General features: G+C 40.4%; 1 pseudogene; it reads left to right on the top strand.

The window, feature by feature from the left end:
• Nucleotides 1-7,871: 7,871 nt before the first annotated feature.
• LOC107880806 (uncharacterized) lies at nt 7,872-32,238 on the top strand (annotated as a pseudogene).
• Nucleotides 32,239-60,948: the final 28,710 nt, after the last annotated feature.

Raw genomic sequence — 60,948 nt, 5'->3', positions numbered from 1 at the left:
CCAGGAGTCTGTTTGTACAGCCTGCGAATCCCACATGGTTGGATAAAACTTTTTTAACCATTTGCCATTGATTGGGGCCGTATGAATTTCTCCATCCCTATCCTGCAACCTGTATGCCCCCATTCCGAGGATCTGATTGATTATGAAAGGGCCTTCCCATGTAGGCGACCATTTTCCATAACCACCACATGGGTTCCGAGGCGAATCGCTTCTGCGGACTATCTCCCTTCTTCAAAACTCTTGTTCTGACTCTCTTGTTATAGGCCCTTGATACCTGTTTTCCTGCCGGGAGTTTGTTGAGAGTGTCAGTGCGCTTGCATCCAATCCCTCAGTTCAGTGAGCATGGCACGGGAGTAGTTTTCTCCTACTAAGTCATGTTGGTGAGCAATTCGAGGGATGAACAGCCTATCTCCATAGGCAGAATTGCATCATGGCCGTAGGTTAACATAGGAGTCATGCGATCCTTCTCTTTTGAAGTTCTATATGCCCACAGAGTTTCTGACACTTCTCATGCCATTGTTTCGGATTCTTCTCAAGCATTTTCCTGATAATGTTGATGATCACTTTGTTGCTTGATTCCGCCTGTCCATTGGCTTGGGCATAATAAGGAGTGGATTGGAGCAGTCTGATTTTGAATGCCTCTGCCATGTCCAAAGCATTTCTCTGGATATGAAGGAGGATCCTCTATCGCCAGTTGTGATTGATTCTGGGATGCCAAATCTTTGTATAATCTGCTCTTCTATGAAAATGATGATCTCTTGAGATGTAGTAGATTTAACAGCCTTGGCTTCCACCCACTTAGTGAAATAGTCTGTGGCAACAATGATAAAGCAGTGCTGCTGGCTGCTGGCTGGATAGATCTTACCAATGAGATCCATTGCCCATCCTCTAAAGGGCCATGGTTTTACCACTGGATTCATGGGAACTGATGGAGCCTCTGGAGTGGGCCGTGTCTTTGACAAGATTCACACCCCTTGGAATAGTTAATGCAATCTTTCATCATGGTTGGCCAGAAGTAGCCATATCTCCTAATTAACCAGCACATTTTTCTCCCACCTTGATGCGCTCCACAGATTCCTTCATGGGTTTCCCCCATAACTTTCATGTATTCTTTCTTTCCGAGGCACCTTAAAAGCACCTCATCCTTGCTCTTTCGGACCAAATCTTCATTCCACATAAGGTAGTTTAAAGCCATGATTCTGACTCTCTTCTCGGAGGGCAAAGTTGGATATCGTAGATAGGTCATGATAGGATTTCTCCAATCATCTTCAAGGATGGTGTGGCAGAGTTGACATCTATCTCCATCCCCCGAGCAGAACAGATGGTAGGCTTTTCTTTCCTATCCTGATGATTCTTTGTACACAGTCTTCGGGCATTTGTACGCTGTTGCCACCGGGCCAATTCATTGGCTGCAAAATTTTCTTCCCTTGGGATATGTTCCCAAGTGGCTTCTCTGAATTCTCAGAAGATTCCTAGCTGCCACCAAGTAGACAGCCAAAGAAGGGCTTAGGCACTTGTATTCCCCAGCAATTTGTTTTAAAACCAGATGGAATCTCCGAATTTCCACAGATTGGATTCCTAGTTCTACCAGTATTTCTAAGCCAATGATTAAGGCCTCATATTCTGCCCTGTTGTTGGTGCATTGGAAATCCAATTGGAAAGAGTAGCAGTGTCTGATTCCAAGTGGTTCTTCTAAGACAATTCCGCCTGAAGTTATATCAGCTTTTGATCCATCAAAGTATAACTTCCAAGGTGCAAGATGAACTGAGTAGATAGGATTGTTGAGGCAGGTGTGAGCTCTGGTTAATAGATCTGCATTTGCTATGTCTAAAGAGTCCATATTTTCAATCTCCTCTCCGGGATGATCTGCTAGGAAGTCTGCCACAGCTTGTCCTTTGACGGCTTTCTGAGGAACATATCTGAAGGCAAATTCTGTCAAGGCCAAGGTCCATTTTCCAATTCTGCCTCTTAGCATTGGTCTTGTTAGCATGTATTTGATCAGATCTGTTTTGGCAAGGATATAGATGGTGTATGGCAGCATGTAATGTCGAGCTTTACAGCAGTGAAGTACAAGGCTAGGCAAAGTCTTTCAATTGCAGAATATTTTCTTTCCACTTCTGTTAGAGTTCTGCTTAGGTAATAAACCGCCTGTTCCTTTCCTTCCTTGTTATCCTGAACCAATAAACTTCCAATGGATACTTCTGATGCAGATAGACAAAGCTTGAGTGGTCTGCCTCTCCTTGGTGGGGACAGAACTGGTGGATTTGAGAGGTAATGCTTGATTTCCTCAAAAGCTTGTTGGTGCTGTTCTTCCCACTTAAAGGTTTGTTCTTGTTTTAATCTTAACAAAGAAGAAGAATTTGGATCTTTCCTGCAGAATTGGATATGAATCTCCTTAAAAAATTAATTTTTCCTAAGAGACTTTGCAATTCCTTCTTGTTCCTAGGTGGCAAAGCTTCTATGATGGATCTTGCTTTGTTTTTGTCGATCTCTATGCCTCTTTGGTGGACCAAGAATCCTAGGAAATTTCCCGCTTGAACTCCAAAAACGCACTTCTTTGGGTTCATTTTCAGTTTATGTTGCCTCATTCTTAGGAATGCTCTTCTTAGATTTGTCATGTGGTTTCCCTCCTCTGGTGATTTAATCACAACATCATCAATATAAACTTCAGGAATGTCCAATCATATCGTGGAAAAGAATTCATTGCCCTTTGATAGGCCTGCATTTCTCAAGCCAAAAGGCATTCAGTGTATTCAAAAGCACCTATACGCCTGGACACATGAAGGCTGTCTTGTGGATATCTTCTTCGCCATCATGATCTGATTGTAACCTGCGTTGCCATCCATAAAAGATAGCATCTGGTTGTGGGCAGCTCCATCTACTAGCATGTCTGCCATTGGCATAGGGTACTCATCCTTGGGAGAGGCTTCATTCAGGTTTACGTAATCCACGCGGATTCTGAGCCCTTGATTTTCCTTTTTAGAATGGTACAATATTAGCTAGCCAATCAAAGATAGATGGCAGGCCTGATGAATCCTGCCTTGAGCAGCCTTTCTATTTCTTCTTTGACTTTTAGTTCTGTGTCCATGGACATCCTTCTTCTGGCCTGCTTGACCGGAAGGTATCCCTCTTTGATTGGCAGCTTGTGTTCTACCAATTCCCTGTCTAATCCGCATCTCATGATAATGCCAAGCAAAACAATCTTTGAACTCTTGTAGAAGTGCAACGAGTTCATTCTTAAGTGGCTCTTTCAATAGTGCGCTGATAAAGGTAGGCCTTGGATCCTCCCCTGTTCCTAAGTTTATTTCCTGCAAAGGATCTTCTACCTCTGGCAGAGAGTCATCCAAAGGCGGTGGTGCAAAATCTAGCACTTCCTCCTGTAGTTCCTCTTCCTCCGGCTTTCCGTGCTTTCATGAGTGAATTCTGCCATATTGATGGCTGGATTCTGCAAAAAACTTTCTTTCCTCCCAGTATATCAACAATCTTTTTGTAATGGACCGGATTGTTGCAGCTCGATCCTTTTCTTGTTGATTGGGACTAGACATTAGTGCTATGGAAATTTAGAACAAAAGGTCTGCATTCCAATCCTCCAAGGAATTGGTTAGACCTTCTTCAATGAGCCTCTGGGCCGTGACACCATGGGGGCGGCCGTTCTGGTTGACTCCAAAGAAGGTGAAAGGACCAAGGTCATCATGATAATACCTTGCCTCACAACACATGGCAGAAGGTAGAAATGGCCGTGGATCGGCCTCTATTATCTCCATGTAGCCTTCTTCATTCCATAAAGCTAACTGTTGATGAAGAGTGGAAGGAACACATAGACTCTGGTGAATCCAGTCTCTGCCAAGCAATGCATTGTAAGTGGTAGAGGTAGTATCTACCACAAAGAATGCAACCTTCAGCTTCTTGCTTCCTACTAAAACATCCACATCTAGGATCCCAAGGGTTTTGGTGATGCCTCCTGCGAAATTGGTGACGGTCAGGCGGGTTGGAATTAAATCCTTTTCTGTTCTGCCCATTTTGCTCGGATTCGTGAGGAGAAGGTTGATGGCTGCACCTCCATCTACCATAGTTTTGGGAATAGGAACACCCCCAAAGTTTGCTGTTATAAACAAAGGGTGAGGTGGTTTGCCATTTCTTTGGTTGGTTTGGAGAAGCAAAGCGATCTGTAGCCAACTTGTGGGTTGTTCCATACATCCTGGGTATCTGTTTCTGTTACGGCATTTCTTCCACCAACTTGCATTCAAAACTTTCTTGGGAAAATACGTCTCCGTCAGTGCTCTTGTCCTTCTCTGCTCGAACTTTTCGCGGAATGAACACCATATTGATGCCTAGGTCAGACGTAACAAGTCCTCCAATTCTGCACCGAAGGCCTCAGTTTCCGCATCCAATTCTCCGTCATAATCCATCTGTTCTCCAACATACTCCTCCGTCCATTCTCCTAGTTCTTCTGTTCCGAGGAGCGCATTCTGGTCATCTGTAGATGGTTCATAATCCAGCTGCTCCTCTTCATATTCCTCAACCCAGTCTCCTTGCCCTTCTCCTGGAATAGGATCGGTTTTTTCCTCTGGTCGGGGAGTTTTAAGTAGATTTTCTGAGGCGGAGGTAGAATGGATAGAAGGTTTCTTTGAAGATTCTGCTTTTTCAACTTCTGTGGTTGAGAGATTGCTTGTTACATGCAGGAAATATTTACAGCTCTTTCCCTTTTTGGCGGATTGGCCTCTGGGAAGCACACATGCGTTTTCGTTATTGAGGAATGTGCGATCTTGTCTCGAACCCTCCTCCTTTGGGTTCTTGTCAGCTCCATTGTTGTCTGCCACTTTTCCCGACAGAATACCACGCCTTCAATGATGGCCGCCAAAGGTTTATCACTTGGGCACTCTTATTGATTTTTCTTCCTTGGGCTTAGTCATTCTTCTTTGGATTGACAGCGTAGGGTAGTTTCTCTGTCGGCCTTATCTCGGGCGTGGTTCCAATCCGGTCAAAAACACTTGGAGTGGGCAGATCCTGTTTTCGGGATTACCTCCATTTCGACCTCACACTTGCACTGCTGCGAGCACTATTCGGTGAAATGGTTGCTTTTGGTCTTTCCATAGTTTCCTTTGAAACTATTGCCTTCTCTACTGAGTCGACCTCTATAGTTATTCATCCTTCTTTCGTTACGCCAATTTAGGTTGACCATATTAACTTGTGGCGGGAAAAGGATCTATGGTGACGGATGGAGGTTTTACGCTAGCTTGACCTTCTGCTATTATCCCTTCTGTATAACATCTCTGAAACAACACAACTATTGGTAGAATGATTCCAAGAATTGTGCCATCTGCAATCTTATGTCGCCCTTGAGTTCTTTGGTTTGGGCATTCTGTGAGGCGTCTCTATTCCTTTCTGTAGCAACATTTCATCAAACAAAGCATCTACTTTGGTCGGATCGAAGGAATATACTTTGTTCTGCATAGGTTTGTTTGGAACGAACCCTCCTGTGAATGGTGGCGGCTTTTGATCCCTTGGAGGTTTTGTAAGGGTTTTACAACTGATGGGATGCTTTAATTTTGCCATTTCCGCAACTGCAACCTCTCTCTCCTCCGATTCCTCTGCATCTTCTTCTGACTCCACTTCAATCATATGTATTGAGGAAGAAGGGGATTTGTAATACGTGCCTTTGGAAGAGTTTCTCTTCTTTGTTCCTCTCTGAGCAATTCCTCGTACTTTGCTTTATCGCGATTCTGCAGATCTCCAAACAACATCCCATCAAATCTTTTCCTCAAAGAAATTTTGAGGGCGCCTGAGCCATTTGGATGAAGTGTCTTTCTTCGATGGGGATTCGGCACTTCATTTTGAGCTTCTGAACCTGTTTATAAAGTCTTGGGCAGGTTCATTTTCACTGTTTGAGGCGGCAAGGTCACGATGGTGACTTTGGTTGAATCCTGTAATAGTAGTCATGGAAGACGCTCTCCATTTGCTCCCAAGTCGAATAGAATTTGCTAGCGAGTTAGTGTACCAAGTGAAAGCTTGTCCAGAGAGAGAATTCCCAAAGTCTTAGCTTTAATGGGTTATTCTCTATGGCTATGCATTGGGTGGAAAATCTGCCTACGTGCTCAACTGATGAAGCATGAGGATCCTCTCCGTTGAATAAAGTGAAGTTTGGTACTTTAAAACACAGGGACAAGGGTATCTGATCGATGTAAGGTGGATATGGCTTCCTATAGGTGGGCCTTTCCCCCCTCCTGGCTTCAGCTCTATCATTTCCCTGATCATCCTCTGCAATGCCCCACGTCATTTAGAGCATTAACGGGAGGGGTTTTGTCCTTGTTGAGCAAATCGTGGTTACGCCTATATGGTCTAAGCGAACTTCTTCCTCGTGCTCCTCCGACTCTTCAGTCTGGTGGTTCCTCCAGCTTGCCCCCGCTTGTTTACATGCGTTATTAGCATAAGGATAGTTTCCCCCTCTGCCTCTCCTTCCTCTTGCAGGTGGAGGGAATGGATTGGGGTCCATCCTTCCGGGCCTGTAGGGTAATATTGCTGGCTGTTCAGCAGAATTTCCATAGGAGATCTTGTGGGGCCGCTTGCTGCGGAACAAGCCGAGGCTCTAGCCGATTCTCGAGGACTTGTCTGGGCGAGCAGAGCTTCGGCCGTATTAGGGCGAGACGTTCTTGGACAGGAAAAACCATTTCCGTGTCGGCTGGATTTCTCCCGTTACGGTATCCTCGCTACTGCACCAAGAGGATTCTCTTGATATGGCCATGCCAATCCGGTGGGGACCATAGGGAAGGTCTAGTTGTCTTTGGACCACCTCGGGATTGGGAATTCAGCCATGGCGACCTCCGATCCTTCTGATTGCTCGTTGACCTGCCATTGCATCATGGTCATATTATTTAGGTATCTTGGCTCCTTTGTGTTGTGACCTTTTGTCGTAATACGATTCTCAGAGTTCATCCTTACGAGCCGGTCCTGGACCTCCGCCTCCTGTCTTTGCCATGTCTTTGAATGCCGAGCATCACTTTCTTACGATTCGACCCTTCCACGAGGGCCACTTGGTTTATTTCCATGTCGTGGTGTGGGTTCTGGCTAGAGCTTCCAGTATTCATGGTGGTAAAGAACTCAATGAGAAAATGTATACTGAGAAGTCCCACTGGGCGTGCCAAATTGTTTGCCCGTTTTGCGTTTACTCCTATGATGGAAGGGCAAAGTTCCCCACTACCTTGAGAACCATAAACTGGTCAACAAGTCAGCTTTCTTTGGTGTGCGAGCGTGCCACGCTAGTAATAAAAATTCTAGCAGACTTAGTTTGGAATGGATAACTTGCGCCCCAAGTTACTGATTTCTGCAAACAAACGATTGTGAATTTGGGTGAGGAATATCTCCCAAGTAAGTTCTTTTCTTGCCTCAGACTGGTGAGGACTTTAACAATTTATCTTAGTATAAAGAGGTTGTTCTGGCCAGAATGGTTGATGGGATTTAAAGTTTTTAAGCGATCGCCTTTTACAAAACTATAACAATAAATACTCATGCTAGAGAGATGAAGATACTGATTGGAACTCCATTTACGAGATGGAAGGTTCTTCGGTCGGATGAAATGCCCGGCTGGATTTCGAGACGCTTGGGGGGACCGTTGACAACCTTGGCTGCCGTGTTTCAATTATAAACCGATACCAAAGGTTGATTCGCGAGCTTCAATGTACCTTAAGCTTTTGTGAGGCTTTTGAGTGGCGTAAGCGCAATTTTCTCAATCTGCAGGCAGGAGGCTTTTGAGGGCTTGGTGGGCTAGAGACTGCTGTGAATTTTGTTGAGGTTTTCCATATTTGGAGGAGACTCAAACCTGCCTGTCTTGGTTTCTTTGAACCAAATTTGTAACGAAAGAAATCTCGTTTTAAATGACTTGTTTCTTAAATCTGGATTTTGTGGATCCTGATCTGGAGCTGGTTTCACTTGAAATTCAAGTGGGCTTGTTGGTTGATTTTGAACTTGTCTGTTGACGGTTTTCCTTGTGTAGGATCTTTGTTTGATTGAGTGATGATTTTTTGTTGTTGTTTTTGTGTTGTCTTTGTTTGTTTGTTGTGTTTGTTTGTTTGTTGTGTTGGTGTCCTTTACCCTGTTCACTCCTTCTTGTATTTATAGTAAACTGTTTCTTCTCTGGAGTAGGGTGATTGTGTTTATTTATTGGGCGGCAAAGATATCTCCCCCCTTTTTTTCTTCTTTAATGGAAGGAAAGAAAATAGGATTTCTTCAGTTTTGGCAGATAGGCTCTCAAATAGGCAATCACTTCCCTGATTTTCTTGAAAAGGAACCTAATCTCTTTCCCAATTTCAACTGCCCCTTGTGATATTTTACCCGTGATGGTTAGTTTGATTCCTTTTCTGGACAGCTCCCTGCTTTCCTGCTTATCCTCTCTCGAGATTGTAACTTGCTTATCTTCTTGGGAGAATTACCTTCTCTGAAAAGACAGAAGAAAAATCTCTGAATATATATATATATATATATATGTATGTAAGAGGGATTTGATCTTCAGTTCTTCAGAATCAATTTGATGTCACGAACCCTTCAATCACTTCTTCTATGACAGTTGCCATTGCTTGACTTTTCTTTATCCAGGAGATGTCACGTGGGATTGTTCCTACAGGCTCCCTCTTCCTATTATATTGGGCTGTGAGGCCCAAATCAACCTTGTTTGCTCTGATGAGCCTTGGGTCTCTTACAGTTTTTGGGCTTCCATCTTTCTTTGATTTTTTGCAGCTTTATTACGGGCCTAATTTTATTTGTTTGGGTGTGTCAATTTTGGCCCAAACAATACTATAAGTCTGAATCGTTTTGGACGCAGTTTCAGACTTAAATATTATAGCCATTAAATTGGCGCGTGGTAAATTCCCGTTAACGGAAAACAGAAGTAGAAGTACAACAAAGGGACAAACTCAAAGTAAATCTAAAACAAGGGTAATTTTGAAAGGAATCAAAAGATTTTTAGTGTATCTCCTGATCAAACCAAAACCCGAATCCTCTTAGGATTAGAAGATCACCTTTTATGGATTAAGACAATAAATTGTCTTACACACCCTTCCAATGTTCTTTCTCTGTATTAATATGCTACTGAACATGTTTATCAATTGTAACATTTTTTTGCATTCGCATTTGCAAATCAATCCAAGTGTTCATGTTAATCATGTGCTCACCACTTTGTTTCATGTTCTTTAAGTCTCACACTAAGGTGTACCCAATCATTAAACCCCTCATTAGCTAATGAATTTATTTTTGGGCTCTTATTAAAAAACTTGCAACAAAAGAAAAACACCTTATCCAAGTGCTTGGAATACACCAGCCATTCCCTATCATACTTATCTCCATTTGATAAATAACGAGTGTAAAACGTTGAGGAGAAATGTCTAGAAAATTTATCACTAGGTCCCTTCTCAATTGATAGATCTCTTCTTGGACCATTTGCCAATAATTCATCTCTTGATTTTGAATCTAGACCATCCCAAGTCCTAGGATCATAAATATCTAAAGGAATAGATTGACTTGGTTGTTCCTCCTCATTGATTACATTATCATTTTCAACATGAGCATGACCTAAGTTTTCCACATTTCATTAGCCTGTTCATCATGACCTACATTTTCAAGATTTTCAACTAAACCTTGTGGTTCTTTAATAATGAATTTATCAAGAGCACCTCTCTGAGATTGAGTTAATTCTTCAACTCTTCTCTTTTGTTGGCGCTTTCTATATCCAGATGAGTGTTTTCTTTTAAACATTTTTCTAATATAGCAAAATAACACACATCATAACAAAGAAAAAGAAGACAATAGAACCTGATTTTTGCAGCTTTCATTGATTTTGACTGTTTCACTTCAGCTGATGTTCACAAAACAAAAAGTCTATTAAAATAATTACAAAAACAATATATGAAAAGCATTGAAAAATTAGGGATAGAGATTCACCTGATTTTTTAGGTTTCTTCTTGCAATGATATGATGGCTAATTCCGAATGCAACATAATTTCTAAATTCTAATATGAGAGAGAGAGAGAGAGAGATGCACACAGCACGCCTTCTGACTTGCCAAAGAGTAAAGAAGATTGCGTGTTTTGGACGGAAGACGGGAGAATCAAGAAGGAACAAATATCTACCTGTTAGGAAATAATAATAATATTTTTGGAATTAAAAAAATATAATATATTGCTGGGCTTTTAAAAACATTTGGAGGCCCTCAAAAATTAGGAAATAATAATAATATTTTTGGAATAAAAAAAAAAAATATCTTGCTGGGCTTTTAAAAACATTTGGAGGTCCCTAAAATTTGGGGGCAATGCGTCATACACCTGCACATGCTATGGGCCGCCTCTGTCAATGCAGAGAATTGGAGAGCTGAAAATGGCGAAGAAATAGTTGAACGTTGCTATTATTTTCTGGGCATAGGTAATTTCTACTTCTTCTTTCTATTGTTGTTGAAGGCTGTATTTATGAATTTGATGTGTAGGTGGAGCTGAAAGACTAAATGTTGATGCGGCTGGGCATAAGTTCACGTTTTCACTGCACACCATGACAAAAATCGATGCTCTGAGGAGACTGTTTCTGGTGTGTGTGCTTTCTCTGTTTCAATTTTATGTTTGATATTATGGATTCATGGCATCCGTGTAAAATAGTAGTGGGGTTTACTTGAGGTTGGATTGTGTATGGTACACAACATCGAACAAGAGTAGCTCTGTTTTTTCTTTTTCATATGGAAGTTTGATTGAAAGTTGAATGAAAGATTTACATGATGACCTACTTTACAATAAAATGTTGAAAATGACAGTTTCAAGTCGTCTTGGTGTGTGTGAGAGAAACAGGATTAGAAACACAGACCTGCTATAGGAACTTCATCAAATAGGGTACTACATAGAGAATGGATGCTACACTGTGGGATTGGAAGATGGTATATACATAGTTAGAACAAACATATCAAATTTTCTTTTCTTTCCTTGTCCTTATTGATGAGTCGATTTTATATTATATATTTAACATTATTCTTAGTATATTTTGATTAATATTATGGAAAAATTTTGATATTTTGATTTATATTTCCAATATAGGTCTTTCGACTTCCTCTGGAGCAAAACATAATCAAATGGACGAATTTTGGAGTAATTCTAGTTGGAGGACGTACGTGAGTCACTTAGCTTGATCGTATCAAAATATCAGACTTTTCCATCAAGCGATGATTTCCTGGTGAATAAATGAAGGAGCGATGTGCAGTACTGGAATAGTGACGTTTTGGGCTTGTATTGCATTTTGGGAGCCCATGATGACCTCGGATGGGTTCGTGGCCTTCTGGAGAAGTGTTTGGAATATTTTTATCTTTAAAACGAGCTATCTTGGGCCAGATTTGGAGGAAATTTGAGACCAAAACGTGGCTGGGCAGATTGTGGGCAGATTCTCCTAATCCAATTTGGACTTTATTTCCTAGTCTTTTTTTTATTTTAACTTTGTTTCCTTGTGGGGATTGGGTAGCTAGGTTTTAGGAGGTATTTAAGCTCATTTTCACAGCAATTTGAAGGACTCCTTTTAGAACTTCTTTTTGGCTTTTGGAGCAATTACTAGGGTTTTGGATTTTCGCGACTTTTAGGTGTTTTCTTTTTTATTCACTCGAATGATATTTTCTTGGATTTCAATTATGAGCATGCGTAACTAAATCTCTTTTGCTAGGGTGAAGCCTTGAGCCTTAGCATGAATATGCGATTTTTATTTAATTGCTTATGATTGAGTGCATGCATGCTTTGAATTGTTAATCACTGTTTTAAACTATCTGATTGTCTTAATGCCTGATCACCATTAGGACCTTTAAAAAAGTAATTAGATGCAATTTTGGTCAGAAGGTTCCCTGAAATTGATGCTAGCTTCTTGTGATTAATAATTGTAAGTTCACTTAAGGGGAACATCACGCTCTTGAGGGTTGCATGGTTTTTCAAAGAGTTTTCACAAAACTTAATGAGTCTTTCATGTTCAGATTTGATCCGAACGTCCGGACGGGTTGCATGTTAGATATACATTCTATGTTGGAGGTTCCAAGTAGAATATAAATTAGGAAAACCTAACCTTCAAAGTGGCATGTGCAAATCATAAGTAATTGGTAAAAATTCATAGGATTGCTAGGTGATGGTGGAACCCTAGTGCTTTTATAAATTGATATTCAAAACTTCTTCCTTCAATCGTATTTGTTTTTGTTTAATATTTGTTTTTAGAATCAACCAACTTCATATTCATCTTTCTCTACTTTTAATTTTAGGTAGTTAATTAGAAATTGTTTTCACATAAATTGCTAAATAGTCCTTGTGGAAAACGACCTTGCATGAGCATCTATACTACAATAGCCTTGTATTCTTGCAAGTATTTTACGTGGTTTTAACCCTGTTTGCACAGGTACTAAAAAATCCTATCACTTATTTCTTAATTTCACAGTGTTCAACTGTCATTTAAAATCAGTGCATTGTTTGATGTTTCAATGTCATCTGGTTTCCCAGTATCTTTCCTGTTACTGTATATGGTGCTTTCCTACCCCTACATATATTCTATCGTCTTCATGCTTTGTGTGCATTTCTACGGTGCCTTTTTGTTGCTCTCTGTGTGCTGGTCCTGTGGCCATCATTTGATGTAATACTAGCAGATCAGGTTTCTGTTGTCATCCCAATGCTAAAGCTTAAGAAGACAACAGAGGTATTTGCACCTATTTGATATCATGTTGTTTAATATGTTACATCTTTATGTCCAGGTTTTGTTTTATTGTCATTTTCCAGATTTATTGCTAGCTCAATACACACACACACACACTATTTCAAGGAGTACATATAGGAAACCTTTAGATTTCATAGAAGAAATGACAACTGGTCTCATTCCATATCTTGGCTTTATCGTATTTATCTGATGTGTCTTGTGCACCTTTTTAGTGTTCTTTTGCAGTGATCATACAAATATTTCTCACTGATTTAAAAAAAAAAAAAAAAATTAAGTATGGCTGCAGGAATGGCAGATAAGATTCTTGTTAATAGCGAATTCACAGCATCTATGTTTGCAAAGACATTTAAGAATCTTAACGCATGAGGAATTCAGCCAGTCTTTACGCAGCTGTTAATGTGAAACAGTTGATGAACCCACCAATTCGTATAAGTAACGAACATGTTTGTATATGGTTTACAGTTTCCTTGATGATTTTCATTTCCGAATTTTATGTGGTAGCTTACCGTTGTTTTCGTGCTTTGATATTTTCCTTGTTGTAGGATAAATTTTCTGTGGATAAACTGTTTTGAGATGAAAAAGAATATAGACTTGGAAATTTCAGCTTTCGCTATGCTTTGTACCCTTGAAAGAGATGCGCTTCAAGTTCCTAATCTAACTGAAACTTCCCTGAAAATTGCAGGCAAGTTCCTATCAGTGAGTAATCTATTAATCTTACTGATAGACGTGTTATACTAAGTTATCAACTAATAGGTAAGAGAAAAAAAATAATTTATAGGGATATGCGTGTTCCTTCTTTACTATATAACCTTGTCGAAAGACCATATGATATTAATAGACTATCAATAACCAAGCAGAAGCATGCAGTAATTACGTGGTTGTGATATTAAGCTTTCCCTTTAGGTTCATTTGTGTGTTGAAAGCTTTATGGATCTTGCAATTTAACTATAATATCCCGACGTGGAAAGACATTTTTTTTCTCTCAATAAATTATGAAACATTAGCCTGTAGATGTTATATCTAGAATTTAGGTGTCACTACTGGATTGCTTCAGATTATGTAGCGGGCTTGTGATGGCCTACATTCCTAGTCAAGCCTGGAGTTGTTATTTGTGGAAGAAAACGAAGCTTATGTAGAATGAATAGCAGTAAACTATTATGCTGTTATCTGATTTAGTATCAGATGGCTCTTTTAAAGCAAACTTGTCTGACATACCTGCGAATCGAAACCCTGGATAGATGTTCAAATTTCCTTTTGTTATTACAATATATTAGTGCTTAGTTAGTTGTGTGTGTGTGACATATGTCAAGATATATTGAGATGTCAAAATGAATTTAGTTTGACTGGAGGATAATATTAGGGAATCTCCTACATCAAAGGAGATCAGTTCATCAACAACTCAATCTGCTCCATAAACAACACAATCGGCTCCTCTGTATGAAAGTCAACTGTGATATATATGCTAAGCTGTCTTTCCTATTCTATTTGATTAGGATTGATTCAGTCACTCAAGACTGATTGTATATAATCATAGACCTGTACTTGTAAACATATCAATGAAATATACCAATTGATCTCAGTCCTTATATGGTATCACAGCCCAAAAACTCCAACGAGCAAATTTTTTTTCCTGATCCCTCTCTTCTATGTCTTCATCCATGGCCACTGACGCCTCTGCAACCATCCCTGTACCAGAGATCAACTCCTCCACTCCCACCTTGATCACAATCAACGCTACCGCCCAACTACCCGTGAAACTCACACCCACCAATTACCCATCATGGCGTGCTCAATTCAACGCCCTCCTCTACAGCTACGACCTCATGGGTTATGTGGACGGTTCTCGTCTCTGCCCATCAACCACTCAACCCGTGCTTCGCACCTTTTGGATTCGGCAAGATCAACTCCTTCTCCATGCGATTCTTGCTTCCGTCTCACCGCAGGTCATCTCCCTTATCGCCTCTGCCAAGACGTCCAAGGAGGCTTGGGACAAGCTTCTCCGTCTCTTTGCTAGCAAAGCCCATGCCCGCGTTCTTGGTCTCAAAGAACGCCTTACTCTCCTGCGCCGTGAGAACAAGTCTGTCTCCGAGTATCTGCAAGAAGTCCGCGTTATTGCAGATGAACTCGCCATCATTGATGTTCCCCTCTCCGATGACGATCTCCTCCTCTACATTCTTAATGGTGTTGGATCTGACTTCAAGGAAATTGTTGCGGTGGTTCGTTCCCGTGACACCTCAATTTCTTTTGAAAACCTCCATGACAAGCTGATTGAACATGAAGTCGCTCTCAAGCGTGATGATACCGTTGTTGCTACCCCAGTGATCACTGCCAATGTCACTCAGACATCTCCCTCCCACACCTCAAACCGTGGCTATCGCTCTAACAACTCCAACTCCAACCGTGGGTCCTTTGCCTCTCGCAATCCATCTCGTGGTTCCTACGGGCCCACCCAACCAGCTTTCACTGACAATAGTCGTCGCTCTACCCACATGAACAGCATAGGTTATCGTGGTTTCTGTCAATGGTGTGGCACTCAAGGTCATAGTGCCAAACGCTGCCCCCAACTCCAATATGGACCTCACAATCAGCCAGTGGCCAATCCTACCACCCATGGTAGGTCCACCTCTTCTCCAACATGGTTGCTTGATTCCGGTGCCTCTCACCATGTTACCTCTAACGTCAACACTCTCTCTGGTGCCTCTCCATATGATGGTCCTGATGAAATAATGTTGAGGCCCAAAAAATCCACTCTTCGGCCCAAATAAATTATCGGCCCAATGCGATACCTTATCAAGAAGAAACCCGATTTAGGCACTCGAAAGTTCGTCATATACGCTTTGCACACATGCCACGCCAAGCAAATAAGCAACATGCCACACTACAAGCTTAAGTGGGCCCAAGCCACGTAAGATGCCTGGGGCTTGCTTGAGTGGGTTGTGGTATAGATGGTAATAAGTTGTCGTGAGGCCCATTGATGGGTCAAGAAATGGAGGTTCCGGGTTGCGTGGGAGCCTCGGAACCCAAGCCCATTTCTTAGGCCCAAACATGTGGGTGAGCACAAAAGAGAAAGTAGCCCAACCAAAATAGCCCATTACTCCAACCAAAATAGCCCATCACTTCAACCAAACTAACCCAATACTTGATGAAGTTAGCCTATGTACTTGATAAACCAACTTATTGTCATAGAAGGCCCAAGCAACCCAAAAAAATATATGCAAATCTTCAGCACCTAGCTGAAAACAAAAGCCATGTTGAAAGCCAAAATATCCATGTGTGAAAGCTGCTGGAAAGCTCCAGCACATGGGAGGAACAAGTTTCAAGCAAAAACTTCCAAATGACCAAGGGATATTGGAGCGCAGATCACCATTTGAACCAGCATGCATACCTATTTCTTTCCCTCATCAGACCTAGCCTTGGAAGAAGGAAGAAAAGAAGAAAAAAAGATGGCTGAAAATAGGAGTTTGAAACAGCCGCGGGAAAAGGGGCCTTGAGCACCCAAAATCCCTGATTTTATGCAAATGGGCAGAAGAAATTTCACCAAAATAGGATGATTGAAGGGATGAGGGGAGAAATGAAGGGAAAAACTTGACAAAATGGGAAGGAAACCATTACCCTTCGTTTGGATGAGGGAAAATAACTCGGAATTTAGGTAAAAGTCGGGAATTGAAGAAGAGAAATTGACAATTCCCTTGTTTGGCAACTTAAACGCGGAACTTATTAAATGACGCGTGGAAAAACTCATGGAAATTGAGGTATCAAATTCCCAAGTTTAATTTCCACCAAAATATGCGTCATTTCACAATTTCCGTAGTGCGGGAATTCATATTTCCTAGTGTGCCAAAACTTACATAAAAAAAAAACCCACCAAACTTTTCATTAAAAAGAAAAGAAAAAATAGCTCCAAAAACCTATGAAACTGAGTATAGCCAGAGAAGTAAGGAGAATGAGTTCTTCTTGGGTTACATGGCTCTTTGGATCAAGTTTGAAGGTTAGTCTTCAAGCCTTTCTCTCCTTCAATTTATATATATTTTTATTTTAGGGTTACCATGGTTTTTGAATGGCTATCAAAATTGGGTGTTTTTGACTAAATTTATGAATGTGTTGAATGGGTTTTGTGATCTTTGTGGCATTGTGGCTGGATTTTTGGGAAGTTTTAACAAAATACTCTATGCCCATGGATATTGGTGTGTGATTGGTGTTTATGGTATAGCTCTGTAGTTGTTTGCTAGCTTTATCACTTTGTGTTATCGCCTTGCTCTGTAGTTGTTTGTTAGCTTTATCGCTTTGTGTGAGCCATTAGATGTTGATTGTAAGCTACATCAACTTGCTCGTAAGATACAGCTTGGCCAAGGTGCTCCTTCATTCTTTGGGACTTAAATTAAGTCTTATGATAGTGATTCATTGATTTCATCATTTATTCCTATACTTTTGTTTGCAACTTTTTAATCAAAGCCCTTTCAGTTTCTCTGGTCATTGGTCTTTTGCCAAGTGAAAAAGAAGTATCAGGGTCTTGATTGCTAATTGCTTCTAGTTCTAATTCCATAGGCACTCCCAATTGAGAAAAAAAAAGTATGTTACTGATGTTCATTGCACGTGGGGAGTGATTTGGTTTGCTAATATGCTTTGTTTGTTTAAGTTGAGTTATTTAGTTCATCAAACGATATGTTATTTCATACTTCGAGGAATACCTTCTATGTCGGTTATCAGTTTTTTTGTTCTTTCGAAATATTTAATTTCTTTCATTTATAATTTACATGAGCTATCCAAACATTGAAATTTTCAATTTTTGTCATTTACAAAATTCGACATACATAAATCCAAACACTGAAATCTTCAATTGCCAGAAATTGAAATGACGGAAATCTAAATTCCGTCATTTTAAAATTCTATGTAATTTGCAATTCCTTCATCCAAACGGAGCATTAGGGTTTCTTGGAAAATGTCAGCTTCCAGCGGCTATAAATTGAGGCCTTTTCTACCCAACGGAGGGAACCCACATCTAGAGAGCAAGCTTCATCTCTCACCATGAAATCTCTGCAATTTCGTGCCCTAATCCTCTATCTCCTCCCACTTTCCATTCTGCCATTCCATTCTAGAGTCTGACATAGCTTTTGTCAGGCTGCTGGAAACTTACCCAAACCACAAAATACTTCACCATTAGCCACAACTCAGACCCAGAGAGCAAGCTTTCTCTCTAACTTACAAAAACCCAGCAATCTCGTGCACTGTTCATCTTCTTCTCCGTTTTGCTCTTCTGGCAGCTGCCGGAAGAACTCTGCTCTTCATTTTCCCTTTCCTAGCCAAATCTCTTACAAAACTTCTCATTCCTTACCCTAACACTTCCTTTTCCCTCAAAGCAAGCCTAAATTTTCTCTTAGTGCCAAACTCATGTTGATTTTGCTCCCATGCCACATGCCACTCACGCTGAGCTTGAGAGTTTATCTGTAAGCATGAAGAAATAACCTATAAGCTACCATTATTTTGGTTGGTGAAGATAACCGAAATACTTCCTAAGGCTCTACTGCCCTTTCGAGGTATTTTGGGGACTAATTTTTGAACTCAGGCAAAGGGGACAATTTTATCAGTTTGCCCTTTTACAGAGCCCACCCATTTGCAATGCTGGAGGAAAAAGTCCCCTACATAAATTGGCGACTCTGCTAGGGATTAGGCCATTATCTTCATTGATTCCTCCAAAGAAGAAGACCATAAGCGACAACATGACTTCCCAAGACGAGCTGGACCACGGTGACTAGGAGTCAAGGCAAAATGTCTCACATGGAAAAGAAGAACATGCAAGTGAGGGAGCTTTCACCCTCATAGACCTTGTTACAGCCATCCATGCCATGGGGAAACCCAGAGGGAGATGGTGGACACAATCAAAGAGCTAAAAGTTTAGTCTCCAAGCCAAGCAAAGAAAACAAAAGACCACTCAAAGAGGAATCTGCTGCTGCCGGAAGGGGGTTTGAACAAAAGGGGCCATCTTTTGTCACCCATGAAGATGTCATCGCCATGCTAGAAAAGAAACTAAGCCAAAACTAGGAAGCTTGGAAGAGTGAAGAGGAAGAGCGCCACTTGGGGGCTTCATTTGGTCAACAAGATAATCAAGAGACAGCTGCTGTAACCTCTCATAAGAGCCGCAAATCACTCTATGATTAGTTGGGTTATGAGTCGCATGCAAATCAGCAGCTGTGGCTCTGTTAAATATTTCTACAGAGCATGGCAGCCTAGTACAACACATGCCAAATACATGCCAACATAAGCCACAAGCTTTCATGCTATTGCATGTCATGTATGCTCCTTGGCCCTTTCATACTTGGGGGCTTAATTTGATTGGGGTATTTATCAATGAAAAATGGCTCAAAGCCTTACTACTGAGTTGCTTTTGCACCTATCCTTTTGTTTTTGGCTTTTCAAATTTATTTCAAAGATGAACTCCTTTTGTGTTTTCGCCATATGCTTTCACAACTTTGGTAGAATGCACCACCATTATTGCATGCCAAGGTATAAAACGATATTTGCAATGAGAATGGAGTATTTTGGAAAAAGAAAAAAAAAAGCCTCTAGAATTCTTTCCTTACTTTTATCTTCTTTTGTTTTGCAAAACATGTTCTTTGAAAAGAAAAAGAAAATAGACAAGCAAACTTCCCTTTTAAAAGCTAAGCATTTCAGCAGTAACCATGCCAAGCAAAGTCACTTGGATGGGGTCCCGAACCATCAACAAGCATCACGCTTAAGCAAAAAAAATATAGCATAAGGCACGAGAAACTGATCTATTACAAAGAAGCACGCAATCTTGAGGTGTTGGAACAACAACTGGGAGTTTTATAAAACCTTGGTAAGAATCATGCACATGCTAGTCTGGCCCTTTTTAAGGAAGGCAAGAAGCTGCTTTTCAAACCCAGAGGCTAGATAAACCATGCAAAAGAAACTTTAAAAATTCCGCTCATGTCGAAATTTTGGCAGCTACCTTGTTTTTAAGGATATCCAACCTGTCAGAAAATCTCAAACAGTTCATAAAGACGAATTTTGCCAACCAAGCTATATATATATGAGACATGCGAATTACAACCTGCCTTCAACATTCAAAAAATTAATACAAGCTTCAGTGGTTCAATGCCAAATGACAAAGTCATAACAACTTAGTCGTTAGAATGTTAAAAGAAAAAAAACAACAGTCAAAGCACGATAAAACTATACATGCTAAAGATCCATACATCCTATAGTCTCAAAGGAAACAGAACCATGCGATGATTTCATGCTATGAGTAACACCGCTATCAAAGAAGGCTTTGAACGCCATGAAGGAATTCTCCCAATCTTGCCAAGACATGCTTTTCTCCGATAAATGCCCCACGGAGGTGGAAGCATCACCATCCTTATGGTTGTCATCAATAATCTCACCACGAGGGGGGCACTGCGGGAAGCTGCGAAGAGGTGTCGGCAGCTGTGTCGGTGTGCCTAGGTAAGGAGAAGTTGGAGGTAGTACTGCTGGAAACTGTGGAGAAGTGCCGGTAGCTATGTCGGGTGTGCCAGGCAAGGAGAAGTTGGAGGCGCTGCGGAAGCTGCAAAGAGGTGCCGCAATCAGGTATCCCAAGGAGGGGAAGGAAGCGTGCCCTCTGCCCATTGTGAGATGCTCTTGACCTAAAAGAAAAGAAGGAGTTCAAACAAATATGCAATTTCTGACCCAAGTTCATGACAAACAAAGTTCTCATCCTGTGAGTCAACAAGCATGACAAACAAATTCTCTTTCGGAACAAAAATCAAGCATTGCAAGACATGCATTCCTACTTCTCGCAACCGAGAACAAAGTCTACAATTAATCAAGTATATGTTCACAAGGGGAGTAAGCCTAGGCCATGCACCAGTCTATGCTTATTCCTGGAATATTCAAATTGGCGGAGTTACTTACCAAAAGATTAAAGCAGAAGCCCCAAATATCCAAGTTAGAAGGCTGAAGGATTTGAAGGTTCCAGCAGTAGAAACGTCAAGATTTCCAGCACCTGCCCCACCTATGCGAGGACGTGTGCACCGCACACACAAAAAAAAAAAACAGAGGTGCTGAAGCATATTTTCTTCCATTCTTCTAGCTCATACTCTACAAGCAAAGAATTTCTGGCGCTTGCCTTATTTCAAATCTTCTTAGCCCCTGTCCTATTTCAAACATCATGCTAGTAAAATTTATCCCACAACAACAGTTCAACAAACTCATCACATCTTTGGAAGAAAACTCAAAACAGCCTCAAGAACTAGCTTGTTCTCTTTCTCACCCAAAGTCCCTCCGGTCAAGCAATTCGAATCTTTCATAAGCCTTCATATTGCAAGTCAAGATGAAAAACTCACCTTTATTCTATAAAGATCCCAACAAATCAGTAAGAAGATGGCATTCCTCATGCTTTGGAACCTCTCAATCAAGCCTGAAAAAGAAACAAGGGAGTACGTTGGCAGATCAGTGCCGGAAGGGAACTAGTAAACAGAAATGGGGTACCGGAAGTAGAATTGCTATTAAAGCATAATGTTTTCCAAAGACAAGTTGCAAGTGACCAAGACTCACTTTCATGCTATCAAATTAGACTTCTCATGCTTTATCATGCTTTTGAGCTTCTAAAACAAGAGAATATGTTAGCCAAAATCAGACGCCGGAAAGGTACTCATACACAAATGGATGTGCCGGAAGCATAATTTTCTCAAAGTGCAAGCAAATTCATCTATCAAGCATTTGACAAAATTCACAAGGTGTGATACCAATTCACATGCCAAGAAATTTCATTTCATTAAAGCATTTCAAGCAATTCGGGCATCTCAAAGCAAATTGAAGAATTCATGCTCTTACAACAATACCATTCCACTTCATGCTCTCACGACAATATTGCTCAAGAACATGCTCTAGCAATACTCAGATCGGCACTCAATGCCAACAGAAAAGACATGCTAAATTCCCAAGCAAAAGCAACATGCCAAGCAAAACTTATACACAAGCTTTCCAACCATCCTAGCTAGAATATCCCACCTTTAGAAAATCACTATAAATCAAGCTTACAACCAACAAATCCCAGACTTTCCAGATTAGAACTAGACATATCAAGCTTCATTTTCCCAAAATTTCGTTGCATTTCGAGCTAGGGAAGCATGTCAAACAGATTTCTAAAACAGCCCATGCAGCAGAAACTGTACAGCTCCAGCACCTTAACCCTTACTATGAAATTCCACCAAAAATTCATTTTTTCTTCAAGTGATGCAAGACCAATTCCAACATAACCATTGAGAAGTCCATTTTTCTGTCTCAAAAGCTCCAACTCAGATTCGAAACGAAACATTTCAAAAGTTCAAAAAACAGCCAGCAAGCTACTTTGAGATATTTTGACAAACACTTGGCATGCATACCCAAGTGAGCTTGTATAACTCTTGTTTATCACCAAGCTAGAATCCTAAATCAAAAGCTCAACCTTAGAATTCGATTTCTAGTTCACAAATTCTGAGAAATACAGAGGAACTCAAGCATTCAAGCATAGAAGACAAGCATGCAACAAAGGCATCAACATCAACTCATGAACATGCTTTAGAAAAATGGAGGCAGAGAGCACTAGAATGGGTGGATGATCCTCAATTTTGGATATGTTATAAACAACATAATTTCAAGCAAATTTTGTGAAGCAAGCGCAATCATACGAGCATCATAAGTTAAAGACACATGCAGAAGAAAAATCTGCAAAAACTCACAAGCCATGGATGAATGCAGAAGTTGCAAACCAGCTTTGAGGTATCAGAAAAATTCAAAAAATTCTGCAAATTTTACTGGCCATAGTACTCGAGCAGATGAACAACTTTGATCAAGGAAGTTTTCTGATCCGAGCTTCCAACATATGACTTATGTACTGATGCACAATACCCACGGGTTTGGGTCTTGAAGAAGAAGAAAGAGGAGAATGAGAAAATAAAGCATGCCATGCCAAATGAAAGGAAAAGAGAGCAGCTACTTGCAAATAAAAAATTCAAAAGGAAGGGGCAACAAAATTTTGCCCACGTGAAGACCAAGCCAGTAAAGGGGATAACGCGCCCAACTCTCTTATGTACTCTCAAGCCCTCATCTCTTTTTCAACCCACCATGCATCAATACAAGCATTTGTGAATCAATCCACACAAATCATGCAACTCAAGTATTTCACTTGATGCAATCATTTCAAGCAAACCAAACCAAATATCACAAGATCAAGCTTTTCGGGCCACACAGTCATCATAAAAATTGGAACTTTGCAGTTCTAGTTGCTGGAAGCACAGAGAAGAAGCCATGCTATCACCATATCATGCCAAATTGTCACCATTGCAATGAAGGGATACCCCAAGTTCATCACGCCAAGCTACATCTTGATTCAACTTAACCATTAGATTATCCACATCCTCATAGCAAGTCCAAACTAATCATGCCAAGCCAAGTCACGTTTTTTCCACCACCTGTCATGTTTCAAATACCTTTCCAGCACATGCCCTATTTCAAATATTCTTCCAGCACTTGCCTTATTTCAAACACATTTCCAGCACATGCCCTATTTCAAATATTCTTCCAGCACATGCCCTATTTCAAATATTCTTCCAGCACTTGCCTTATTTCAGACACATTTCCAGCACTTGCCCTATTTTAAATATTCTTCCAGTACTTGCCTTATTTCAAACACCTTTCCATATTCTTCCAGCACTTGCCTTATTTCAAACACCTTTCCAGCACATGCCCTATTTCAAATATTCTTCCAGCACTTGCCTTATTTCAAACACATTTCCAGCACTTGCCCTATTTCAAATATTCTTCCAGCACTTGCCTTATTTCAAACACCTTTCCAGCACATGCCCTATTCCAAATATCATTCCAGCACTTGTTATATTCCAAATATCCTTCCAGCACATGCCCTATTTCAAACATTCTACCAGCACATGCCCTATTTTAAATATTCTTCCAGCACTTGCCTTATTTCAAACACATTTTCAGCACTTGCCCTATTTCAAATATTCTTCCAGCACTTGCCTTATTTCAAACACTTTTCTAGCACATGCCCTATTCCAACTATCTTTCCAGCACTTGTTATATTCCAAATATCCTTCCAGCACATGCCCTATTTCAAACATTCTACCAGCACATGCCCTATTTCAAATATCATTCCAGCACTTGTTATATTTCAAATATCCTTCCAGCACATGCCCTATTTCAAATATCCTTCTAGCACTTGTCATATTTCAAATATCCTTCCAGCACATGCCCTATTTCAAATATTCTTCCAGCACATGCCCTATTTCAAACATTCTTTCAGCACTTGCCTTATTTCAAACATCCTTCCAGCGCATGCCCTATTTCAAGCATTCTTCCAATATCTAGCCATCATGTCGCACGACATCACCTTCACAAAAGTTTTGTCTGCTAAAATCAAAGTGTTCGGAGGCTGGTGCTGTAACTCAAACACAATGGTGAATCCAAGCTTATTGCATCCGCAACTCTAAGATTGGATCCCCACCATCCACTAGCACGTCCGGCTACTGTCAAATGACATCCACCATGCTAAATGTCCCAAAAGCCATATTAAACCATGCTACCTTAGCCAAAACCAAGCATCCAAGCATGCAAGCCAAAATCAAGCGTACACGCCAATGCCAAGCATCCAAGCATACAAAGCCAAAATCAAGCGTACATGCCAATGCCAAGCATCCAAGCATACAAGCCAAAATCAAGCATACACGCCAATGCCAAGCATCAGGCCAAATACCAAGCATACATGCCGACATCAAGCATACATGCCAATACCAAGTCAATGCAACTCTTGCAACCCACAATCATGCAAAATCAAGCCTCTCTAGTCACTCAAGCAAATAAATCACGTAAGCTAAGTAGTTATCTTAAGCTAATCCACCAAGCATTTTCTTATATGTCATGCCACCAAATAGGTCAACTTTTGGTAACTCCAGTAAGTGACCTCCAAAATTACAGTGTCTAGGAAAGTTCTTCAAGGCAACACCCTCGGTGTTTAAGAAGGATTGGGTTTTAAGCGGGACCATTGCGACCCCTCCAACCTTCCCGGAAAAGACCTGGCTGTAATTTCAGAGAAGCTTAACTGGTCATCCTTGAGTTGCTCCTAAACTCATGCCATGTCATGCCATTACAATTTATTTTGGGCTGAAAATTGATTATTTGGACCATTTCAACACACGTTCATGGCCCCAATAATCAAGGGGGCTAATGTTGAGACCCAAAAAATCCACGCTTCGGCCCAAATAAATTATCGGCCCAATGCGATACGTTATCAAGAAGAAACCTGATTTAGGCACGCGAAAGTTCGTCATATACGCTTTGCACACATGCCACGCCAAGCAAATAAGCAACATGCCACGCTACAAGCTTAAGTGGGCCCAAGCCACGCAAGATGCCTGGGGCTTGCTTGAGTGGGTTGTGGTATGGATGGTAATAAGTTGTCATGAGGCCCATTGATGGGTCGAGAAATGGAGGTTCCAGGTTGCTTGGGAGCCTCGGAACCCAAGCTTATTTCTTAGGCCCAAACATGTGGGTGAGCACAAAAGAGAAAGTAGCCCAACCAAAATAGCCCATTACTCCAACCAAAATAGCCCATCACTTCAACCAAACTAGCCCATCACTTCAACCAAACTAGCCCAATACTTGATGAAGTTAGCCCATGTACTTGATAAACCAACTTATTGTCATAGAAGGCCTAAGCAACCCAAAAAAATATCTGCAAATCTTCAGCACCTAGCTGAAAACAAAAGCCACGTTGAAAGCCAAAATATCCATGTGTGAAAGCTGCTGGAAAGCTCCAGCACATGGGAGGAATAAGTTTCAAGCAAAAACTTCCAAATGAACAAGGGATATTGGAGCGCAGATCACCATTTGAACCAGCATGCATACCTATTTATTTCCCTCACCAGACCTAGCCTTGGAAGAAGGAAGAAAAGAAGAAAAAAAGATGGCTGAAAATAGAGTGAAACAAGCTGCGGGAAAAGGACCTTGAGCACCCAAAATCCCTGATTTTATGCAAATGGGCAGAGGAAATTTCACCAAAATAATATGATTGAAGGGATGAGGGAGAAAGGAAGGGAAAGGCTTGACAAAATGGGAAGGAAACCATTAGGGTTACTTGGAAAATGTCAGCTTCCAGCGGCTATAAATTGAGGCATTTTCTACCCAACGGAGGGAACCCACATCTAGAGAGCAAGCTTCATCTCTCACCATGAAATCTCTGCAATTTCGTGCCCTAATCCTCTATCTCCTCCCACTTTCCATTCTGCCATGCCATTCTAGAGTCTGGCATAGCTTTTGTCAGCTGGAAACTTACCTAAACCACCAAATACTTCACCATTAGCCACAACTCAGACCCAGAGAGCAAGCTTGCTCTCTAACTTACAAAAACCCAGCAATCTCGTGCATTGTTCATCTTCTTCTCCGTTTTGCTCTTCTGGCAGCTGCCGGAAGAACTCTGCTCTTCATTTTCCCTTTCCTAGCCAAATCTCTTACAAAACTTCTCATTCCTTACCCTAACACTTCCTTTTCCCTCAAAGCAAGCCTAAATTTTCTCTTAGTACCAAACTCATGTTGATTTTGCTCCCATGCCACATGCCACTCACGCTGAGCTTGAGAGTTTATCTGTAAGCATGAAGAAATAACACTGTAAGCTGCCATTATTTTGGTTGGTGAAGATAACCGAAATACTTCTTAGGCTCTACTGCCCTTTCAAGGTATTTTGGGGCCTAATTTTCGAACTCGAGGCAAAGGGACAATTTCATCATGCCCTTTTACAACACCCAACACATTTGCAGCTGCTGGAGGAAAAAGTCCCCTACAAATAATTATTGGTAATGGTTCAGGTTTGGGTATCACTCATGTCGGTTCAACCACTATACCCTCCTCATCCTTTCAATCTTTCACCTTGTCCAATGTTCTCTGTGTTCCTTCTATGCAAAAAGACATTATTTCTATTTCTAAATTTAATAAACAAAATAATACATTTATTGAACTTTTTCCTGATTTCTTTCATGTCAAGGATCTGAGCACGGGGGCGGCTCTTCTTCGAGGCCTGAATAAGGATGATGTGTACGAGTGGTCTTCCAAATCCTTTTGTCAACCGCAAGCTCTGGTGGGTGTGGTGGTCTCTCCCAACCTCTGGCATCGTCGTCTTGTCACCCCAGTCACAAAATTCTCCAACAAGTCCTTCGTTTGGCTTCCGTTAATGTGTCTTCCAAGTTGTCTGAGTCTGTTTGTCATTCTTGTCTAGGGTTAATTGTTTTATTAGTCCCCCAACTTGAACTGGATTTGCATTTGAGTACCTCAATTTCCAAAATGGTACCTGTGGTCCTTTAACTTTAGTTTCGTTTGGACAACTAGTCCCACCATTACTTCTGTCAATTTTTTCGTTAAATTGAAGGGTAGATGAGTCTTTTCAGGTTGGTTTTAAGGGACAAAAAAGACTTTTACTCTTTTAGATTTGGGTTAATCATTTTATTAGTCCCCTAACTTGGACCGAATTTGCATTTGAGTACCTCAATTTCCAAAATGGTACCTGTGGTCCTTTAACTTTAGTTTCGTTCAAACAACTAGTCCCACCATTACTTCTGTCAATTTTTTTTGTTAAATTTAAGGGTAGATGGGTGTTTTCAGGTTGGTTTTAAGAGACAAAAAAGACTTTTACTCTTTTAGATTTTCTGAGAAAACTAGGAAAACCCTTGGGTGAAGACGCCCACTTCATCGCCATGATGCCCGGACCATCGGAGTATGGCGGACGGCGTCGATGTTTGGGCCAGGAAAGGTGTTAACGCCGGTGAGTACGCGAGGGGACTCATGAACCACACCAAGAAACATAGCCACGGATATAACCCGATCATCTGCCGTCGTCGTGGATCCAAGAAAGGTGTTGAACGAAGTCTTAGGGTGGTTCTGGTGGAGCCAGAGTATGGCCATGTCGAAATTTGTGTCACAAAAACGGATAGAGTCGACGCGAAGATGAGCTTGAGGGTGGTAAGGGGATTGTGGGACCAAGCCAAGGGAAGAAGTTGGTTCGGATATTTAAGGCAGGATGGATTAGTATACCTCCAAGGTCTATTTCAGAGGGAAGGCAAGTTGTAGAAGGAGGATAATAAAACCAATTAAAAAGACCCATCTACCCTTAAATTTAACGAAAAAATTGATAGAAGTAACAGTGGGACTAGTTGTCCAAACGAAACTAAAGTTAAGAGGTACTCAAATGCAAATTCGGTCCAAGTTGGGGGACTAATAAAACGATTAACCCAAGGAAAATAATAAAACCAACTGAAAAGACCCATCTACCCTTAAATTTAACGAAAAAATTGACAGAAGTAACGGTGGGACTAGTTGTCTAAACGAAACTAAAGTTAAAGGACCACAAGTACCATTTTGAAAATTGAGGTACTCAAATGCAAATTCGGTCTAAGTTAGGGGACTAATAAAACATTAACCCTTCTTGTCTATGTAATAAAAGCCATCGGCTCCCATTTGGTACTTCGTCTGTCACTAGTCATGGTCCATTAGACCTCCTTTACAGTGATGTTTGGGGCCCTGCTCCATACTCTTCTATTGATGGTTTTTCCTACTATGTTATATTTGTTGATCATTTCACAAAATACATATGGCTCTACCCTCTCAAAAAGAAATCTGATGTGTTTTCCACTTTTGTCACCTTCAAAGCACTTGTCGAAAATTACTTCAAAAGAAAAATCACTAGATTATACACTGATGATGGGGGAGAATTCATCAAACTCCAACATTTTCTCTCATCCAATGGCATCACGCATCTTCTTACACCACCTCACACTCCGCAACACAATGGGGTTGCTGAACGGCGACATCGTCATATTGTTGAAACTGGTCTCACCCTTCTTCATCAAGCTTCTTTACCTCTCACCTATTGGTCTTATGCCTTTAAAACAACTGCCTATCTTATCAACCGCATGCCCACTCCGCTTCTACACAATCTATCCCCATTCACTCAACTATTTGATGAACAGCCCAATTACTCTCGTCTTCATACCTTTGGGTGCTTGTGTTTTCCTTGGTTACGTCCTTACAATTCAAATAAATTACTTCTTCGTTCCCGCCCATGTCTCTTCCTTGGTTACTCACCTAATCAAAGTGCCTTTCAGTGTCTTGATCTTTCCTCTAACAAACTTTTTGTCTCTCGACATGTTCAATTTGATGAGTCCACTTTTCCTCTTGCCAACCTCCCTTCCTCCATTCCCCATGTCACTGTTGATAACTCTCACACTTGGGTCTCCTATCTTCCTCCAGTTACTTATGTTCCTGTACACTCACCCACCATGCTTGTTGCACCGATTGTTTCTTCTTCAATGCCACCACATGTCACATCATCATCATCATCGGCATTTGCCCCCGTCTCGGAGCCGTCACCACAAGTTTCACTGGCCCCCATTGCTCCTTTCTTACCATCACCCAACCCCCAAGCCTCAGCCCCTACCTCCACTGCACCCATAATCACCCCACCCGCACATTCTCCAGCCCAAAATGACCCAGCCCAGCCACCTTCCCACCTCAGCCTAATTCGTACATATACTAGAAACCCTAATAGGACTGTTGTCACCTTTCCATCCTCTGAGCCGCACCCTTCCAACCCCCCCATACCTCCTGTGCTCGCCGATCATTCCATGGTCACCCGTGCCAAAGCCAATATCCACAAACCTAATCCCCGATATGCTATGACTGCTACTAAACACCCCATTCTCTCCTCCATTGCACCGACATGTGTTTCCCAGGCTATTAAGGATCCCCTTTGGCGACAAGCAATGTCCAATGAGTTTAATGCGTTAATTCGCAATGGTACATGGGAGCTCATTCCTTCACTCCCCTCTCAAAATCTTATTGGTTGTAAGTGGGTGTTTCGTATCAAACGGCATCCTGATGGCACCATTGACAAGTACAAGGCACGCTTAGTTGCCAAGGGTTTTCACCAACGTCCTGGTGTTGATTTTTCAGATACTTTCAGTCCGGTGGTCAAACCTACTACCATACGAATTGTGTTGCATCTTGTCGTGACTCATGGTTGGCAATACGTCATTTGGACGTTAACAATGCTTTTGTTCATGGCACACTCCTTGAAAATGTCTATATGGTCCAACCGCTTGGTTTTGTTGACTCTAATCATCCATCTCATGTGTGTAAATTGAGGAAAGCCCTATATGGCCTCAAACAGGCTCCACGGGCGTGGTACAAGGAGTTACACTCATTTTTGCTCTCCCATGGCTTTGTCAATGCCATCTCTAATGCCTCACTCTTTCTCTTCAAAAATGGGACTATTGTAATTTATTTTTTGGTTTATGTTGATGATCTTCTTATTACAGGTAATAATTCCACACTTGTGGCGAAGTTCATTCAACTCTTAGCCACTCGGTTCTCTGTCAAGGACTTGGGCTCATTACATTACTTTCTTGGTGTTGAGGTTCTTCCCATAGCAACTGGTCTATTCTTCTCTCAGCAAAAGTACATTCATGATCTTCTTGTCAATGCCAAGATGAATGGTGCAAAGGCTGTCAGTACGCCCCTCTCCACAACTGACTCCCTTATGCTCCATGATGGCTCCCCCCCCACGAATACCACACCCTACCGTCGTCTTGTTGGTGGTCTTCAATACCTAAGCCTTACACGCCCTGACATCTCCTTCGCAGTCAATAAGCTCTCCCAATTCATGCATTCTCCTTCCGAGACTCACTGGCAGGCACTCAAGCATCTTCTTCGCTACTTGAAGGGTACCATCTCTTTTGGCCTTCATCTTTGTCGTCGCCCCTCTCATCATCTCTATGCCTTTTCCGATGCTGATTGGGCTGGTGATTGTGATGATCGCAAGTCTACGACTGGCTATGTTGACTACCTCGGTGGAAATATGATCTCTTGGAGCTCCGGCAAACAGCGGTCTGTCTCTCGCTCCTCCACCGAAGCTGAATACCGCGCCATTGCTGCCACCACTTCTGAACTCACATGGATTAGTCCTTATTGCGTGAACTTGGCATTCCTCTCCCTAAAACACTAGTTGTCTCCTATGATAACATTGGCGCCATGTTCTATTGTGCTAATCCTGTCCTACATTCCCGTATGAAACATATCGATATTGATTTTCAGTTTGTACGGGATCGTGTCACTCGTGGTCTTCTTCGAGTGTCTCATGTCTCTACTACTGATCAGCTTGCTAACGCTTTCACCAAACCCTTGCCACGTCCTCGTTTCCATCTCCTTCGTTCCAAGATCGGTGTCTTCGATGGTGCCACAGTCTTGTGGGGGCGTATTAAGGAATCTCCTACATCAAAGGAGATCAGTTCATCAACAACTCAATCTGCTCCATCAACAACACAATCGGCTCCTCCGTATGAAAGTCAATTGTGATATATATGCTAAGCTGTCTTTCCTATTCTATTTGATTAGGATTGATTCAGTCACTCAAGACTGATTGTATTTACCTTATTAGGATTGTATTCGAACTGTATATAATCATAGACCTGTACTTGTAAACATATCAATGAAATATACCAATTGATCTCAGTCCTTATAGATAATACACTCTTCTTATCTCTCAAAATTTACTTGGCAAGATTCTAAAGAATGCTCTTAGATCAAAACATTATATAGGGCTGGTATGAACTGCCTAAAGATAGAATTCTTGAACAGTGCACAACCATAAATATTACTCATTACAGCAAAAAATTTCCATTCATGAAAGATTTAAAACCAGGTTTTTTTCAATGAAACAAGCCCCATAGTTTCAGTAAATCTGTATTTAGCTTATACAAAAAATTTGTACTGTATTAGCTATAGTCTAAACTTTTTTGGGATATTAAATCTTGTCTTAATGTGCAGTTAGGTCAAATTGGGATTCTTATGAGTTTGTCACTCAGATGTATGTGGTTTCCTTTTACCAATTGCAGATGCTGTGGAAAAATGCACATTGGATTATTGTCTGAGCTAATAGACAAGTTATGCCGGCTTAGTGTTGAATACCCAACCCCGCCACGCGACAAAAGGAACCAATGCTATTTCATATTTGATTGGTAGAAGTGCATAACTTCTCCACATACGGGAGTGATAAATTCAATACGTGTCCAATGTTTTAGGTGGCTTCGATAAGCGCTTGAAAGAAAATGCTGAGTACTTGAAGGAGCTCAAAAGTTTAGCAGAAAAGGAAGGAGTGTCCAATCAGGTTAACTTCATCACATCTTTCTCAACAGCAGAAAAGGAAGGAGTTGGAAAATAAAATTGAAATAAGATAATCTGATTGAAGACCCGTAGATGGCACAGAGGGTTCTGCTTGGCTATTGCTGAACTGATCGAAGACCCACAGATGGCGCAGAGAATGGGCATCTATGCCCGACGGCATGTGACAGATTCATTCTCTACAAAAATATTTGGTTGGCATTTGAATCAATACCTTGTTGACGTTGCTGGGACGAAAGAGGGCTGAAGACTGCATGACCTTGTAGTATATGTTGTTCAATTTAATCACCTAGCCTTAAATAAAATTTTGTTACGATTAATATATCCATGAATATACTCCGAGTGTGTCATCTTTTATGCCTTTCGTCTTTTGCTTGATGTACCATTTTTCTAAAGTTCATCTGTTTGGTCATGTAGTTGACAGATGGTAGTGACTTGTGAATGAAGAGCGAAGAATGAGATTTTCTGCAAAGGTTATGCTTCTCCTGCAGTGTAACATGTATAGGATGTCAATGTATGTAATGTTAAGGTAAGGCTTGACCAGCACTGGAACTCTCAAGCCATGTCTGGCATGCATGCCATATTAAATAACACCATATATCTTCCAAGTTTCCAAGAAACTAGCTCAAATCAAGAAAGTGGTAGCTCTTCAGAGAGACGGTTATAGCTCAAATCAAGGATCTCAAGTCAATTCAAAGACAAGAAGAACTGAATTTCAAGTGAACCATAAAGTGAACTGTGGGAAAGGTTCAAGTGGGTGAGATGTGAGAGATTTGCAAGTGAAGAGGAAGAGATACCTCCTTTGAGCTTTTTGGAAGGTAAGAGCTATGGGTGACCTAACCATCTTGATCACAAGTGATGCCCTCCTAATGACAGCAATCAATGGATGTCCTATTTAAAGTTCGATAAGATAGAGTGGAGGCAAAGGACAGGAGAGAGCTGCGTTTAGTTTGTCTGCAGGCATGAATTTTAGTATATATAATGTCAGAGAATAAGAGGAAGAGAAGGAAGGCATGAGCCATTAGGTTATAAGGCAGCACTAGCATGTTGCTTTGTGTATGTGTCGTTGCTCACTGGTGTATAGGTAGAGAGATAATAGATCCTCCCCCTAGGATGGTAGCTTCTATTCCTTGATTGACCTGTAAGTTAAATAAGGGATTCTAGGTGCCATTTCCCAAAACACAATATGACCTAATATAAGACATAAACCTAACATTGTTATCTACGAAGAGCAAGCATGTGTGGGACTTTAGTTATATATTGACCCATTATGATGACATGGTTGATTTTGATGGATTCCAAAATCTTCAGCTTTTTAGTTTGGTTGGTTCTGACCTCACTGTTCAAATACCTGCACGGTTATCAAAGCTCAAGAATCTAGAGTTCTTGGCTCAGGTTTTAATCAAATCACAGGGCCAATTCCAAGTTGGTTGGAGAACCTTCCTAGACTATTTTATATAGACTTGCACACAACCGACACTATTACAAAACGTGAAAAAGATGACCAGAAAAAAGCGACGATTTAACAGAAAACCGTCATTGTGTTTGAAAAGATGACGGTTTTATAAAACCGCCGTGAAAGAATAACTTAAACACCTAAAAAACAAATTAATCCAGGCAAAACTACCTGAAATACAATGATTAAAGATTAGGCTGGACTAGATGTTGCAGTACTGGAATTGCACATCAGCACCTTCAACTAAAGAAGATAGGAATTGATACCGAGTTCCATGTTGGCAGAGCTATGAACAAGTTGGGTTATAGAGAGGCCTTTAAAAGTGATCAAAACTGCAGGCAAGGACCTGTTCTGGTTGGTTTTGAGTTATCTAGACAACTTTGTCTTTGGAGAATTTGTTGAGGTTTTCATATGATGAAAGACTTGACTCCTGTTTGTTTCATTTAATTTGCTGAACCAAGTTTGTAAGAGAGACCACTCTCTTTTGCATTCTGTCTTATTTTACCTTATCTGGCTTTGTGAAGGAAAGCCTGGTTTGCTCTTGGTTATATGAACTCCTTCTTGAGGAAGATTGCTTGTTTGCTTTCGGTAGGTTGTAAGATCTTGTGATCTTTGATTTCTTGGGTTAGCCTGGGCAAGTTTTTGAGTTTTCGTTTTGTCTAATTGGTTGGTTGGTTGGGTGTCTTTTGTTTAGTACATATCTAGGCACTCTTGTATTTATAGAAGAAAATGTTATGAGAAAATCTGGATATTTTCAGACTTAGGCTAAACCTTATTTTAATGCACAAGTGGCAAAAGAGGCTCTGTCAATCAATGCATTGATCGTTTTTGGCTTTCGCTCATCAAAGTTCTTGAATGTCTCCTGATCGTTCCTTTTTGTAGAGAGGCCTGAACTAAAGTGAATATGATGCTCAAAAAACCCTCCAACTAAGGCCATGCCGACCTTAATTTTGAGCTATCAAGGTCATCAAAACTATTTGGAGTTTAGTTACCAACGATGAGAATTCATCTTGATACCTTGACAGCTAACAAGAAAAGTGAAATGGGTTGAGACTAATTTGATACTTTTCTATGCCCACAACTTTATGAACAAACAACATATATCCTTTAAATTTGAGTCTAGTTACTTTGAAATGAAGAAGAAGAAAAAAAAGGTAAAAGCAACTGAAAATGGAAAATAAAAAGTACAATATTAATAATATATATCTACCCTCTAAGCCTTCCTTTCATTGTGTTGATGCGGACTGTTATCATCACATAGAACCTATCTTGTAGATTGTCTATGAATAGAAAATACGCATATCTCCATGTCTTATTAATAACTAAAGAACCACACACTCCCCAAAATCCTACTATGAACCCAAACACAACGAAAATAAAAAACCATAGAAGTTGATGAAGCCCATTGTCCACGTGTTTATTGTTCTTGTTATCTGCATCAATGCCCTTACTTGGTCCACACTTATTTGAAAGTGGAGCACCACAAAGTTCTAGATTCCCCTCAAAGGCAGAAGCATTGAAGCTTTGGAGCTGGGTGCCTGTTGGTATTGGTACTTCAAGATTATTGCATGAGACATTAAATTCTCTCAAAAAATTAAGGCTCGTCAATGATGATGGGATTATTCCAGACAAGTGGTTTGTGCAAAAGTCCAAAACCTCTAAATTTTTTAGGTTAGATATTTGGTCTGGAATGACACCGGAGAAGTCGTTGGAGTCAAGAACTAACTTGCGGAGAAGCCGCAATTGGCCGATCTCAGCAGGTATATAACCACTAATGTTATTGTTAGATAAGCCTATCATTGCTGCAAAAAAAGAAAATTGATGACTTACCTAGGAAGAGTTCCCAACCAACTTGGAATTGGCCCTGTGATTTGATTAAAACCTAGTTGCAAAAACTCTAGATTCTTGAGCTTTGATAACCATATAGGTATTTGACCAGTGAGGTCACAATAACCCAAACTCAAAACCCAAAGATTTTGGAATCCATGAAAATCAACCATGTCATCATCAGATGGCATTCCCTCACCCACAAAGGAACCACTAAGCAAGAGTGCGTGAAGACTTCTACAACTCATCAATATCTTCATTGGCCATGTGAGGTTAGTGAATCAGTTGAAACCAATAGAGAGGAAGGACAAGGATTTCAATGAAAGAATCTTAGCTTCTATTTGTCCCTCTAGATGATTTTTAGACAATCCAATGGCTTTTAGGGACCTACATGAGTAAAGGCCTCTTGGAACTGTAGGGTCAAGTTTAGTAAGTTGACTAAGTTTGGAAAAATCAAGCAAGGAGATATCTCCTTCCAAGTTATTGGATCCCAAATGCAATTCTACAAGGTTTGTGCAATTCATCAAAGATGGGGGCAAAGCACCTTCTAAATTGTTGAAATCAAGGGTCACAAAATTCAACTTAGATAGCTTCCCCAAATTGAGTGGAACCTCGCCGCCAAAATGATTATAGAAGAGATCAAGGGTTGCAAGGTTAGTGAGGTTGACAATTTTATCACTAATGGCTCCATGTAGTGAATTGAGAGGCAATGCAATTTCTTCAAGTCTGGTAGCATTATAAATGTCGGGAATTCAATGATTGTTTTTAAAACATGACACACCTATTTTAAAAAGCAACATCTTATTGAAAAAAGTTATCCTCAGAGTAAACTCGGAGCCCACAAACAACGGCAGAAGGTATGAATCAACCGACGTAGAAAGTAAAGACGACGGTTTAAAGAAACAGCCGCTGTTTTTTCTGTGCAATAACCACGACCAAGTTTCCGTATCCGGCATCGCATAATTTCAAAAGAATCCACGGCGGTATATTACAAAATACCGCCGTCTTAAATACATGTACAACGACGTAAAATATAAATTTAGCAACTTATTTCATGTTCCATACTACGACCGTATCTTTAACTCTAACCACGTTGGTTTGTTCAATTAACGCCGTGTAATAAAATTTACCACGACGTGAAGTTAAAATTACTGTCGTATTTATTTACTTTATACATCTACCCTTAAACCTAAACGGTCGTCTTAATTACATTATTTTTTACTATTTATTTCTTGAATTTTGGTATCCTACGATGGTAGACCAACTTAATGACAAGAATTGAGAATAACCACGACGATTTATATAGAAAACCGCCGACAAAATAGATTTTTCTGAGATCCAAGATATACGTCGTGAAGTTAAAATTACCATCGTATTTATTCACTTTATACGTCTGACCTTATATCTAAACCGTCGTCTTAATTGTAATTTTTTTTAAATTTTTATTTCTTGAATTTTGTTATCCTATGTCTGCTGATCAACTTAATGTCAAGACGGTTTATATAGAAAACAACCAACATAATCAGATATGAGATCCCAAGAGTTACGAAATCTTACCAGATGGAACTCTGTTCCTCATCATAATCGGACCACAGAAAGACACAGATTTGCCTCTAAAATTTGACGATGGCAGCCACAGATTTGCATTTAGAAAGGCAATTTTTTGGAAGTTGATGATGTGTGTGTGTTTGTGTCTTTCAGGTCGGTTGATATTTTTATTAATTTATTTATTTGATCAGTTTTACTATCTGTTCACTCACTGACATTCTCTCTCTCACTTTTAGGATGATTTGAAAAAACAAGTCTCCGAGGGCACTTTGACTGTCTCTGGGAGCAACGGTGTTTTGACCATGGCTTTGGGAACCCCTGAGCATGGTCAAAGGTGTTGGAGCTGGGGTTTCCCCAACTCAATTCTTCAATTTGCCGAGACAGCAGAGAGTAAAATTTGCTGACAAATTGAAGGAAAGTGTTATGGCAACAGTGAGAGAGGAAACCAAAAAGATGGAGGCCAGGGCAAAGGAAAGTGTTATAAAGGCAGTCAGAGCAGAGAGGGAAATTATGTTGAAACAATTCAGTCAACTAATTCCCAACTTTGATCCCAACATGCTCAGTACAATTCCAACTACACCAACTACACCAATTACTCCAATTCCTCCAATTCCTCAAGAGCAAAGCCTAAAAAATCCAATGTTTGACAAAGCAAGCTGCTCTAATGTGAGAGCCCCTGAATTGGATGAAGACAATCCCACGAATGATGCTGATGCTGATGATGATGCTGCTGAAAACCGTTAAGATCAAATGGTAAAATCTCTGACATTTGCTTTTTCTGAATTTTAAATTTTAAATAGACGTCGGTGTTTATTTTAAAACCCGTCGTCTAGTTTAACCTAGACAACCTTTCTATTGTGTAGCGACGTTATAACTTTTACACAACGACTGTTATGCATTTATCGTCAGTATGTTCTAGAAACCGTCGTTGATATTATATACCACGTCGGTTTTGTTGATTTGTTAAAGTCATTTATTTTACTTCATGAACACACTAACTTTTATTTCTTTATTTATTTCTTGTTACAGGATCTCTCAAAGCTTGACATGCCAGCTCCTCTGTTAGCCCTATGCCAATATGTCGATACCAAGTTGAAGCCTGCTAACGAGACCATTACATTCACATGCCTGAGGAAATGTTTGGCACTGATCATGATACCTAACTCTTGAGTGAAGACATTTTACAGTTTGCTTCCATGGTTGAGATTGGAGCCACAGTGATTGAAGTATACATGAGGTAATTCTAGAAATCCAATTTTGTTCTTTTTACATTTTCTTTCTTTTAAATTAAAATCTCATTTAATTGAATTTCATATATTTAATTAGGTACCTATTTGACTATTTAAAAATGGCAAATATGGTAAAACCTGTTGGCCTCGTGGACCCTGGACAAGTCAACTCTCAATCTGGAACGTTATCTCACCACTCAAAACATTTCTCAGAAAGCCTGAAAAAGGTAGATGGGGATCAATTTTACTTGGTGCCTTATAATCCAGGGTTAGTCCCCTTCTATACTTAATTGGTTCCTTGTAATATATTTTTTTGTAGTATATTTAATATATATGGATAATTTTGTGTAGGGGTCATTGGGTGTTAATAATTATGAGGCCAGCTAAGGAGACTGTCTATTACATGAATTCATTTCCAAACCACTCTGTTGACGAGGACATGAGAAATATAGTGAATACGTAAGTTTATTAATGAAAACCTATGATTTTTTATATCTGCATTTGATTGATACGACGGCTTTTTCCAATACCGACATTGTAGTGAAAACACAACGACGGTATATTATAACCGACGTTTTCAATAATTTACAATGTCAGTATTTTCTTGAAACCATCGTCTTAATTGAAATACCATGTCGATTTTGTTTTTAATTTTAGGAATTTTTAATTTTTTCTGTTAAATGTTCATTTAAAATTAACTTTGGTTATATGTCGTTTTTCTTCATCACCGACGTTAGAATGAAACACAACGACGGTCCTTATTTGCCGACGTTGTATATAAACTACAACGTCATTTGTTTTACAAAACCGTCGTCTTCAATTATTTACCACGATGGTTAATAATTTTGATGCTGATTTTTAGTTTTGTCATTAACACTTTTTGTTTTCTTGAAACAGTTCAATCAAAATGTATAACTCTCACACAGGGAAACAATCATCATGTAAATCACCCATATTAAAAAATCTGCAAGGCCCTCCTAGACAACCAACAAATGTAGAGTGTGGCTATTACGTGATGCGTTTCATGAGAGATATAATTCATGATCCAGCCCTAGCCTTTGAGAAGAAGGTAAAATTTAATATATAATTTCTTTATTTTAATACCACGACGTTTGCTTTCAAAACTGTCGTTTTATTACTTGTAACACGTCAGTTTTTGTTCTTTATTTGCAGTTTGACAAGAAAAAGGAACCAGTTGTGTATACTCAAGAACATATTGATGAAGTCAAGTTGGAATGGGCAGAATTCGTGAACAAGCAATTACAAAATAATAATTGATAATATACATTTATTTAAAAATGTTTAGGTTTATTTTAATGTTTTGACAATGTATATAAACATATTTTTAGTAATTATTTGAACATTCATAAAAAAAATCAAATGAAATATATTGTTGTTTCTATTTTTTTTTTGGTATAAAATATAAATGTGTTAAAATGAACTAAAATGAAAGTAAATCATAAAAATATAAATTAATTCCCCAAATCCGACGTCTCATTCATCTTTACACATCTGTTATTTATAAACCACCACTGTCTTGTTATAGCGGGAAACAAAACATCGATGGCATTTCTAAAAAATGACATTTAAGGTTGATATATACGTCGGTTTCTTTAAAAAACTGAAATCTATGAAAAAATTAGTAGAGACATACAACGTCCGTTACATGTTAAATGGTGATGTTGTATCCATAAACAACGTCATCATCAGAATAGTAATAGACATTGTAAATAACTAAACACGGCGGTTATTACATTGCGACATTTAATGTTTACTAGGACGACGTTATGAGTTACTTGACGTCGTTGTAAACTGATGCAACGACAGTTATGTACTTTTGTATTCAATTTTTGTATGACTTTTATATTTTATTCCTAATATTCATAACAATTTCAAAATAAATTCCATAAAGTAAGCTGACAACTACTATGCACTCATTGGAACATTTTATCTCCCCTAAATCTTTTAAAAATTTAATGTTAAAATTATTTTTATTTGTATTTAATTACTAATATTCAAAAAATATTCATAAAAAATCTGAAAAATAAACCAACAAATTCTATGCACTCATTGAGACAATATCTATCTTATACATGCCTGAAAATTTTAATTTTAGATTTCAAAATTAGAAGTGATTACAAAAGTCAAAATGATTTAGAGACAAAGCACAATAGTCATTATACTTTCCATTACATAACCCTAAGGTTTATGTGATCCATTGGTGGTCATAAAATTGAAAATTCTTTAATATAGATTTTAGCCTAATAATGTAGAAGGCATTGCTGTAAGGAGTCCATAGCAATTTTCGGTTCATTTTTCTCATACTTGTGTATTTTTTATTTATTTATAATTATTGTAAAATTTAGGGTTTAGGGTTTAGGGTTTAGGGTTTAGGTTTTATTGAAACAACTCGGGTTTGCTCTCGCTCTTTTTGGTCAATACGCGTGTTTGAATCCTAGGAAACGCACACCAAAGCTAATTTTTTAATATTTTAGACGTCGTTCTTTGTATGGGCGATGTCAAAACACAATACAACGTCGTAAATGTAACATAACCGTCGTTGTAAATGTGAAATTAAACGACTACTGGGTTGTATTTACCGTCGTCTTTAAAAAACGCGGTCCTTTAAAATTTTTGATCGGGATCTAAAATTTTCCGAATTTCCATTTAACCCTAAAGTATTTCCTTCTCTCTCTTCAACGTAAATTTGTCTTAAAGTTTTCGCTTTCTCTCAACGCATTGGGTATTTTCTCTGAGCTCTCTCTCAAAGCATTAGGTATATTCTCTAAGCTCTCTCAAACATTTGATATTTTCTCTCAGCTCTCTCTCAATATCCATGTAAGTATATTCTCTTAGCTCTCTCTCAATATTCTCTTATTATTAGTTTGTATATATTCTCTCAGCACTATCTCAATATTCTCTTAGTTTGTATATTCTCTTAGATCTCTCTAAATATTATGTTAGTTTGTATATTCTCTCAGCTTTGGTTTCTTAATATGAGTTCTTTTATGTTTTGATGTTTGCATTCTGTTAAGGGTTCTTTGAAATGGAATGGGGATGGAAGAATTAGGCATTGGTTTTTTGTAAACCACGACGACGGTTGGTTTCCACTAACCGTCGTTTAAATTTTTAGTATATGTCGGCTTTTGATTTACTACTGTCGTCGTTGTTAGTCGACTATAACCCAGCCCTGTTCTTCAAAAAGAATAAAAATATCTTGTTGTTTGCTTAAAGACGACGGTAAATAGACATACCGTCGTCTTAATCTATGTTATATGACAATTAATTTGTAAAAACCGTCATTTGATTATTGTGTAATTTATTTTTTCATTTTTCCCACTTTGTTCTCTTCTCTGTCAATATAGTAGTGTTTCATTGCTGGTCTTTTCACTTTATTATATGTATGATTTTATAGTGTGTGAGATAGATTAGTCATAGATGCATGCGGATAGAAGATCGAAGGCATATGAGTTAGGTGTGGAAGGATTTTTGAATTTTGCTATAGCAAATATTGTAAATACAACTCATATTCATTGTCCATGTGTTAAATGTGGGAATATTCGATTGTTTGGAGTTGGAATTATAAGGGACCACTTATACTTTAATGGAATTGACCAAAGCTATAAGATTTGGACATGGCACGGAGAACCTTGGGGATGGACTACTAATGCTAGTAGAAATGTGGAAGAGGATGAGCAATGTGGGTTTAGTTTTGTTTATGAAGAAGTAGGGATAGATGATAATGATTTAAGGCGATATTGGATTTGATCCTTATAAGTTTGCCAATGTGATTGGGGATGGAGAGCTTTAGTAATATTCCCAAAACAAGAGCTTTAATTATTAATTTTTATTTTATTTTTTTTTTAAAAAAAACCTACATGGAATGCATTTTAGAAACATACCCAGAAACCATTTACTACATATGAAATTAGTATTGAAGTTTCTATAAATTACATCTCTGCCATTGATTAACTTAAAACAAGCTCAACACAAAAATCCCAAAAAAATCCAAAACAAGCACAGCAAGCCCATCTTGGATTTTTTTGAAAAAACCCAAACTTAAAATAAAAAATAAACAAAAATCACCAAAACTAAGGGCATGTCCCCATGACCCTTCATTCTTCACCAAACCTCCGCAAACCATGTCATAGAAGTACATTGTTAATATCATGTTATAAAATACATTATTAATACCATGTCATAAAAGTACATTATTAATAACATATCATAGAAATACATTGTTAATACCATGTCATAGAAGTACATTGTTAATATCATACCATAGAAGTACATTGTTAATACAATTTCATAGAAAAAACATTATTAATATAATATCATAGAAAAACATTATTAATACCATTTCATACAAAATCAAAAAAACCTAAAAAAGCCTAGCTATCCGATATACTTTGCAGCCACCTCCAATTGTCCACAATTTCACCAGATAAATCGCAAAGGCAAAAGGAAATACCTCTACAAGAAAAGAAAAAAAAAATACATAGTTAATACTATGTCACAGAAGTACACTGTTATACTACGTCATAGAACTATGTTCCTAGTAAAAATCACATTTTGCATATCATAAACTTCAAGTGCATAGCTATATATAAAGCAAAATATAGAGCATGTTTTGTTACTGAAAATCCATTAATACTATGTCATAGAAGTACACTGTTAATACTAACAGAAGACCAAAATGAAATCAAAGCATGACCATTAAATTTAGCTACAATTCCATTACAAACTTGCAAGGCAAAAGAGCAAGCACTCTTTCAGCTACAACTTAGAAGCAAAAACAAGTGCACAAAACTAATACAATAAATAAACCAACTTTCTCATTTTCTAACTCTAAAAATGAGGAATTTGTGAATATTGACACATTTTATCAGCAACCCAATTTACCAAAACAGAAGTTTAGCAAAACATATGTACCTTAGCCAATTTTTTTGTTCAACTTTTATAAGACTCTTAGCTAGCAGCTTGAAATGATGTATAAAGTTTGGTCTCTTGGTTGGGCCATAGTTTGTTGGCCAAGCATTGCAGGAGTTAGGGGTCAGATAGTGGTTTATTTATGCATGACTTAACCAATGTGTCCTAAGCAAGACATGCTTCAAGGCAATGAATACAAAACATGATTAATCGTTTATTACATTTTAAATGCTGCTTGCTTTGTTGTGTTACCTCTTTGTGTAAAACCTAATCTTGGCCAACAAGTCTAAGCAACCTGAAATCAAGGTAAAATTTGTAAATACAGAGATGAAAGTCTAACTCTTGTTGTAAGTGCGAGGTTATGAGTATCTGAAGACTTAGATCATTCGACAATTATGAAATTAAAAAAATTTATGTATATATCTATGTTCTTTGGATTATTCGACAACACCAAAACTAAATGAATTAAAACATATGATGTACCTAACAAATAGGCTTTGGTCAATCATACAGCTAGTAGTAGGAAAACTGAATTTGGTTAATATTACAGGGAACAGACCTAGGAATGGAGGAAAGGCTTACATCCTCTCTGTAATGTATTGGCTAATTTGTATTTTTGGTGCCCCTAAAGAAAGAAAGGACTAAAATAAACCAAGGCAAATATGCCTATCACGAATAAAGAACAAATAAATTAGTTTCCTTCCATATTGAAACGATCATAAACCACAACATAAAAGTTAACATGTTCAGATCTCTAACCTAAGCCATACAAACTATGCCGTTGAATTTAAAACGTTCACAAGCCAAACACAAGAATAAATGGTGAAAAAACGTTCATCATAAGAATAAACGGTGAAAATACGTACATAATAAGCTGGTTGATCTCATGGATCAGGACCCAAGTCCACCTTCTAAGTTGTAAAACATCGTTCCCGAGGTCGGTGTATCCCGCTCTTCAAAGAAGAGCTTATTTAATGGCGGCCGCAGAGAGGAAGACGAAGTGGTAGCCCTTCTGGCTTTGGAACAATAGTCGTCGTCGGCATCAGCAAACAAGAGATCTCGGCTGAAAATCTCGAACACCGGACAGATCTAGCCATTTTGGAATATATCGGCAATCCATCGGGGTTGGTGCAAGCGAAAGAGAAATCGTCTTTATCTTCGTTCTTCTCGCAATTAACATCTCAAATCTATAAAGTAGCCACATGAAACTGAAATCAAGTCGAAATTCAAGTAAATTAAGCAAAAATCAAAAGGAAAGTAACAAATTGAAGCAGATGGAACAAACCTGCTAAGGAGATGGAGGTATCGGCGGCGAGAACACATGTGAGGTCACCGACGTAACAGAGATTGTCGTCGGTGTGACGAGGGAGGATTTTTCTACCATAGCTATAGAATAGTTTAAAGTTTCGTTGGTCTTGTGTTGGTCCATGGCTCTGAGACTGTTTGGTTTACTTTGAAGGTAGAGAGAGGGAAGAGGGGAGAGACCAGAGGAGAGATGAGGGTATGAAGGAGGAGAGGGAATTTTTATGTTCTCTGCATTCTAATTTAAACAATATCCAAAACTAATTTAATGCTAAAAATGGTAATAAAGGTATTTGATCTTATTAATTCAATTAAAAAAATATACAATTGTTGATTTATGGGTTTATTTTGGGTATGTTTATAAAGATGAAATGGTAGGGTTTTGTAATAGGACTAGGTGTAGAATTGGGTATTTAACTAAAAAACTAAACAAAAAATGATTACTCAGGCCCCGTTTGGGATTACTTTTTTTGGCCAAAAACCTACTTAACTTTAAAGTTAAGCAGTTTAAGGTGTTTGGTAAAAATAAAATATCATACTTATTTTAAAAGCAATGGTCTTTTGATAGCAGCTTTAAAAAGCAACCTTGCTTTTAATTGAAGCAGCGCGCTCCTTTTAATGAAATTTTCGCAATTTCACAAATACCCTTATTAGGTTAGAAATTTATCCTCACGTATTTCTCACAAATCTGCAGACACCAAGTTCATCACGTAGCCTCACAAGTTTGGAGACAACCATTCGCTCAATCTCTCTCAATCTCTTCAAAGTTATTGATTATAATTTTCTGGAATATATTTATTCTTCAATCTCTCAAACTTTTTGTAGACGTGCTGCTTCTGTGGTTTTTTTTTCTTTTCTACTGGAGTTTCTGTAGAACTAGATGTTACATCGCCAGAGCACCTTTCTATGGCAGCTCCTGGAGTTGTTGTTGGAGGGTGCCTTTTGTCTTCCCTATGCATCACATGTTCTCTGTTTCTTTATGTGTGCTCCTGCCTTACATCTGTTTTTCTCTATTAAAACTTGAAAATTAAAATTCAATTCCAAAGTCTTCCTCGTAATCTAACCTTATGATCGTGCCAATTAGATTGTCTATTATATTGTTTGTTTTCTTGTATTGTTTGGGGGAAGAGATAGAAGGCCTTCATGCACTTTGTTTAGGAGCATGAAGTCCTGATGTTTGTTGACAATAACTTTGGCTATAAATTGATGTATGTTCACAAAAGATTCTTAGCTCAAAAAAGAGGTGATATCAGTTGGATAATAGGGCTATGTATTTTGCTCATATATATTTCAATTGAAGGGTACGTACTTCTAGTTTTTTTTTTCTGTACCAGCATGCTCTCTTTCTTGGCTTGATAATCAGTTTGGTATCACTACCATTGCTTACACTATCAATAGCTTCAGACTTTCCCACTCAATATTCATCATCACCACTCAATATTTATTTTCTAGAGAGCTTGATGAAATAAAAGAAATAAAAGTTTGCTCTTTATTTTTATTTTCCATAAGTGATATATGTATAGTTTTTCTTTGACTTCAATTAATCTTTGTTATCTTGTACGACTTGGTGTATTGCTTAGGCACTATGCATGTTTTTAGTAAAAACATTATTTGCGATAACATGTTCATCTCCCAATACATACATATTTATATAAGGACATGCACAGATGGTGAAGAATAATAATGTGGCTAGTGGATCATGAGTTCCGACTGTATGGAATAATCAAAATACAACTATATTTTGTGACCTGTGTATCAAGGAGGTGGAGGCAGGCAATCGACTGGTACTCACTTTAAGAAAGAAGGATGGGAAAATGTGAGGATTAGCTTGAGTAAAGAGACAAGAGCCGAGTATGATAATTCACAATTGAAAAATAAGTGGGATGCACATAAAGAACAATGGAAAATATGGAAAGAACTAATCGGAAAGGAAACTGGTCTGGAATTCCAAACTTGGGACTATTGATGCTTATGATGAATGGTGGCATAACAAAATTGAGGTATGTTATTAATATTTGTTAATGTTGTTTGTTTATTATAAATTTGTATTATTATAATTCAATGCAACATCTGTAATAGTTTTTAATGTTGTTCTCTTTGATTTGCAGATAAATCCCAAATATGCAAAATTACGTAGAAAGGGTATTAGTCCTGATATGGAAGAGAAGTTTGATAGAATGTTCATGAACACCACCGCCACTGGTGACCATGCTTGGGCACCTTCATCTGGTGTACTTCCAATTCATGATTCATTCGAATGTGATGGTATTCTACTCAACAGTGGTGATGATTCTGATGATCCCGTATACGTACCAGATGAAACAATTCAAGTTACTGAAAAATTTTGTGGGAAGGGGAAAAAGAGAACAAATCAACAACTTGATACACAGGTTAAGAAAGAGAAGAACGGAAATAGAGTTGCTACAAAAGTGGGGAAGGTAGGAGGTGCTATTAAATTGTCACAACAAATTGAGCGGATGGTTGATGTAATTTCTACCTGGTGCAGGGCCTGGAAGCCATTTGTGGTTGTTTGCAACTCGGTTATTTCTAAATCAAGAGAAAAGAGAAATGTTCACAACTTGATATTGTATGCCTTATGGCTGTTGATATCATAAAACCATTGGATCTTGAGTTTAAGGGAGTCCTAGAAGAGATATTGAGAGATTCAAGATATGTGCCCCATTTTAAGGTAAAAATTAGATACAACAATTTATCATTTGTTTTACAAACAAAGCAATATTTATTGAAATCTTTCTCTTATTTTTTGCAGGATTGCATTGGTGCTATAGATGACGTACATGTTAAAGCCTCAATGCCTCCTGAAGATCAAGTACCATATATTGGCAGGAAAGGAAAACCGACTCAAAACATAATGGCTGCATGTAATTTTGACATGCAATTCATATTTGCATGTGCAGGTTGGGAAGCCACTGCACACGATATAAGAGTATTTTTATCAGCATTACGAAATAATGCTTTAAATTTTCCTAAACCTCCAAATGGTAATGTTTCAAATATGTGCATATCAAACTTCGAATTTTTGTATTTTCAAATTATATTATAATTAAACATATCTTATTGGTTACATGAAAATATTATCTTGTGGATGCGGGTTACCCACAGATGAGTGGGTATTTGGGGCCATATAAAGGTGAAAGGTATCATCTTCCAGATTTCCGTAGGGATACTCAACCAACAGGTTCTAGAGAAGTATTTAATCACGTACACTCTTCCCTTAGGAGTGTCATTGAACGCACTTTTGGTGTATGGAAGAAAAAGTGGAGTATTTTACGAGACATGCCTAGCTATCCATTCAATAAGCAAGTGAAGATAGTAATTGCAACTATGGCACTTCACAACTATATAAGGAGGCACGCCCAACGTGATATTCATTTTGACAAAGTGAATGACAACCCAAATGCAATGGAGATGGAGGGTGATACACAAGAAGAATATCATATTACTCAAAGGCTTGGAGCACAAGAACTAGAAACATTAAGGAACAAGATTGCTGCAAGTTTAATGCATGCATCTTCTTAGAGTTTTTTTTATTATTTCCATTTATTTAAGCCTAGTTTCAATGTTTTTTTTATTGCTACAATTTGAAGGATGGTTTATGAATCTACTACCATGGTGATCTCCTTATCTTTTGGAATTTATTCAATACATAATTATGTTTGTTTATCCCAAACCTTGAGGTTGTTCTAGTAGAATATGAAGTGATTGTGTATTATGGTATTTGAGGCTAAAAAAAGAAAAAGCAGGTTATATTTGGTCCTAGAAAAAAAATGATATATATATTTTTTAAATTTGAATTTGAATTTTTACTTTTCTTTAAGCAAAGATTAATATAATTTTTTGGGAGAAAAGTATAAAAGCACTTTACAGTTTTATTTTTTACCAAACAAATTAGTAAAAGCCACTTTCAGCATCATGTCCATTTTAGTCATTATAAATAGTTACAGCACTTTTACGATAAAAATTACCAAACTCTCTGACACTGCATTTCATACTCATAGCGCTTTTAAAATTATAGTTTGCCAAACGCTTAACTGCTTTACTTTACAGCTAATTCTTTTTAAAGCACATTTTTTTAAAGCGGCAACAATCCCAAACTAGGTCGACCAAAAACGAAAAAACAAAAAATGATTACAAAACAAACCCATGACGACCTTCACACCATTCTCTCCTCCACGCAACGCATAGAGCCAATGGCGGAAAAAAAAAAACAAAAACAAAAACCCCAGACTCTGAACTCTACATGGCCTTCAAGCTCCAAATGCAAGAAGCCATAACCGCCTCTCTTGCTCTCAAAACCCTCGTCGTCGGCCTCCGTTTTGAGTTCTCGCAACTTGAACGAACGACTCCGTTTTGGACCTCTCCACCACCACGCTCATGCTCCTCCTCGAGGATGTCTAGCGATTAGCTCAGCATAGCGAGATAAGACCCAAGAAGATCTCAGACGTTGGATTCAAGATCAGAAGTTTGCCGCCCAACCCACTGTACGGATGGATCGTCTTCGTCATCGCCGACTCGCATTGAGATCTGGTGTGTAGGGTGGGGTGGGGTTGTTGGAGGTCCAAGAAGGGAAAAGGGCTGATGAGATCTCGACATGGAGCTGGTGGATTGTGGATTGGGAGCCAAAGATGGGTGCTAGTGCTAGAGTAAAGTCTGAATTTTTGGAAACCAAAATAAAGTGAAATTTATCCAATAAAAAAGGAAAAAGAAATAAAACGTTATCAATCTCTAATTTGATAATTAATTTATTAAGGTCTAAGCAATTAAGGGGGGGTGCATTCAATTAGGATTGTATACGATTTGAAAGATTTTGTTTGAGTGATAGATTTCCTGGAATTCTATAACTCCTATAGGCTTTACCTGGATTTTTAATAAACTTGTATAGGCTTTTATTATAGACTTCCATACTTTTGTATGAACTTTTGTTATAGATTCAGATATATTTGCATAGACTTCCCAATACTATTTTCTTTTATCACTCTTTATTCCCAACACTATTTTCTTTAAACTATCTTGACTTAGCCACTAGTCAACCATCCCCTTTTTTTTTCCCCCAAATTCTTCCTCTACTTGTGTGCACAACAATGAACTTTCCTTTGAAATTTCCATGAGTTGGAAATTTTCATACCTAAACAATGAATTTCCCTTTGAAATTTCCACAAGTTGGAAACTTTCATACCTAAAGAATGAATCTCCCTTTGAAATTTCCACGAGTTGGAAATATCCCATTGATTTTGTTCGTGAACAGCAAACTCTTCGTCCAAAAATTCAATTAAAAAAAAAACCCTTTGTCCAAAAAGCAAGGGCCCTATCATCTAGTAGTGTTATGGGTGATGGAAATATATCTCAACCTTCCGTCGCCTTGACCTTGGCTTCATGCCGAGATGATCTCCAGGGGAACTTATAGGAGATAGAGAAATCTCTAGCCGAGCTTTCCTCCTAGCAACTCCAACTGGTTGATTTGAAGAAATCACTAATGGAGGAGCTTTCCTTAATACAGGACGCTTGTAACCACCCAAGGTCAATCCATGGCTCAGTGCATGTTTGCCAAACAATGGAAAATTTTCTAAACATAGAGGGAAAAAAAAAACACGTCGTATGAAATCTTTGGGGTGGAGGTTGGACTTATGTTGGCCTTTATTATTTATACCTAAACCCAACAAATTCTCCAAACTCCAACACTTAATTAAATCCTTCCAAATCTATCTCCTTTTGAATACAGGTAAATTTATTTGGACTTTTTCCAAGTCCTAATTGAATACACCCACATTTAGATGGACATTTTAAGAGTTCAAACAAGTCTTAGATTGAATACACCCAAACTGTTATAGACTTTTTAAAAGTTTGTATAAATCCAAATTGAATACACCAAGATTTAAAAAAAAAAATTAAATGCTATAGAATCCTAATTGAATACACGCCCCTAAATCTTTCATTAGTTATTTTTAAAGGATATTTTAGGAATAATGGTGGGTAGAAAGATATGATTGTATTTTTTCAAATTTACATGGTGGGTGGAAGGATAAGGTCTGTGACCATCTTATGGATATGAGCTTCTTTTACACCCAGTGACCATTCACAGAGAGAGAGAGAGAGAGAGAGAGAGAGAGAGTTTTGGAGTGGCTGAGTTGGGGATCGGGAGGTGGGTATGAGTGGGAGAGGAAAGGGTTGCATCCTTTGGAGGAGGAGGATTTATTTTCTCTGTTTTTTAATTATGTCTTCTGATGTAATAAGGCACTTGCTTGTTCTTATAATTATGTCTTCTTTTTTGGATGTGATTTCTTCACGCTAAAAAAAAAAAAAAAAAAAAAAAAAGGCAGTGGTCACCATTTCAAAGTAACCAATTTGGTTTTGGTTACTCACCATTATTTGTGTGTACTCTTCTCACAAATAGTGAATTTGTAACATTTTATTTTAATAAAGTTTGCCATAATTATCATGCTGATAATAAAGTTGATTTTGGTAGATTCTTGCACAACTACCAGAATTGAAGACTGTACGGCCCCAACCCTATTATGGGTGGTATATAATCTCCATATAATCTCGTTGTCAATCTGTTTTTCTTTTCACATACCTATTTTTGTACTGCTATTCTTATGCTTGACCTGTTTGAAATGGTTGGTTTCGTTAATTGCATTATGGGGTAGTGAGAATGTTGAAGGGAACAAAGATTCCTCTGTCAAAAGAATCAATCCATCTTCAAAATGCTTGACAGGAAGCGAGTAAAACATGGGAAGATTTGTATGTACGTGAACCCGTTCACTTGCCTTTGAGGCGGCGTTTTGTCTCATCGATGTAGTCACTGTGGGAGCAGATATTTTCGTCTCCAATCACAGCACGCCACGTGGAAAAGAAGATTATCTCTTTTAATTAATTAATTGAACCAGTTTATCTGGCCAATTAATTAATTAGGATAAATATCTTAATTAAATGATATTATCTTTATGTAATACGATAATATCATTAATTAAGATATTATCCTAATAAAGAGAAGATAATGTCATTATCTCAGATATTATCTCCATAAAAAGAGATAATATCATTTAATTAAGATATTATCTCCATAAAAAGAGATAATATCATTAAATCAGATATTATCTCAGTCCGACTCGATCCCTACGAATTTGGGTAGAGAATAAACTCAGCATATTCTCTACGAAACCCTAGCCCCGAGGCTCCTATAAATAGATGACTTCATTCATCATTCAAGGTACATCTAAAACCTACTCCTAATACCCAAGAAAAATACCCGAAGCTCTCTCTTTCTCCCTCTCCACTCTCCATATTTTCTCCACACGGCTCCAAGCCACCACACACGGCTCCGGCCACCGGTTCACACCCTACATAAACACTACTCCGTACCCTTTGCTTAGCTATTGTTTTCCTACAAACACTCGAACTAACTTAGGCATCGGAGGGCCTTTGGCCAACACCCCCGGGTGTGGTCCATTTACTCCAAACTGTTTTACAGGAATCGAGGAAGAGAGAGAAGGAAGATCGAATGTTGAAGGATCTAGAAGCGAATATTCTCCCGTGAGATTATTTGCACAAACATTTGGTGCTTTCATTGAGAGCACGAGTTATACTCAACGCGTGCTCAAGGAATCCGTTCCTCCTATTTTCCAATCAACCGAAGCCTTCCAAACAACCATGGTTGGAAGCAAACGCACTAGGAGCAAAACCGCCGCGGCTCGATCCGAGATGGCCCAAAGCCATTCCACCCACGATCCCGCGATCGACATGGTGGCACCACCACCTCTCGCCACCGTACCACCTACCGGACCCGCAACCGGATCTAGCAACCTCCGTGGCACTGCCGCCGAACATGGTGGACCCTCCCATCAAGGTGGGCTCGTTACCACCACCGACTTAGGCCCGGTCTTGGAGCAACTTCGCGTTCCCTCCATTGCCACCACGCTCGACGCGCTTCGGGTACACGTCCAATGAAACCCTAGGCCGTGTGCAATTGGGCTCCACGCTTCTCTCCTCCCGATCCACAAAGTCAAGCAGATCTCAAGCGAGAGTCGACCAGCTAGCTCAGAGAATGGACGACCAAAATGCTCTTATGAGGCAGCTCATTAATCAAATAAGCGTGGCTCAAAATCTTGGCCTTGGACAACCGGCGAGAGAGAAGAATAGATTTAACGAGCGCGCCGGTGGGCAGCTCAACGGGCACCAAGCGGGTCGAGCAGAGCGAGCGACAAAGCGATGCACAACCACGTGATTAGCTTGCCGACATGTCGCAAGCATTTGCAAGCCACACACAAAGCAACGTGCGAGAAAGGCGGCCCACGACTTGAGCGTCCATGCTCGCCTAGGCCCGCAAGGAAATGTACTTCAAAGGCTAGGCTCGGGAGATCAAGCGACAATCGCCGCAATGAGGATCGTGAGAGAGGCGCCCAGCGCCCACTCGCAGAGAAATATTCACGAAAGGCTAGGCCCCGGGGAGGTCAACCCGGTAACCTCGCAATGAGGATCGTGAAGAGAGGCACTCCACCGCTTGCCGTCAAGCTGCAGAAAATCCCTCATAGCGCAGTCCACCAACACGCCTCCTAGGCGTAGCGGGAGAGGACCGACCGCGGACCAACGAGAAGGTCAATCAGCGTCGCCCGAATCGCAAAGTCGCCAGCGTGATCGACCAGAATGCGCGGAAGACGTTGAGAAGCTTGTGAATGACCGACTTGAGACTTGAAGACTAGCGGGAACCTCGAGGATGCACTACGTGAGGAGATGGATCAGCGATCTCTACTCCTTTCACCCACGAAATCGAGCGGCTGCTCCCCGGCGATTCTCAAGCGCTTCGTTTACGCATTTCAAGGAGATTCCGATCCGAGAGCCACCTAAAACACTTCAAAAGTGTCATGATCCTCCACAAGGTCGACGACGCTGGCTGATGTGCAAGGCGTTTGCAATGACCTTGCGAGGAGCATTTCAGATCGGTTCCACACCACCGCGTCTAGGTCGATCAGCGATTTCAAGGAACTTGCCTATGTCTTCACTAAAGAATACACTTCTTATCGGACGATCAAGAAGAACCCGGATCATCTGTTCAACCTCGCAAGAAGCCCGATGAATCCATTCGAGATTACATCAAGAGGTTCAAAGCAGAAAAGGCCAACATCGTAGGGTGCGGCGACCAAATCGCATCATCGCCTTCAAGAAAGGTCTTCCAGCAGAACACGAGTTATACCGCGGTGACTATCACTCGGCCGGACTTTAGCGAGGTCTTGCGACCGCGAGAATACGCGCTGCGGGATGATGATCGAATTACCGAAGAAGTCCACCGAGCGGGGAGATCGCGGACCAAGCGGGCGGGCCAGAAGCGATGGATTTAACAACAAGAATAAGGACAAGCGCAGTCACACCCACAAGAGGACGCTAGGCGGGAGAGAACTACACCAAGTTCGATCCTATACATCAAATCCTAGCCCAAGTGAAAAACAAACCTTGGTAAGAAGACCGCCACCTTTGAAAGGAGATCCGGCATGGGATGGATACTAGCAAATCATGCCTTCCATGGGACGCATGGACACACTACGAACAACTACCGGCAGAAAGCACACCTCGAAGAACTCGTGAGGAAGGTCAGCGGAATTCATCGCTCGCAAGGGCCATCCAAGCGGATAGAGGACGCGACACCGCCAAGAGCCGCCCAAAGGTCATAAGGATTAACACAATCCTAGCCGACTCCAGGAATCTGGGTTGACCGGCAAGGAAAAAAAAAGGAAGATCAAACAAGCCACTATGATCTTCCAAGTCTCAACCGACCTTCCGCTAGCGAAGGCGATCTTGTAATCGGCTTCCAAAGAAAGATCTAATTGGCCTTGATCTACCACACAATGACGCTCTTGTCATCAGCATTCAAATCGCTCGAGGCCATGGTCGATCAGAATCCATGCGAGCGAGGCGGTGCAGCCAACATCCTACAATTGAGTTATCAACAGATGGGCTTAGAGGCAAATATCAATAAATCAGCCAAGCCCGACTGGCTTCAATGGAGCGACAGCGGTTACCGTAGGCACGACAAAGCTCGCGTCGCCCCACGTAGTCGGCTGCAATAGCGTTCATGGTCATTGATGAAGTCTCACCCTACAATGGCATTCTAAGCGGACCATGGATCAGCAAGATCAAGCGCCATCGCCTCCGCCACGCATCGGAAGATTCGCTACCCCATTCCTTGGGGTGGGATTGGCCAAATCAACAGCGATCGAGCAATGGCGAGGAAATGCTCACCAAGGGAAGAAAGGCAAGCAAACACAGTTCCTCCCGTGAATCAAGCAGATCTAAAGGAGTAGAACAAGCGAGATGAGAAAGCGATCCGTTTACGGCAGGGAGCGAGCCAAAAGGAAAGGAATCACTACTCCCCAATAGCAATCAAAGAATCAGGACCAAGTCGAGGGAATCCGTGCGGAGGTCTATCTCAAGAAGGATGGAAGCGAGAGGAGGCGTTGAGCTAGTACCCTTGATCACGACAAGCGGAGAAAGCAGCGCAGATCGGCTCAGTGCCTAAGCCGGAGGAAAAGGCGAGCTTGTAGCCTTCCTCGAACAATAAAGCGTATTTGCATGGTCACCATCGGACATGCACGGCGCCGATCCCGGATCATACGCCGCCGCCTACAGTCAACCCAACCATCAAGCCACGTAGCGCGAGAAGAGGCGCAACCGCCCGAGCGGTCGCCATCATTGAAGCCGAGATCGACAAGCTTCTAGCTGCGGTTTCATTGAAGAAGTCTCATACGCAGAATGGTGGCGAACGTTGTTCTAGTAGCAAAGAAGATAAAGCTGTAGAGTGTCGTCGACTATCACCGACCTCAACAAGGCATGTCCTAAAGATAACTTTCCACTGCCGAGAATTGACCAGCTCGTTGATTCAACTTCCGGCAATCAAGCGCTAAGCTTCATGGACGCCTACTCGGTTACAACCAGGATCATGATGCATGAAGACGACAAGGCAAAGACCTCTTTCATCATCGAAAGAGGTACCTACTGCTACAAGGTCATGCCCTTTGGGCTGAAGAACGCTGGGGCAACCTACCAAAGGCTAGTGAACAAAATTTTCAAGGAGCAAATCAAGCAAGACTATGGAGGTCTACGTAGACGACATGCTAGTCAAAGCTCCTGAGCGAGCAGACCACATCAAGAATCTTGCGGGCATTCAGCCTACTCCGAAAATACAATATGAAGTTGAACCCGAGCAAATGCACATTTGGAGTCTCGTCCGGCCGATTCCTTGGATACTTAGTCACCCAAAGAGGAATTGAGGCACATCCAAATCAAATCAAGGCTATACTCAACATGAAGTCACCTGCCACAACAAAGGAGATACAAAGTCTAACGGGTAGGGCGGCAGCTCTCAACCGATTCCTCTCTAGATCTACCGACAAATGCAGGCCATTTTTCAAAGCCTTGAAGAAGGGACACAAAGACAAGTGGGATGACGAGTGTGAAGTAGCTTTTCAAAACTTGAAAACTTACCTCACTTCACCTCCATTGCTCTCAAAACCGATACCAGGCGAGGACTTGTACATCTACCCAGCGGTGTCCCACTCTGTCATTTCGGCCTCATCCAGAGAAAGAGTCTGAGGCACAACATCCAGTATTCTACACTTCAAAAGCTCTCCTCGATGCAGAGACTGCTATCCGAAAATGGAGAAGCTCATTCTTTCGCTTGTGGTTTCATGCGAGAAAGTTAAGGCCCTACTATCAAGCACACCGGATAATTGTCATAACAGAATTTCCTTTGAGATCAATCCTTCATGCCGACGCCTCAAATCGACTCATGAAATGGGTTATCGAACTCGGTCAATACGACCTCATCTACGGCCGAAGATCGCTATAAAAGCCCAAGCTTTAGCAGATTTTGTTGTAGAGTTTACTCCGACAGCCGAAGAAGAGAAGATGGTCACGAAAAGCAAGGAAAAAGCGGGGCGACACCTCCCGACCGATTAAACCTACCTAACGATATGTGGCGATTGCATGTAGACGGAGCATCAAATCACAAAGGAGCGGAGCGAAGGAGTCGTCATAATCACTCCAGACGAACCTTGTTAGAACAAGCTATCACACTAGGCTTTTCGCTTCAAACAACGAGGCGAGAATATGAGGCCTTGCTTGCGGGACTACGCCTAGCGAAAGAACGCCGATCAAGGATCGCCATCTACTCGGACTCCCAACCGATCACGAATCAAGCTTCTCAAAGGCGAGTACATGGCAAAGCATCCAAGAATGGTCCAGTACCTCGATAAAGTCCAAGGACTTTTGAAAGAATTCCCTACTTTCACCATCCAACAAGTTCCACGGGCAGAGAACACTCATGCAGATGCATTGGCGAGCCTAGGATCAGCACTGGACACCTGGGCAGTTCAGACGCTCCATCCTACAGTTGAACACCTTGACCGCCAAGCATCGAAGAAATAGAGCCGATCGACTCAATGCATTGATGAGGACCTCACCGGCAAGACCCCATCATCGACTACTTAGTGAATGGAAACTCCAACGGATAAGTCCGAAGCTAGGAAAGAAGGTCGCGTAGATACTATATGCACGCAGCAAGCTCATCCGTAGATCATACTCCGGCCCTCATCTTACCTGCATAAAGTACCCTCAAACACTTGAAGTCCTCTACAAAATTCACGACGGCGAGTGTGGCAACCACTGGGTGTCACTCGCCAGAAAACTCTAAATGTAGGCTATTTCTGGCCTACCATGCGCCACGACTCCGATGAATATGTCAAAAATGTGATCGTTGCCAACGATACAAGCCGATCCCTAATCTGCACACCGAAGTTTATCATCCGCAAAACAGTCCATGGCCATTCATGCAATGGGCCATCGACTTAGTGGGTCCCTTGCCACCGGCGCCCGCCAAGAAAGAAATGATGATCGTCGCCACCGACTACTTTACTAAATGGATCGAGGCCGAAGCTCTATCCTCTACTAAAGAAGCCGATGTTGAGCGATTCGTCTGGAGAAATATCATCTGCCGGTTCGGCTGCCCACAATCGTTGGTCACTGACAATGGCTCACAGTTCATTGGCAAGCAGATCACCGCCTTCTTTGCGAAATACAAGATCAAGCAACACCTGTCCACTCCAAGGTATCCACAAGGAAATGGGCAGGCCGAGGCTTCCAACAAAGTCATATTAGACTGCTTGAAGAAAAGGCTAGAAGGCGCCGAAGGGAAATGGGTGGACGAACTCCCCGGAGTACTATGGGCTTATCGCACTACCAAACGGAGGTCGACCGACGAAACCCCATTTTCCCTTGCCTATGGAACTGAAGCGATCATTCCTCCTCACGTCACTGTCCCCTCTATAGGCATTGAAGTCGGCGGTATAGAGAAGAACTCCGAGCAGATGAGATTCAACCTTGACTTACTTGAAGGCGAGCGCGAGAAGGCCATTATCCGAGTCGCCTCCTATCAACAGCGGTTGAAGTCCTACTACGACAAAAGAGCTAAGATCGACAGTTTCAACTGGCGACCTTGTGCTAAGAAATGCCTTCATCACTGCACAAAGACAAGGGTCTAAGAAAATGAAACCCAATTGGGAAGGCCCTTATGTGATCAGCCGGTCCGGGGGCAGAGGAAGTTACACGCTAGACACCATGGATGGGAAGGAAATACCACGGCAACGACTGTGGCAGTGCGTCCTTCGGAGACGCGCTCATAAAAAGTGTCCTAAGGGAGACGCAGGTGCGCGCCAGAATTTCCTAAGGGAGGTATCCAAGTTCCTATCCGTTCCTTAAGGTAGGATAGTCATATAGTTTCCATAAGGAGCGTCCTAAGGAGACGCAAGGCGGCGACTAAAAGCGCCCGCTTGGAGACGCGACCCACTAAAAAGCTGCCCTAAGGGAGACGCAGGTGCGCCAGAATTTCTTAAAAGGAGGTCTCCATGCCTCCCGGAAGTATCCGTGTTCCTATCCGCTTTTTAAGGGAGGCGAGATAGTCACGATTGCCCATAAGCGGCGTCTTCTTGGAGACGCAGCGGCGATTTACTAAAAGCGTCCGCTTGGAGACGCAGCCCACTAAAAAGCGTTCTAAGGGAGACGCGAGGTGCGCCAGAATTTCTTAAAGGAGGTCTCCATGCCTCCCTGCAGAAGTATCCGAGTTCCTATCCGCTTCCTAAGGTAGCGGGGCGCCAGTCACGATTTCCCATAAGCGGCGTCCCGGAGACGCGAGGCGGCACTAAGCCATCCTAAGGGATATGAAGAACACGCAGAAGCCCTTTAAAGGGGGCTCTGGCATTCGCCAACTTCTTAAGGGGAGCCATCCTAAGAGATATGCAGAACACGTCCGAAGTCCTTCAAGAGGAACCCTAACACTCATGAATCTCCAAAAGAAGATGTGCAATCAAGACACTAGCCGGTTACTCAAGCAGTTCACAAGACAATATGCAAATTGAAGTTGAAAAATAAAGACTGAGATTTTCATAGCAAAGCGACCAACCGGCCAAGTTCAAACAAAAGAAGATGGTCAAACAAGACCAATTATTCGAAATGAAAGCAGACTACAAAAGCGAAAAGAAATAAAGGAGTCTTCGTCTACTCACGAAACACCACAGAGATCCTCGATCTACGACCTCTTGGTATCCGCATGATCAGCCACGCTTTCCAGCAACTCCACATGGTTGATCTATGACGTCTGCCACCACCTCATCGGCTGCATCCTCCCCTGCTCCATCTTCCTCGATTACACGCCTCTTTAGCCACCTGCTCGTCGGCTCCTTCGGTATTCACAGCATTAGCCTCCTCACTTTTCGCAGGGGGCAAGTGCGGATAGAGCATCTCGATGTCTTCATCTACTCGAGACGCCGCGTAGAGATCCACGATCTGCGCAGCCACTTGGCGTCATCCCGATCAGCCACACTCTCGGCGGCTCCACCTGCCTAATCCTCCACGTCTGCCCCCACCTCCTTTTTGAAGGAGAAGAAATGTTGTTTCCTTTTGTTTTTCCAAGGAAAGACTTGGGAAAGTACCAAGATCGCCAGCCTGTGGTTTGATGAACCATTTCAGCACAAGTGGATGGACTTGACAGAAAGTTCATCTTGAGCAGATTAGACACGCCTGCATCCTCTGCAAGGGTGGACTTATCCACCTTGGGATCAGCTGCTGACGTTGCAGAAGAGCCCTTCGCCCAGGCAAATGACTCTCTTGCTTTCTTAGCCTCTGTCAACCTCACTTCCAAAGGAATTGGCGACGATGAATCCACTTCATGCTTGACTGCTCGTGACTCAACAGTTGAAACATGATGGTTGGATGGATGAGCAGACTGCCCAGATCGACTTCCAATCTTCGACTGGTACAAACGACTCAAATTTCGAAAATGAGCAACCGCATCTCTTTGCCTCTCAACAAGTGAGCTAGATCGCGCATAGACTACTTTACGGAGCATATCACGATCTCCTCATCAGGCTTGAGCTCTCGAAGATTGACATCAGCCTTCCTCTTTTAGGGGAGTTTAGCAAAACACTCCTCATGTCCAGCAGGAAAATCATCAAGGCTCGGACCATCCTGCTTCCATCTATCGACATCCTTAGCAGGGGGCAGTCCACCAACTTCCTCCTGATCGTCGCTCAGCAGACTCGACTTACTTTGGGATGCACGGCAACTCCTCTCTTCGACAAGCAGTACAAAATTCTCCAAGATCTTTCTCAAGCTAGAAAGTAGAGAAGTTAAGTTTGCGATGTAAGAAAGAGTGAAGAGAAGCCCTGTATTTATACAAGTTGGACAACCCGGGTCAAGAAGGAATCTCAAGCTCTTTCCTACTGGGAATCCAACTCCAACAACGATCGAAGCCTACACCAATTAAGAATCGATGCAAAAGGAGTCCAACTCACGGAAGAAAGCCCAGACTTCGTTGTTGAGGCCGAAAAAATAATTTCATCTCCTACATGCCACACAAGTTATCACTTTGGGGGCATTTGTAGGAAGCAGATATTTTCGTCTCCAATCACAGCACGCCACGTGGAAAAGAAGATTATCTCTTTTAATTAATTAATTGAACCAGTTTATCTGGCCAATTAATTAATTAGGATAAATATCTTAATTAAATGATATTATCTTTATGTAATACGATAATATCATTAATTAAGATATTATCTAATAAAGAGAAGATAATGTCATTATCTCAGATATTATCTCCATAAAAAGAGATAATATCATTTAATTAAGATATTATCTCCATAAAAAGAGATAATATCATTAAATCAGATATTATCTCAGTCCGACTCGATCCCTACGAATTTGGGTAGAGAATAAACTCAGCATATTCTCTACGAAACCCTAGCCCCTGAGGCTCCTATAAATAGATGACTTCATTCATCATTCAAGGTACATCTAAAACCTACTCCTAATACCCGAGAAAAATACCCGAAGCTCTCTCTTTCTCCCTCTCCACTCTCCATATTTTCTCCACACGGCTCCGACCACCACACACGGCTCCGGCCGCCCGATTCACACCCTACATAAACACTACTCCGTACCCTTTGCTTAGCTATTGTTTTCCTACAAACACTCGAACTAACTTAGGCATCGGAGGGCCTTTGGCCAACACCCCCCGGGTGTGGTCTATTTACTCCAAACTGTTTTACAGGAATCGAGGAAGAGAGAGAAGGAAGATCGAAGGTTGAAGGATCTAGAAGTGAATATTCTCCCGTGAGATTATTTGCACAAACAGTCACCACGCAAAACTTTAAAACATTCTGATGCCCTGGTCAATTGTTT

The sequence above is a fragment of the Prunus mume genome, linkage group LG4 (genome assembly GCF_029339155.1).
Source record: "Prunus mume cultivar Tortuosa linkage group LG4, ASM2933915v1, whole genome shotgun sequence".
Taxonomy (NCBI): Eukaryota; Viridiplantae; Streptophyta; class Magnoliopsida; order Rosales; family Rosaceae; genus Prunus; species Prunus mume.
The sequence above is the reverse complement of the archived record's forward strand: the minus strand, read 5'-3'. Positions and strand labels throughout refer to the sequence as shown.